The 72,089-nt window shown below is 38.2% G+C and overlaps 1 protein-coding gene and 1 long non-coding RNA gene across 2 annotated transcripts; both read right to left on the reverse strand.

The window, feature by feature from the left end:
- Positions 1-1,383: 1,383 nt before the first annotated feature.
- LOC107808111 (ras-related protein RABE1c) lies at positions 1,384-7,961 on the reverse strand. Its single transcript, NM_001325821.1, has 9 exons — positions 7,952-7,961; positions 7,749-7,865; positions 4,410-4,482; positions 3,637-3,737; positions 3,296-3,361; positions 2,809-2,906; positions 2,640-2,702; positions 2,470-2,562; positions 1,384-1,705 (listed from the first exon to the last, which is right to left on the reverse strand). Exons 2-9 carry the CDS (start codon positions 7,819-7,821, stop codon positions 1,622-1,624), a joined length of 651 nt encoding a protein of 216 aa, NP_001312750.1. The 5' UTR covers positions 7,822-7,865; positions 7,952-7,961; the 3' UTR covers positions 1,384-1,621.
- A 34,905-nt stretch (positions 7,962-42,866) lies between these two features.
- Positions 42,867-45,276, reverse strand: LOC142168209 (uncharacterized). The gene is made up of 2 exons (XR_012698233.1): positions 44,894-45,276; positions 42,867-43,856 (listed from the first exon to the last, which is right to left on the reverse strand). It is a non-coding gene; the product is annotated as an uncharacterized LOC142168209 (long non-coding RNA).
- Positions 45,277-72,089: the final 26,813 nt, after the last annotated feature.

The raw sequence follows: 72,089 nt of genomic DNA on the forward strand, positions 1-72,089 counted from the left end.
TGGATACTTTATATGTTGCTATATCTTGTAAGTACAATATCATGATTTTCATTAAGTCAAAATGGAAGTAATCTTATTTCTTAAATAAAATAAATAATAGTGGATAATAACTCACAAAGTACGTCGGCAGTAATTACTTTAGATTGGAACACACACTATGAAGTTTGCAACATCTGAACAGTTCGTCAAGGGCAGAAATTTATAGTTTCCTCGATGAGGACTCACATATGAATTCAAAATTTAAATTCTACATTCAACGTTTTAAGCTCTTTCAAATAAAGGTTGCAACTTAACATTTATATTGCTTATCAGAGTTTTTCATATATGTAGATCTATGATTTATGTTTAAGAAATGATGGATTCAATTGAACTCACTCCTAACGATCTAGGTCCGCCTTTGTTTGGCGAAAGCCTGACCGAGCAATACCGGATGGAGTTAGGGTTGTGAACTTCTTTTTCCCGAGAAGAAGCAATGACAATATTTGAAGAAAAAGTATCAGCTAACTCTGTGCTAGCAGCCGTGGTAACACAGAGGATGCAAGTATTATCCGAAATAATTGGGTGTAAAGCCTCAGGTGGCTTTTTAAGTCCATGGGTTCAGCTCCTCTTCAGCTTTAGTTGTCCATTAGACTTGAGACTTGCTACTTCTTCAAAATCTGAATCCATTTGATTAAAATACACAGTTCCCTGTCCCTCGTTGGAAAAATTCATTTCCAGCATGTAAAAAGCAAAAGCTCATTCAAATTATCAGAAGACCAATGGCAACCTCAAGCACAGTTCCAAGATCCCCATACACCCAGGAAAGGAAATGCAGCTTTGACTACTCAGGATTAAAAAATTAAAGCTTGTAACCAAATTTGAAGGTCATTAGAGAATCAGAAATGGAGAAATGGAAGGGAAGCCTTGGCATAACTGGTAAAGTTGCTGCCGTGTGACCATGAGGTCACGAGTTCAAGCCGTAGAAACAACCCCTTGCAAAAATGCAGGGTAAGGCTGCGTACAATAGACACTTGTGGTCCGACCCTTCCCCGGATCCCGTGCATAACGAGAGTTTAGTGCAGCGGGCTGCCCTTTTATTAAAGAATCAGAAATGGTTAGTAGGAGTATTACTTTTAGCCAAGGAATAAAACAAGAAATCAACCATAAGGACCTTGGCGATCACATAAGGAAGAAACACTAATTTGATGATATCGTCATTTCGTATCAAGTAGAAGTAGTAATTACTCATCTGGTAACTTGTTGAATCTGGCTAATAGGGCACATCAAATTCAGCCCTATTCCTCCATCTTTTATTTTCAATCTATACTTTTATGATGAAATGAATGAAGAGTAAAAAGGTTCAAATACCCAACCAAAACCACAAAAGTTTGAACGAGAAACATGAGAAGGCAGAGTGTCCCTTCATTTATATAACCCAAAAAGTAGTGAGCATATACTGATTTTTGCAATACTAAGAGCTGCCACCCAATACAAATAGATATTGGAAGAAAATAACTGTAAAGAGAAAAATTCAATCAGACTGTGAGAATGTTATAACAAAGATTAGTTCCACCCTTCCCACTAAAATGGTAACTTTTAAGGATGTATTCCCCATCATCCTGTCTTTCTTGCCGTCAATTTTTCAAGAGCCACAACAAGCTGATTTTTGGACGCTTTGAGAAGCTCCTGCTGCCTGGTCTGGTTGATTAATCCTGATAGTCTGAGGCTGCAAAAATTCAGGAATGCAGGAGTCAGTGTGGTCAAATATTCCATGTCTGGGAAATGGAAGAGGTCATTGTGCTGATGTTCACATTCAATGGAGTATTACAGCTAAGTTTGCTTTTAAGAATCGCTATTGCAAGTCTATTGAAGAGTACGACCACACGCTACTTATTGAATATTAAAGGCTCACACCTTGGCCCTTCCTTCCCGGGCCAACCCTACCCTAACCTAAAGATAAGACGGTTCAGCCCTCAGGTTGGGGAAGAGCTAGTTGCATCAGATAAAATAGCAATTCCTAGTTTGAATCCTGGACCGGCTCAACAAATGAGGCTCTCGAAAGAGAGCTTTCAACCTTTCTTCTTCCTTTGGAAATAGGGATTAGAAGGGATGTCTTGGAAGGGACAATAATGAGGAAACTCGACCTGAAAAGTGCATACCCGAAAGAGCTTTTTTCCAGGATCTGACAACTAAATCAAAGATTTGAAGTGCAAAAGGAATGCAACATGAAGACTGAATCATGCAAGCATATATGGGAAACTGAAAGGGAAGTCATTTCTTGTTAAAAAACTGCTAATTTTTGGGTAGTTTCTTAGTAAGAAAAATCCTCTCTTATCATTGAAAGACCCCCACATTTCAGCCTCAAGCTCTATCTTGCCAGAAGTTAAATCATAGAAATATCAATAGTCTATCCTTCTTATTAATTTTTTAGCAGTCAAACTTGTCAGCCAGCACATAATATGCACCACTTCTGAACTTAGTAAATAATACCTCAGCCTTTGAGTCAGATTCAGCAAGTCTTTGCTTTATATCCCGAGCTATGGAAAAGAAAACCTCCTCCACATTCATATTTGTCTTGGCACTCTGCACCAAATATCACTACAATATGAGGAGAATTGCTATTGCAAATAATTCCTATGCTGGCAAGAAGTTGTACTTACTGTCTCAAAGAATTTAATGCCATATTCGTCAGCTAGTGCTTGACCTTTTGATGTAGGAACAGCCTGCAGAAAAGGTTTACATGAACTCAGTCACATAGCAGCTATAAATAGCATGTATACAACAACATACATAGATCAGATGATGATTGGATAGAGAGAAAGAGAGAACCCTTTTGCTTTCATCCATGTCAGCCTTGTTGCCGACCAGAATTTTGTTGACGTTGTCGGAAGCATGCTGCTCAATGTTTCTTATCCAGTTCCTGATGTCTAAACAAATGCACAAAGTTAGTTTTGGAGCTGACCAAAGAAATTTACGACATTCTTATTTAACGAAATTCTGACAAATAGAAGAATGAATAGTTTATCAACAATCTTAAAGGCCCTGCTTCATTCAATTGCTCCATGATAAGGGAGGGCGAGAGTACAAGCCACGGGGAACAAATGTAGTTTTCTAGAAAATCCTTGATTGGAAGGGATTTCAGGAAGGAGATTCCCCGTCAAGACCTCCAACATGGCAGCTAGACCCTTACCAGTATGCCAACCCCTTAGTGGTTAAGGAGAAGAACAGTCATCTATAAAGTTAAAGCAACCACTTCTAAATTGATATAACAAAATATTTACAGATTCCTTTACTGCAATGTATTTTGGGAACTTACTGTTAAAAGATGACTCATCAGTTACGTCATACACCAGCAATATACCCATGGCTCCACGGTAGTAAGCTGCAAGGACAGGAGAATAACTAAAACGTGAAGTTGACATATTAATGCAGCAGAGAGGACCCGACGTCACAACCTGTGTCGAGCCTATGAAAGAGTATGCCCGAGTGCATCAAACAACTCTTGGAGGAGAAAAAAGGCATCATGCTGGACAAGTTGCCCATGTGTCTACCACCGAGGCAGTTTTGACTTGGTGTATGTGTTTGCCCAAATAGGAAAATCAAATGACAAGATAACAAGACGAAATGATACACAGCTCATTTCACCCGCGAGCTTACCAGTTGTAATTGTTCGGAACCGCTCCTGACCAGCAGTATCCCAGATTTGTAGTTTGATTCGTTTGCCATCAAGCTCTATGGTCCTTATCTTGAAGTCAATGCTGTGTAAGAAAACCTTGCATCAGAGTAAGTCTACCTAAAAATAAATATGTAGGTAAATAACTAATCATTTGTTCTTGTCAGAGTCCATCCATGTTTTCACCAAATCGTAAACAAATACCACATATTCAACTTTCATAATCTACATTTATACTTAAGAGGTTACGTAAATTTCATATCAACATTTTCTACGTAAGAGGTTACGTACTTTACCATAAATAAACTTTTTTTCATTTAGTTGGTAAGTATAAGAAACCATGCCTGTTTATTTGATATAATGAGAAACATTGCCTTCTTCTCAAGTATTCACCACCTTTTCCCCATTTCAATCAATTTAAGTTGGTATATCTTCATCACCTTTGAGAAACCAAAAGAGCATAATAGCAACAATAATAATAGTAGTAGTGGTGGTGGGGTGGTAGTAGTAGCAGTAGTATTTTGTTCATTTTCATAATGTACACTCAAGTTAAGAGGTTGTGTGCTACTTTTGGACAGAACTTCATTTTCTTATCAAGTTCCTTGTGTTCATAAATCTTGATTACCTTTGAGTTTCAAGTGCTTTAAGAAAAACAAAAAGAAGGAAGAAGAAGAAGATGATGATGACGACATAATAATGACTATGATAACGACAAAGACAACAATTACAGTGTCCTTAAGAAGTAGGAGACGATTACCCAATAGTTGTAATAAAACTGGTCGTGAAGGAGCCATCTGAGAAACGTAAAAGAAGGCAACTCTTACCCACACCTGAAAATTCAAACAGAGGTTATTATATCCAGATTCATAAGAACTAACAAAGTTCAACATTTACAAATAAAAAAAAAAGGAAAAAAGAAGAAGAATTATAAGCAGCTATTGAACTTCAGTCACTTGGCAGCCAACAACTCAACATTGATAGAGATATACTATAACTGATAAATAGGATAACATAGCAATGCTCTTGATCAACTCTGAGCTGCGGGAATATTAGAAAAGTGAAAGCAGAATAATCCCAGCAGAAAGCACCAAAAGAGAGAGAATGAAACCTTTTAAGGAACTAGGCGCCCTAATAATATCCAGCATTTACTAATAATTTGCAACCATGCCTCCAACTTAACGAATAGTACTGAAGATTTCTTGTGGAATCCCAACTTTGTAGATGTGTACCAAACTGCTAGGCATGCTAGCAGAATGATTGACACGAACATTCTGTTTTCAGTAATTTTACAACAGTCTACAAGCGAATTTGTAGATGCTACTACTTGTCCGAAATTTCATAGATTCATATCCAGTCTGTAACTAATCCTGAAGGTATTTTATTGCCAGCATCTTTCAGAATAGTAATCATGCATGAGTCTTCCATTCTCCTCGTTCCTTACCCCTCCCAGGGACATGAGCAGGTCAGAGGCAGTGACCACCTTGCAGGTTAACCTGCTTACAAGTTTCCTAAGCTTTCGCTGAACTTTAGAAGTTAATTATCATTTTGGTCAAGCAATAAATCTCCTAAGATTTACTTGATAGGAAGGTATGGAGGTCGAGGATTAGGGCAGTAGAGTAGGTAGTCTAGAGTGTTCATAACGGTAGTATTGGCACGCAGTCTAGCTTTTTGTTGGTAGTAGGTTTTTATGACTAACCGTTGTTTTCTTTCATTGTTGATCATCTTACTATCTGATTGTTTTTATTCTGCTTTTATATGGCTTCTTGGTACTGTCCCTTCTTGTCTATATTTTCATTAATGTGGTGCTTATACTGTCCTAAGCCGAGGGTCTATTGGAAACAACCTGTCTATCCTCACAAGGTAGGGGTAAGGTTTGCGTACACACTAACCTCCCCAGACCCCACGGTGTGGGATATTACTGGGTATGTTGTTGTTGTTGTTAGTAAATCTCCTAAAAAGTGCATTATTAAAATGGTGCTTATCAATCAAGCAGCTAAAAATCAGTATGGTGTTTGACATGTATGAGCTGAGTTATATAAATGCGTTCATGTAAGCAGGTCCAGCGGATGCTTGTATAAGCTGGTCACGTGGACCATAGTTTTTTTATTGAAGAGCTCAAACGAACCATAGTTGGACTCCAAAGTTGAAAATACATTTCGAATTAGATGAGGTAAGATAATGCGATTTTTCTAGTTAATAATTTGAACTACAAGCTAGTTGCTAAAGAATGATGAAGATTCCAACAACCACAGCTAGATCCTTTTTTTTAATTTCCCCTTGATGAATCAAATAAGTGCTAGTGTTGTACACCAGCAAGGTGTTTTATATACAAACGTATTTTACAAATGTAAATTTGACCCTCAGCAGAAGTTTGTCCATCTTTCAATGCAAAGCGGCATTTCCTCTTTACACCAAAGAAATAAATGAAATAAAATCGTCTATTTAATGTGTTGTATTGAAGTCACCACTCCTTCAAAAGGTCTCCTATTCCTCTGTTTCTAAATTAGACAAAAGATACATAGGGTACATTTGTCAAAATTGAGTCATTCGGCCAATCAACTTACACCTAAATATTTGAGAGAAATTTTCCTTACTGGAGTTCTTAGCCAATCAAGGAGCTATCTATATTGGCAGTGTATGATCTGAATATCATTCAAGCATCAAATTATAATCCAAAGATCATTAATTTGGTAGATGTTATGTTTTCCACTAGTAGTGTCTGTAATTTTTCCCATTATCATCGTAAGAGAAACAAACTAAAGTGAACTAAAGTGAACCACCATGAGTGCGCTCCTTGGTCAAATGCATAAAATTGATAATAGTAAAATGGTCAGAGAAGAAAATGTATACACTGAATGTGAAAAAAAAAAAATAGAAAATTCTAAAAAGACTAAAATAAACACAGAAATAACCTAATAGGCATCAAATTAACTATTGACTCTAGTCAGAGTCAACTAAACATTTCCTTTCCTTGTCACACAACATGCAACACCCACCAGCAAATGAAGCACAATTCCAAGCACGAGAACAATACCCCCATCGTTCCATTTTGTCTTAAAATATTTCCTTCTTAGTTTGTTTAAAAAAAGTGACACATTTCTATATTTACAAACAACTTAACTTTAAACTTCTCATTTTACTCTTAATCACCTGATTTTATAGCCAAAAATATTGTAGCATGTTTAACACCGGAAGTTCCAAAACCCTTCTTTCTTTTTTAAACTTTGTGCCCAGACAAGCGTCATCCCGCGTCATCCCAGGAAATGAAACATAGGGAGTACTAACAATGAGTTCTTCAAGTATTAATGGGTTCATGTCTCAAGGAAGCAAAACAAAAATCCTATAAACAACAATTATCCATTACATTTTTGTTTCATGACGGTGGTATCTAGGCCAACTTGCGCGCTTCTCAACTATTTCAGCAAATACTTGCTACCTCCCACCATCAAATATACCAGGTAAATCTGCCCACCAAGTCTTAGGCAGTGGGAAGAAATCATCTACAAGTGTTTATTTCTCCATTACATTCTTAGACTAACGAAAGTTCTCTAGCATCATTGCACACATTTTTGTTATTACCTACTAAAGTTCTCTAGCATGTTGTTTTTTTTTTATTTTTTATTTTTGACATAATTATGACCCCTGGTTACTCGAACCCCTAACCTTAAGGTAGGAGGTGCAAGCGCTTTCCACTCGAGCCTTCCTCTCTGGTCAGTTGTCACAAGTTCTCGAGCATCATTTCGCAATATTTTGTTATTACCTATGAAACTACCATTTATAACTGAGGAATAAGCCATTTATTTAAACTTAAAAAAAAAAAGGGAACTACGAAATAAGCTAACATTAGAGTTCTACGCCGAGATCGCAAGGCTACGCAACCACGAATTTTTATTTTTTTTCGGTCAGGCAACCTACCAGCCTCGAACTCTTGACCTAGTGGCATGAAGAGGCGAAACCAAGAAAATTATTACAACATCTCATATGCAATCGCGTTCAAATTTGGAATCAATCGAAGAAAAAAAAAACTAAAAACACAAATAAATCAAATGTATAGTCGATTTTATACATAAAAAAATTAAGAAAAAAAAAAGCTTACCGCTGTCGCCGATCAAGAGGAGCTTGATTAGGTAATCGTAATCGGCTCGAGCTCTAGCGGGTGGAGCGGCCATTTGAATTTTCTCAGGAAAAAATGATGAAGGGGAATATCTCCAACCTTAGATAAACAAAAAATCAAATTTAAATTTAATTAACTGACATTTATGTGTATATATACGAAGATTTATACATAAATATACATACCGGATCGGAGAAGAGTCGAAGGAAAGAAAAAGAGAGATATGACAATATGTTTGAGATCTAATAAATGGGGAGGCTGTAAAAAAAGAAAAGAAAAGAAAAAAGAAATATTAGGAGGGAAGCGTCTTTGCAACGTTAGTCACGTCGGCACCGGTCGGCCGTTGATTTTTCGATACTTCTTTTACTTTTTCGTGCCATTATTATTTATCTTTTTTAATAAGGCAACAACGACAACAACCCAGTATAATCTCACAAGTAGAATTTGGGGAGGTAGTGTATACGCATACCTTACCTCTACCTTGGGGTAGAGACGTTGTTTCCAATATACCCTCGGCATCCTTCCTCCAACAACTCCCACCTTGCTCTTGGGGTGACTCGAACTCACAACCTCACCTTGCTCTTAGGTGACTCGAACTCACAACCTCTTAGTTGGAAGTGGAGGGCGCTTAACATCAGGGGCAAAGAGGCACGGTACAAAATAGGAAGCATAAGGAATTCGTCTTTTATATTTTTTTATTTAAATATTACGAGTTGTGCTCTTAGCACTAGATTAAAGTATTCAATAATATGCCATCAACTTTTTCTTTATGCTAGTTTTAGGATACGCGCAACCTTATCTCAATAAATATAAAATTATAAAGTTACATAAATATTAAAATTTGTGTTTGAGTTATAAAATTAAATCTAATAAAATATTAAATTATTATCGCAAAAGATATTATTCAATCGCTATATTTTTTATTAACTCTTTTTTGTTTTTTTGGAGTGAGCTTTCTTTTTCTATCTAGGTACATAATCATGTATATATTTATTTTTTTATAGAAGTAGGAGGTTAAGGTCGTAATGAAGTTACTTATTATTAATGGATTCTAAAAGGACAATGCTACTTAGCAAAAAATATGGAGCGTATGTTATAAAAATATCCTAAACAATTTATAGTCTTAGCTACCCTCTGAAGTTGGCTATTTGATAATTGATAAAATCTGGACGTCGATATATTAAAGAGCGTGGATATATACTCTCTCCTTTAGGCGCGTAAAAGTGAAGAATAATTGAAAAAATAACTTTCAAAAATGATATTTTTCAATCGTTAATTGTTATATAATCATATACAAGTGTTATTTGTCAGAATATAATTATATATTTTTTCTTGCTTCATCTTAATGTACAACACATACTTTTTTCTCAAGTATTTCTTCAAATCAAGGATCAAAAACAGTGTTGTGTTTTTCATTTAAAAAATGCAATATCCCTTTTGTGTTTTTTATTATTAACTAATATAATTATAATATTTGAGATGTTTTTAGCACTAATGTCAGTAACATCTAGAGATTTAAAAGTCGTATATATTTACAAAGCAAAAGACACAAAGTTTTAGAACCTAAAATATCATTGAATATAGAAGGAGCACAAACTTATATTATCAATTTTAGTAACAAATAGTTCTTACTTATTCCTTGTGGACTTTATCGTTTTTTGTTTACTTGTTTATCATTATATTCAAATTCATTTCTCTCGTTTGAATTGACAATATAGTAATTTTATATGAATTTATCATTAGAAGTAGAAGTTACCTTGATATTTTGATTATTCCTTAATTCAAATTAAAATTGTCAAAATCGGTGTAACTTTGTTCGTTCATATACATTATTTAGTTGATATTAGATCTTGATAAATAGGAATTTGAAATTAAATTTTCGAGTTTTCTTCTTTGAACATGAATTAAACTGAGTTATAGTTATTTTATGCAATTTAAGTAAAAACAATAATTAATATGAATTAAAATATTAATCAATTTTGGATTCTAAATATTAACAGTTCCTATTATGACAAAACTTTCACTTAATTTTTGAATTTTCATTTTTCAATAAAATAATTAATGACAATGATATTTAATATATAAGATGACGTACGTGTTATCTATCATTATTAATTAAAGTGCTTATATTAAGTATAAAAAATGTACAAGTCACCTTAAAAACTTTGTCTACATATGAAAAATTAGAATTTTTGCTACTCACATGGTCCAAAAAAGAAATGGACAAAGAATTAGAATTTGAAAACATGCACGAAGACGAAAACTTTGCAATTCATTACAATTCCTAACGTGTAAAAACTTGGAAACATGGAAGGGTTATATGTAAGGAAAATAGTTACAGAAAAATTATCTAAGTAAAATCTAACTCAATATCGGATTCCTAAATATTAGGATTTTTTACATAGTTCTAATAAGGAAAAAATTAATTAATTTAAAGTTCTAAATATTAGAAAAATAATTAAATTATAATTATAATTTTATCCAATGTGAATTCTATTTTTAAAGGGTAAAAAAGACGAACGACATTTCGCTAAGAGCCTTCGTGCTTTTAATATAGTATAGATAGATTGATTGATTTTACGTATGAGTTTAGACAAGATTTGATTGAGTTGACATAATAGTGAAATAATCCAAACTAAAATTACAACATAATATTTGAAAATTATATTTTGACATAAATTTTACTAAAAATAAAACGTTAAAATTTTTTGAGGGAAATTATTATTTTATTTAGATACTCCTCAAATAATTCTTTTAATATTTATATTATTTTTTGAAATATTAAAGTATTATTTATACACAAAACGGCCGCTCTTCTAATGTATGACATGAAAAGAAGAACCAACCAAGTAAGATCGAAATAAGTTATAAATGGCACAAGTCAATGACAAAAACCACTCGCTTTAATAGGAGGGTAATGTCACAATTATGTTGCCAGTTCAAATGTTTGAATCTTCTCCACTCAACAATTAATTGTATAAGAACATTATCATATAAAAGTATCTCAGTTATATATAAATATTATAATTAAATGATATTCACTTGATATTTTATAGGTGCACATTTGGATGGTGAGCCTCGAGTAATGTATTTCAAATTTATAAGCTAGAATTATTTGCAGACGTGATATAGAAATAATTAAAGTTGAAATAAAAAACACAAAACACAATTATTCTTTAATAAAGTTACCTAGACATTGTTTGGATGGTGTTGTATTCCAAAAAAAACTACAGTGAGTGGGACTTAATCTGACCTCAAAAAAAATATAACAATGGTGATTTCATCACCCCAGAAGTCAGTAGGAGCTATATACTATGTAGCAAACTAGATATCACACTGTTTACCCGAAAAACGGATAGAATTGAATTTATACGTAGTTCTAAGGATACGTGGTATAACTTGACACAAATCGGAAAGTAAGTAGAAATATATTGAGTATTGACTGTATAAAGAATGAAATATAAACCAAACTGAGTGGAAAGCGATTTATGAACAAGCAAGACGAAATATACAAAACCCAAAAAAGGATAATTTCTATATGAATATCAGTATGTCTTTCTCTCTGAATATCAATAATATGAGAGTGTATGAATGCCTTAATGTTGGATCCACTTACAGAAATAATAGCCATCCCTCTTATAGTGGAGGGATCCTATTTTGAATATAATTAAAAATACATAGTGGGAAACCTATGATAGATTAGCTTTTCCCCAATTCCCGCCGAGATTCTCTCCCTCAGTACGGCCGTAACGGCTCTTGCCTCTTGGCTCGATTTTGATCGGATTTGGTATTGGTCGATTTCCAGATTTAGAGCTCGATATTAACTCGAGGCTCGATATCAACTCGGGCTCGATATTGGTCGGTCTCTGGCTCTTAGGCTCGATGACACCACCTCACATCATAGTTCGATTTGGACTCGAGCTCAGTAATGAGTTTGAGCTCCGCATTCGATCGGTCCCAGAAATTTGAGCTCGGTAACCTGACTTCGGATCTCATCCCAATACTATGAAGATGACTTTCAGTTTATTATGTTCTAATTTTGACTAGTCATACGAAGGTCGAAACCGGTTTTGACCGTATACACACACCCAAACCAACTGATCATATTAACTCACTAAACGGAATTACATTAACCAAATAGCAATAGAACAATAGAAAATAACATTAAAGGAAATAGAGAGTAGATGAGAAGAGAAATTGCAACCTAAAGCCGAGAAGAAAGGGGATAAGAAACTAGAGAGAGAAAGGGATGAGAGATGAGAACAGACTCAACCGAGGCTTCAACATTTTGCATGCTCCTTCTTTCTAACCCCCGTAGTCCTTTTTAACCACTTGCTAATTGGGCATGGATCCCAAATATAATTCTCTAACATTTTGCTCGGCCCAATAATACCAATTGACCCCCGTAGTCTTATTCATCTCTTCTAGCCTATAGGCCCTTATAGAGTCAACTTGGATCACAACAATACTCCCGCCCTCAAAAAGAACCTTGTCCTCAAGGTTCAAGCAAGAAAATCTCGTTGAACAATTAAGAGTGTTATAAATACCTGGGCTACGATAGGCGAAAACTTTTAGGAACAAGATCATAATTTGGTTGGTAGCTTGGAGTTTAGAATTGGGTTCATCTTTATTGCTTAGCTTCAGAAGAACAACAAATGTATTCCAGATAACATGGCAAATAAGTATAACAATTTGAGATGTGTCCAAAAGAGCAAAGCACCTAATGGTGTCACTCAAACTTCCATAGGTCATGTGTCTGAGCTTAGTAGCACTATTGGTTGCACCATGAACTTTCTCAGCAATGTGAGGTACATTTGTTATACTTTCTAATAGCAACTCACAGCTAACAGTATCTGCGATGCCAATTTTACCCCCTCCTTCAATATCAATTCCTGATGAAAGGGGAAGAATAATTGTGTTAGCTTTCACCATTGAAATTGCTGCCCATATGAGATCCTTCGTGGTACCAGCGGAGTCATTTCCTTCTTTATCAAATGAAAAAGTTACATGATAGGTCAAATTTTAGGTAATAGTCTCAGATATTTGGATGCCAAAAATTCCATCAAGAGTACTATTAGCAAAAGGAGAACTGGGAGGACTTGAAATATGATACAGAACATACTCCTTAACAAGCTCAGACCCACCGAAGCTAAAGTTATCCACCTTGAATCACTGATGCACAATTTTAGAAGCTCGCTCTCCATCAAATCTCGCCATTGCAACTGCAATCGACCCATTGCAACCATGTTCTTTTTTATTTATAGTAAAATATTTCAATCTTATCACATTGAGTTCAGTTATAACTTGCCATACGACCACACACTTGTTCAAGAGGATAACATAAACTAATGCATCACCTAAGCCATGATATAATCTATGGTGTGCAGCCAACTCTACCATTTCAATGACACCTTAAAATGTGTAACCAACAGGGTGCACAATTTGAAGCTTCACCTTAGGTCCACTCCTTAATTCTAATACTTTCCACTCCTGTAACATGGAAGCAAGTGCAACTATTACAAGTTGCATTTTACTGTAGAAGTTTGCAGCGAGAAGACGAGCAGTTATTTTGGAACCATACCCACCAATTACGACAAGCCCATTGAAGTTGAGTTTCTTTGCTATTTCAACAGAATGTGCGACTTGTGCTAGGAACTCCAATAGTAAGGCTGAGAAGGTGATTTTGGAAGTGGTCGTGGCGGTCGAGGATGAATAGTCTGTACATCCATTTTGCTACTGGACATTTCATTAAATAGCTTTCCTCCTTCCATAGAACCATCAAGGCCAAACACACTATAATACAGTGCAATGTATTTAAATGCATATTCAAGCACGAACATAATGGATAGAGGAACAGACTCACCGGATCAAATGGTAAAGTGTATGGATATATGCTTGTGCATCAATCGGATTCCATCCAAAATCAAGGGGTCACTTCTTTTCATGGGTGAGTCGACCATTTCATTGTCAACCAATGATTGCGCTGCTTTTTGAGAACAAATATCAAATAGCTTATGCACCTTGTTTACCAAAACATCAGCACCGCCTTTTGTGATCTGCAATTGCTTGCTTATGGAGAAAGAAGCAATCACCGTATTTTGGGTGGATTTGATAAATTTAGTTTGGCGTCGCAGGACTGCCTCATTGCTTTGGAGATTTGCTTCCCCAACTGCAATAACACGAGTCTGTGAATCCTCATCATTGTCATCCAAATACGAATTGCTTATCTTCTCTTTTGCTCGAGTTACCAAAACTTCAGTGCCTTTATCAATTTTGACTTATATTGCTGCATCTTGGTCCTCAACCTCTGCTTTAGTAGCATCAGCTGTTGGTATCGTTGTTTTATCACCTGCAACATTAGTTTCCTTATCCGGCTTTTTCCCAAACACCTTGTGGGCAGAGTTCAGGTTGTTGCACTTTGAGTGTGGATTCCAGTATTGAGGCGAGGGCGATTTAGCCATGGCGCTCCATGGTGGAATATTTGTAGCTCGTGTTGGACAATAGTCCCCTGTGGTAAGCTTTCGGAGAAAGGCTAAATGCATGTCAGGTGCTTCCCGACTCCAAGTTCGGTAATGAATAAACAATTGTTCCACAAAATGATCCCAACCCGAAAGCTGTTTGTTTCGATATAACTAGTAATACCAATCCAAAGCCTCTCTATCCAAATATAAAGAAGACAATGACAATTTATGATCTGAAAAAATGTTATAGCGTGTGAAATATTGCTCTACCTGGAATACCCATATCGTAGGATCATCACCGCTGAATCTGGGCATTTTTACTAACATAGCTTCCATGGACGAAGTCACCCCAAGGCGAGACTGACAAGTGGGCGGAGCCATTTTCCCAACCACATCTTGTAACATACACTGAATCTCAGTGATATGCTTGGAAAAGATGCATCATTGAGAGCCTTGAGTTTGAGTTTTTGGTCCTCCATTGAAGACCTCTGGATGAGAACACTGATGTAGCAAATTGGATATCACATCCAAGCCAATTGATTGTATTAACTCACTAAACGGAATTATATTAACCAAATAGCAATAGAACAGTAGAAAATAACATTAAAGGAAATAGAGAGTAGATGAGAAGAGAAATTGCAACCTAAAGCTAAGAAGAAAAGGGGATGAGAAACTAGAGAGTAAAAGGGAAAAGAGATGAGAACAGACTCAGCCGAGGCTTCAACATTTTGCATGCTCCTTCTTTCTAATCCCCATAGTCTTTTTTAACCACTTGCTAATTGGACATGGATCCCAAATATAATTCTTTAATATTTTGCTCGGCCCAATAATACCAATTGACCCAGTTTTATTCATATCTTCTTGCATATAGGTCCTTATGGAGTCAATTAGGATCACAACATACTACACAAAAATTAGCTGACAAAAAAGATGCACTTAATGTACTTTGTCCTTATGCTCGGCAGTTGCCACTAATAAACGAGAAAAAGGCCTTTAGCATTCTTAGAAAGTTGCTGATACATTTGAGAGAAAAGGGCCTTTTGTATGTTCTTTTATGTAGCTTCCATCTATGTTGACCTTGACGGTAGGAGGTTGCCACATAACTTGCTTCCAGGCTTGTACTGGTTTGAGCTTCTCAACTCTACTGCATAACATAGGCCACTAAAAGTTAACATCAGCTCCTGACATCTGTTTTGAAATAGTCACTTTAATTATCCAAATGATTTGATGCTTCATGTGGTTTAGCTAGAATTTCTTCTGTATGTTGTAGGGCTGTTAAAAAATGAACCGAAACGGTTAATTGAATCGAATCGATGACTTATTGGCTTATTGATATTGGATTATCGAGGTAATGCATGGTGAATAGATTGAAATTTTATAACTAACGGCTTAATGGTTTGAGGCAGATTACACAATTTTCTTATCGGGTAAACAGTAAACCCGTTAAGAATTTTTATAAAATGATAAAAGCTGGTGAACAGACAATTAGCTAATATTATAGCACACTAAAGTAATAACAACTTGTTACTACATTGTTGCATAAGTAGTTGTACATAGAATGATAGAACTGTCTGTAGCTAATGGTAGTCGTCTCTGGTTTCTCATGAATTATGAGTGGACATGAATTGAATTCCTCTCTGGGCTATGTTACTTAAGTGGGGTTTGTTTCATTATTCACTTACAATTAGAGTTTAAAGTTTGTCTGTAAGTGGGATTTTCTAATTATTTTTTGGATAACAATGCTAATGGTATTGATTGTTCAAAAACTAACAGAGACAATTTGAACTGTGCATTTGGCTGTTTGGTATTGATTGTTTAAAATTTTCTATTTGGTTTAGCCGATAAACCGTCCGATAATCGTTAATCCGATACAATTTTGCCCGTTGTCTTATTGGATGGCTAGCGGATTACTACATTTATAATCCAATAACCTATAAGCCGAACCGTTAACCGTAATTATCCGCCCGTTCCACCCGATAAACACCCTTAGTTTGTTGTATCTGCGGGAGTTTCTTTGTTCAAATTCTCCAACATATCACAGTAGGTGCAATTTAGAAGATCAAGTTATGCACTCTATTATTTGTCTTCTCATACCACCATCTTTTGAAGGTTCCTATAATAGTTCCAGGCTGGTGTTTAATCCCCAGTGGATTGCTGCTTCACTATTCATGAATACATACTTTATTATTTTCACTTGTGCAGAGGTACAACAAGAACATCTAGAGGTAGTGTTAGTTCCAAATCTACCAATAATATCATCAAAAAGTAATACTCTTTGTAATAATCTCCAAGTAATAAAAGAAGTTTTAAAAGGAATAGACGTATCCAAAATCTTACTCATGAACTCATTTTTTCCCTTTTCACTCTGATTGAATTGCAAGCAGATTTATTAGAATACTGGCCATCTTCAGAAATGTTCCATACTAGGAAATCCTTCTCATGGTAGTGTCACGACCCCCAAATTTCACCTAAGGCAGTCGTGATGGCACTTAGTCTCTAAAACTAGGTAAGCCTAACATTCATAAATAATTTAACAGAAATAACGAACTAAGATAATAAAATAAATCGATAAAACTCATAATAACTCCAAGCGGAATAAAAGCAACAAGATTTCCAAAATCGGTGGAACTGAGTCATAAGCTCTACAAAAATGTACTAAAATCTATAATACAATACTGTCTGATAAAAGGATAAACGACAGAAAAGGAAATAACGGAAGGTGACTTCGAGGCCTGCGAATGTCGAGTAGGTATACTTTGAATTCTCCAAAAGGATCACTGGTGTCCGGCACGAGCCGATGCACCTGGATCTGCACAAAAAGTGTGTAAAAATATAGCATGAGTATACCATAATAATACTCAGTAAGTATCGAGCCTAACCTCGATAGAGTAGTGATGAGGCCACGTCAAGTACCTATTAGGACTAAAACACTGAACAAAGTATAGTATAGTCAATTAATAGAAGACGGGAATATGAATGACAATAAAGCAGTATAATAATATAAGCTAACAACAGGATTTAAGGCAATAAAGTCAATAAGAGATAAACACTTGATGAGAACAACAAGTAATCAAATACGGATAAATACACATAAGACAAAGAAGGAAACAACCACAAGAATTGTTCAATCAACAAGCCTTTTAAACATAGAATGTACAAACCGAGGTACCACACCTCATAACCTCATTTCACAATCACAATTACAATCTTTCATTATACCATCGCGTGAGCCTTACATTTAGATATTTTTGAAAACCTTTTTTTTTGAAATAGCTACATGCACTTTAGCCCCCTTATGTCACTGTGTCACTTCAAGTAATTACCTTATTAGCAATACGCACATAAATCCCACCTTATGTCGCCGCATACACTTTAACCCATATCTTTATACCGCCGCATGCGCATCAATATCACAACACAATAACAACTTGAACCACAAGTTTCCATGTGCCACAACTTGCCAAAATCAATAATACCAAAGTTATCACAACATATAGCCCACAGCTCAACCACAATGTGAATAAGAATCTCAATAATAAAAAAAAAACAGATGAGAATTACTCAACAAGGAAAGATATCTCAATAATCAACAACTTCAACCTCAATGTGATAATAGATTTCATAACTTCAAATTCAATAACTCAAAATGAAGGTATTCCCACGAAAAGACAACTTCCAAATTCAATTGTATAACATAAGCTTAACAACGAGAAAGATAGTATGAAATAACAACTACGTCTAAATGCATGAGAATAATTCAACACAAAAAGACATCATGTAATAGCAACTCCAAATAAGAATAACTCGACAATAAAAGAGGTAACATGACAATAAGAGAGGTAACAATGACAACTAAGGCTTATAAGAGCATGTTTGACAATAAGAGCTAGAGCATGCGATAACAACACCAAGTAAAGCATGTAAGAGCAATTTAATAATGGAAGATATAACATGATATTACTATTTATAATTAAATGCATGAAAGAGACTAAGAGTCTAAAACGGTCAAAATACCACATATAAGTTCGTGTACACGTCTTTCACATAATTAAATAGTACAATCAATCCCAATCCTAATGGGTAGTTCACTCACACAAATTTAGGCAAGATACTTACCTCAACTAGGCCAAATCAATCATCGAAAATAGCTTTTCCCCTAAAATTAGCCTCCACACGGCTCAAATATAACCAAAATGACTTAATATCATCAAACAATGCAAGATGAACTAATTACAATAGATAAAGTTATAATCTTTACACATTTCTCCAAAAATTACCAAAAGTCAACCCCAGGCCCGTCCGGTCAAAACCCGGGTCTAAGAGTATATTCCGACTACTCATAACCCCACAATTCCATACATGTATTTTGTTTTCAAATCTGAGTCCAAATCGACTCTCAAAATCCAAATTTTCATTTTTCAAAACTTCAACAAAAATTCCCAAATTTCCTCTTTGATTCTCACAAATTTGATGTTAAATCTAGTATATAATCATAAAATATAGTTGGAAATTGATAAGAATCACTTATCCAATAATTGTAGATAAAAATCACCTCTACAAATCGCCTCCTACCGAGTCTAGGGTTCTAAAATGAGAGGAAAAAAAAGATAAAATCCTGATTCCCACTCTTTTGTTCAGTTGCAGATATCGCAATTGCGACACTGAGTTCGCAATTGCAAAGAGAGCCTCGCAAATCCAGCTACTGGCAGCCTAAGGTAAACTTCACAAATACGATAATGGGTTCGCAATTGCGAACCCTGTCCCCTTTGCAAATGCGACAAAGTATGTTGCAATTGCGATTCCACCCATATCTGCCTATGTTCGCAATTGTAGTGAGGCTTCGCAATTGCAATACCTGACCCTTACCTGTTCATTTCGCAATTGCGAGGCTGGTGCTCGCAATTGCGGCGTCAGAGACACCAGCACACCAGTAACTTGTATCAGTCCAAAACTATTCTGAAACTTATCTGAGCCCTCAGGGCTCCAAACCAAACATTCACACAAGTTTTAAAATATTATATGAACTCGCTCGCGCGATCAAATTACAAAAATAACATATAAAACTACGAATCGGACATTAAAACACATGAATTTCAAAGATAAGTTCACGAACCTCTAGAGTTTCAACCAAGCGTTCGAATTCTATCAAAACAACTCCGATTGACACCAAATTTTGCATTCAAGTTACAAATAGTAAAATGGACCTATTCCAAGTTGCAAAACAAAATTCCGAATCTGATAGCTAAAAGTCAACCTACGGTTAAACTTGGGAAAACTTCTAAACCTCAAATTGTCAGTTTACGGTAAAATAAGTCAAATCAACCTAAGGACATCCGAATTCGATTCCGGACATACTCCCAAGTCCAAAATCACGATATGAGCCTATCAGATCAATCAAAATATCCTTCCGGAGTCGTTTTTGTAAAAGTCAAAATTTGGTCAACACTATCAACCTAGGCTTCTGAGCCATGAACCAAACGGTCAAATCAATCCAAAATCTTCCCGGAATGAAACTAACCAACCCCCCAAGTCATAAAACTACAAATGCACAAGTGTAAAACATCAAAAAGGGGAAACAGGACGCAAATACATAAAACAATCAGCCGGGTCGTTACATTCTCCCCCTTTTAAAACAAACGACATGCATAGAGACATACTTGAAGTGATTAAAAGGTGAGGATATCGACTACGCATGTCGTGCTCGGTCTCATGGGTCGCCTCCTCGACCGGATGACCCCGCCATTGAACCTTCACTGAAGCGATGTTCTTTGATCTCAACTTCCGGACCTGTCTGTCCAAGATAGCAACCGGCTCCTCAACATAATTCAAATACTTGTCCAATTAAACTGAGCTGAAATCTAATACATGGTATGGATCGCCATAATACTTCCGAAGCATGGAAACGTGGAACACCAAGTGGACCGCTGATAGGCTGGGTGGTAATTCAAGCTTGTAGGCCACCTCACCAACCCTCTCGAGGATCTCAAAAGGACCAATGTACCTAGGGCTCAACATAACTCTTCTGCCTAGGCTGTGTTGTACTAAGCCGATCCTGAATCAACTTGACTTTCTTCAAGGCATCCAAAACCAAATCGATGTCCAACAACCTAGCCTCCCCGACTCAAACCCAATTGGAGAACGACACTGTCTCCCATATAAGGAACTCACAAGGAGCCATTTGAATACTCGATTGGTAATTGTTGTTGTAGGCAAACTTTGCAAGCGGCAAGACTGATCCCAAAAAACCCCAAAATCCATAACACATGCACGTAGCATATCCTCTAAGATCTGAAAGGTGCGCTCGGACTGCCCGTCCGTCTGGGTATGAAATGTTGTACTCAACTCGACCCGTGTGCCTAACTCACGTTGCACGACTCTCCAGTAATGCAATATGAACAACGTGCCTCGATTGGAGATAATGGACATCGACACACTATGAAGGTCAACAATCCCACGGATATAGATCTGGGCCAGCTGCTCTAAAGAATATATAGTCACCACCAGAATGAAATGTGCCGACTTGGTCAACCTATCTACAATCACCGATACTGCATCAAATATCTTCAAAGTCTGTGGGAGCCCAACAACAAAATCCACGGTAGCACGCTCTCACTTCTACTCGGGAATATCAAGTCTCTGAAGCAAACCGCCCAGCCTCTAATGCTCGTGTTTTACCTACTGGCAGCTCAAACACCGATCCACATACTCTACTATATCTTTCTTTATTCTCCTCTCCCAATAGTGCTGTCTCAAATCTTGATACATCTTAGCGGCACTCGGATGAATGGAATACCGCAAATTATGGGCCTCCTCAAGGATCAACTAATGCAACCTATCTATATTGGGCACACACATCCGGGCCTACATCTGCAACACACCATCTTCTCCGATAGAAACCTCTTTGGTATTGCCGTGTTGTACTGTGTCCTTAAGGACAAGCAAATGAGGGTTATCATACTGACACTCTCTGATGCGCTCATATAAAAAAGACCGAGAAAACACGCAAGCAAGTACCCGGCTAGGCTCCGAAGCATCCAGTCTCACAAACTGATTGGCCAAGGCCTGAACATCCATGGCTAGTGGCTTCTCTTCTGCCAGTAAGTATGCCAAATTGCACATACTCTCCGCCTTTCTACTCAAGACATCGGCCACCACGTTGGCCTTCCCGGGATGATACAGATAGTGATATCATAGTCTTTTAGCAACTCTAACCATCTCTGCTGCCACAAGTTAAGATCCTTTTGCTTGAACAGATGCTGGGGACTCCGATGGTCGGTATAGACCTCACATGGGACACTTTATAGATAATACCTCCAAATCTTCAATGCATGAACAATAGTTGCCAACTCAAAGTCATGAACTAGGTAATTTTTCTCATAAACCTTCAACTGTCGAGATGCGTATGCAACTACCCTACCGTCATGCATCATCACCGCTCCAAGCCCAACAAGCGACACATCAAAATACACAGTGTAAGACCCCAAACCCGTAGGCAATACCAACACTGGGCTGAAGCCAATACAGTCTTGAGCTTTTGAAATCTTGCCTCAATCCCATCTCTAAATCACATCCTACCGAGTCTAGGATTCTAAAATGAGAGAAAATGAGATGTAATCCTGACTCCCAGCCCTTTTGTTCAGTTGCAGATGTCGCAATTGTGACACTGGGTTCACAATTGCGAAGAGAATCTCGTAAATGCGGCTACTGCAGCCTAAAGGGAACTTCGCAAATACGACAATGGGTTCGCAATTACGAACCTTATCCCCTTCGCAAATGCCACAAAGTATGTCGCAATTGCGATTCTATCTGGATCTGCCTATGTTCGCAATTGCGATACTTGACCTTGACCTGTTCACTTTGCAAGTGTGAGACTAGTGCTCGCAATTGCGACATCAGAGACACCTGCATACCAGCAACCTGTATCAGTCCAAAACTATTCTGAAACGCATCTGAAACTCATCTGAGCCATCGGGGCTCCAAACTAAACATCCACACAAGTCTAACAACATCATATGAACTCGCTCGCATGATCAAAATACAAAAATAACATCTAGAACTATGAAACGGACAATAAAATGCATGAATTTCAAAGAAAAGTTCATGAACCTCTAGAATTACAACCAAGCGTCTGAATTCTATCATACTAAATCCGATTGACACCAAATTTTCCAGACAAGTTACAAATAGTAAAATGGATCTATTCCAAGTCCCAAAACCAAATTCCGAATCCGAAAGCTAAAAGTCAACCTATGGTCAAATTTGGAAAAACTTCTAAACCTCAAATTGTCAATTTTCGGCAAAATATGTCAAATCAGCCTAGGGACATCCGAGTTTGATTTTGGGCATATGTCCAAGTCAAATATCACGATCTGAACCCATCAGATCCATCAAAATACTGTTCTGGGGTCATTTTTGCAAAAGTCAAAGTTTGGTCAATACTTTCAATCTAGGCTTCTAAGCCATGAACCAAAAGGGTCTAAATCAAATCAAAACTTTTTCAGAACGAAACTAACCAACCTCGCAAGTCATAAAACCTCAAATACACAAGTGTGAAGCATCAATAGAGGAAACAAGATGCAAATACACAAAACGACCGATCGGGTCGTTACAGGTAGTTACCAATACCTAAATTGATAATGATATCAGTGAGGTGAGAAGAAAGAATCTGGGTCAAGTCCGTCATGTTGCTACCCAATGAGTGATGATTGTCTCCGAGTTGCTGTCTTCCCCTGGCTAAATGTGCTTCTGATGCCATGGTTGAAATTAAACATTTAGGACGTCTTTTTCCAATTTAAAAAGAACGTGATATTGCTTTTGGTTGATCTTCCACCATTCCGACGTGCTAACATTGGCTCCACCATTTGCATGAAATAAAAATTAAGCTCATCAAGATTTCTATTACTTTGTTGTGTTGTAGATAGTTGGGATCAAATATCTATACAATCTAGGCATGCGCCTGCCAAAGCCATATCTACACAATATATTTTTTGCATATAATCATGTAAACTACTCATTGTCACGACCCAAAATTCAACTAGTCGTGGTGACACCTAACCCAACCCGTTAGGTAAGCCCAATAACGGTCAACACAGTTCAATGAAATAAAAGTGATCAACAAATGGTATAGCTTAATTCCATATAATAACCCAAGGACTGGTACGACAAATCATGAGTTTCTAAGATTTAGAATTTATAAAGCTAGTACGAAATAGATACATCATCTGTTCGGAATATACATAAACGGATTTCAAATCTAAAGCTACCAAAGGCAAGTGGCGGCTATAACCGCAACGCAAGTACGTCTTCAACGCCAGCTCCCGCCGTACATAACAACATCAGCTTCAAGATTTGTACGCAAGGTGCAGAAGTGTAGTATGAGTACAACCGATCCCATGTACCCAGTAAGTATCTTGACTAATCTCGGTGAAGTAGTGACGAGGCTTTTTAGTTAAAATATACTCACTGATATAACTTGTGCAGTAGAATAACAATAGAAACAATACTAGAACATAACAAAGAAGAGTACAAGAATAAATATGCGAAGCAAGAAATGATTACCAGAAGAAAATTACGGTCAATAATTCTCAATATCACAAACAATTCTTTCCTTACAGCGATGACCATTAGACTACAATAGTAAATCCAAAACTTTCATAGTGTGAGAAATATACTCAAGATATCAAATCAAATGGCACGACAACACCATTCGTGCATTTATCTCATCCTCACCAAATATATGAATGTATTTCAAATCAAATAGCACGATAACACTCTTCGTGCATTTATCTCTTCCTCACCAAGCATACGTATAACAATATCAACCAGGTGAAAGAAATGCCAACTACAGTAACGACAAAGTGGGAAGTACACATGTAGCAATAACGAACAAGGCAGTGCATATGGACAATAGTAGCAGACTAGGTGGAAGGCATAGAAACAATAATAGTAATTAAAAAAAGTAGAACATAAATTCCACTAACAAACATTGTAGAAAGCTTATACGAAAATGCGAAAAATGAGAAATGGCATAGATATAGATATATCAAACAAGAAGAAAAACATGATCTTTATAAGCTAAACAAAATAGAAGGCATGGATCACTAGCATAGTAGAAGGCTTATACGGAAGTGCAACAATGAGAAATGGTATAGATGTTGATATAACAAACAAGAAGGAAAGCATGATCTTGATAAGCTAAACAAATATAAGGCATAGGTAATACAACAACAATATAGGTATGGGGCAAAGACAGAGCAACAATGACAAGTCACATACAGAACATATGTGCAATAATAATAACTCAAGACAAAGGCATAAATGTTTTCACAAGGAAAAGACATCTCAATATAATGCATGTATCTCGTCCTCGCCTACACGAAAACACCCTTCGTGCCATGAATACATGATAATACAAAACAATAGCATGATATTACCCTTCGTACTTTACTCTCATCCTCACATGATAATGTATATGAAATGGCACGGCATCACCCTTCGTGCTTTACACTCTTCCTCACATGATAATGTATATGCAATGGCATGGCATCACTCTTCGTGCTTTACACTCTTCCTCACCAAGCATATGTATATCAATAACAAGCAAGGTAGAAAACATGAATAACATCAAGAAGAGTGATTAAGCAAATACTCCAAATGAACATCAATCGCAGGTTTCAAGACAATAACAATTCAATGAACCCCAAGAACCTTATTATTCAAGTATCTCAACAAATCTCAAAAGAAATCTTCAAGTCAAGTATGGAATCCAATTATTTCAAGAATTGCGGTCGTAGCGATGTATTTTTGATTAAGTATAGTGATGACCAAATTTAGCATATCAAAAGTTTTACAAAAAGTCCGTCAAATTTAATCAAGTTATAATTAGCTAAAGCATGGTTTCTAGCAGTTAACTTCATATTCATATTAATCTAGAAGTCAAGTAAAACATGAGGCAAGAAGGTCATCGCGAACGCGAAAGAAGCCTCGCGTTCGTGAAACACAAACTCAGCCAACTACAAAATTGCTCTTTGCATTCACGGAACAGTCATCGCGAACGCGATGCACCGCAGAAATAAACCTTCACGAATGCGGCGTCGACCACGCGAACACTAAGACTAACCTCCAGCTCCCAACGCTCCTACACGGACGCATGAAACAAGTCGCGAACGCAGATAACTATCAGCTCAAGCTTTTGCGCATGCGTTCCATATGTCGCGTCCGCGATGAACAAATCCACCAGCAGACCAAAACATTCTTCGTTGTCGCGAAGAACGCCAGAGGCATCAGATACAACAGAAAACCAGCAATGCATGTAAACTCCAAAATGGTTCGAAATCAATCCGAAACACACTCGAACCCCTCAGGGCCTCGTCCGAACATATCAAGAAGTTCCAAAACATAACACAGATCTACTCGAGGCCTCAAATTACACATAACAACATCGAAATCATGAATCGCACCTCGAAACAAACTTAATAAATTTTTGAACTTTCAACTTTCAAAACTCGCGCCGAACCAAATCAAATCAACTCGGAATAACCTCAAATTTTGCATACAAGTTTCAAATGACATAACGAAGCTATTTTAACTCCCGTAACCAAAATCTGAATCCGATATCATCAAAGTCAACTCCTGGTCAAACTTATGAATATTCCAAACCTTCAAATCGTCAATTTTCGCCAAATAATACCGAAACCTTCTAGAAACATCAAAATATAAATCCGAGCATAAGCCGAAGTCCAAAGTCACCATTCGAACTTACCGGCACCATCAAAACTCCGATCCGAGCTCTAAGACACCAAAAATCAAACTTGGTCAACTCTTTCAACTTCAAACTTCTCAAGTGAGAATCCTCCTCCTAAATCAATCCCGAAGCACTCGAAAACCAAAGCCGACGATACACGCAAGTCATAGTCTACTATGCAAAAATACTCATGACCTCAAACTGCCGAACTGAATGCAAATGCTCAAAACGACCGACCGGGTCGTTACACTCATACAATTTTACAAAGTTGATTTTTTATTGTCTGCAATTTCCCAAAGATCTGTAAAAAAATATGAGTGAATTTTGTGTTTTATTTAATTTAATATAAATATTTAAAATAGCACCAATTAGGTAAATAGAAGGAATAAAAAAAATTAAAAAGTTTTTCTTTCATTTCAGTAAAACAACTGTGTAACCCTCTTTACGCTTAAATTGTTTAAGCAAAAAAAAATAATATCAGTTGTATATATGCTAAAACATTAGAAATAATAGGATAATAAGCAACAGAAAATTCAAGAGTTGCAATATAAACTTTTTTGTAAAATTCTAACAATATCTTTAATTTTATCCCAATCAACATCTTGTAACATTAAGTCAGGAAATTTCCTAGCAAAATTGGTTAAATTTGTAGTTATAGGAACCCTACAGTCATAACATTACTTAATAACATTTGCAAAGCGAGAGGCTGTTTGAAATAATTGTTCGGAAAGGCTGTTTGAAATAATTGTTCCTTTCTTTTTCCTCAGATGGATTCCAAGAGGGAATGAAACTTAAGCATTTTTTAAACATTTGCAAAGCGAGAAATAGAAAAGAAAATAAAAAGAGGAGAAAATATCAATAACTATTTTTGTACTCATCACTGGAATAAGTTGGGGAGGACGTCAACACAAAGTTAACAATATTCGAATCCTTAATTCTATTTTTCAGTAGCTATTAGAATTTGTTAGAATTGGAAACACCAAATAAGGGCAAATCAGTACAACTATTAAATTTCAAAGGGTGTAAATTTTCAACCAAATAGAACTCTATGATATAATAATATAGGCATCAAATGACATAAGGAAATTGTTTCATATCCAGAATAGCTCATTTTAGTTGAAGGTTAGCTGACTCCCTATCTTTGTAGAACGAAGGATTCTTATCTTCAACTAAGATTGTTCGCTATCAATTACCTGATTTTATTAAAAAGAAATGGAGAAGAAACTCACTAAATATTTATGAATCATGTTTTCTTATCAAGAGAGAATTCATATCATCTGGCAAATAATATTGTGTTAAGTTTAACATACTTATAGAAATTAGTTAACTAATTACACTCCTTCAAAAGTTAAATTCACAATTAAAAAAATACTTTGCACTCTTACTTAAAATGACCAGCAACAGATATCAAACACATACCTAAAACACAATGCAATTAAAATTGAAAACAAATATTAATATTCTATCTTCTACGAACTAAGCTCTTGGTTTCTTATTAAAAGTTATTCGATCAGTGTAACTCTCATGTGGATTGTTTACCCGTAAAACGATACAGTTGAATTTGTAACGTGATTTATTGTCACGACCCAATTTTTCCTCCGTATGACGTCGTGACGGCACCTAGTCTTTATGACTAGGTAAGCCTAACATTTGCAGAATAATGAAATGAAAACATAAATTAAATAACTAACTGTTCAAAATACACAGTAATCCCAAAACCCGGAACATCGTGAATCACAAACTACAGAAGGAAAATCTAGTGTCTTTACACATCAGAGTCTATCAAAAGAAAAATACAGAAGATAATGGACATTGGGAAGAGTAGAAGGAGACTCCGAGGTCTGCGGACGCGACATATATACCTTGAAGTCTCCAAAACTGTCTCGGCTCACTGATAGTGCGGCTGATAAAGAGCACCTAGATCTGCACATGAAAAACATGTGCAGAAGAGTAGCATGAGTACACCACAATCGGTACCCAGTAAGTGCCAAGCCTAACCTCGGTAGAGTAGTGACGAGGTCAGGTCCGGACCCTACTGGAATATGATAATAAAGCAAGGCAAAAATAAAATATCGCAGTAAAATAAAGACTGAAATTTAACAAGAAAGAATTTATAGAAGGTAACAACTCAATACACAGAGATAATAACAGGGGGTCTCCCGAGATACCGTCTCGTAGTCCCAAACGTAAATGTGTAGGGGGATCTCCCGAAATACCGTTTCGTATTCCCAAAGTAAATATACAAGACAGAGGGATCTCCCGCAATACCATTCTGTAGTCCCAAAGTAAATATGCAGTATATGGGGATCTCCCGGAATACCGTTCCGTAGTCCCAAAGTAAATATACAGTATGGGGGGATCTCCCGAAATACCGTTCCGTAGTCTGAAAGAAAAAATGCAGCGCAAAAATAGAAATACAACTACATCATAAAATCTTACGATTTAGACTAAGTACCAGTCAAGAAAGAAGCAGGAAATTCACTAAGCATGCTGCACAGAGTTCACATAAGCAATTAAGACACGTAGACATGTTGTATTTGACTAAACAGGATAGCTACACATATTGGAATAACTCAATTAAGAATGAAAATAGATTAATACTCATTAAAATGGTATAACTCAAAATAAAAGGAAAATAAGTTGCTGCTCAGTAAGAAAATCGGGTTTTTTCACAACTAGCCTGTGTACGTACTCGTCATCTCACGTACACGGTGCTCACATATCACAATAGTTTCATGTCTTAAGGGGATTTCCCCCACACAAAGTTAGGCAAGCCTCTAACCTCGAACTAAGCTCAATCAATCGGTAACAATGCCTTTTCCATGAATATCCGACTCCGAATGGACCAAATCTAGCCAAAACAATTACATATCATAAATAAAACTATAATAGACTAATCTAATTAATGAAATCAAGATTTTAATAAAAATTCTAAAATCCGTCCTAAAAAATCGACCCGAGCCCACATCTCAGAATCGGGTAAAAGTCACAAAGTCCGAAAGCCCATTCACTCACGAGTCTAACCATATCAAATTCACTCAAATCCGATACCAAAATCTCGATCAAAACCCCAAAATTTGGTCTAAGAACGTTTTTCAATTTTTCCCAATTTTTCACCCTAAATCCGAAATTTAAAAATAAAATTAATGATAGATTAGTGGGTTATAACCATAAAGGAGTTAGGAATCATTATCCAATGACCCCCTTTGAAAATCTCTCGAAATTTCGTCTTCTACCGAGCTCCCAATTCAATTTTGTGATATGAACTCAAAACCCCCGTTTTTGAACTTTAAATTCTGCCCAGGTATGCCCTTCTTCGCGAACGCGGTCACAGCCTCGCGTTCGCGAAGCACAAGCTGCTTCAGACCTAAAATATACTCATCGTAAACGCAAAGCTCAACTAACCTGACCTTACGCGAATGCGGGACACTCATCGCGAACGCGTAGGCTATCATGCCTGGAACCCATCTGACCATTGACTCTACGGGAACGCAAGGTCCTTATCGCGAACGCGTAGCCTTAGTGTTCCATACCTTCGTGAACGCGGGAACGACATCGCGAATGCGAAGAACAACCTCAGCTGCCTTTCCCAGATGCTCTACGTGATCGCGAGACCTCTCTCGCGAACGCGATGAAGGATTGTCTGCAACAAAAACACCAAAAATCTGCTATCTTTCAAGTCCAAAAACTAGTCCGTTAAGCACCCGAAACTCACCCGAGGCCCCCGGGACCTCAACCAAACATAGCAGCTAATCCTAAAACACCATACAAACTTAGTCGAGCCCTCAAACCACATCAAAGAACGCTAAAATCACAAATCATCCTCCGATTCAAACTTAAAGAATTTGAAACTTTCAAATTCGACAACTGATGCCGAAACCAACTAAACCACGTCCGATTGACCCCAAATTTTGCACACAAGTCATATTCAGCCTTACGGACCTACTCCAACTTTCAAAATTGGAATCCGACCCCGATATCAAAAAGTCCACTACATGTCAAAATCTCCAAAAAATCGACTTTCGCCATTTCAAGCCTAAATAAGCTACGGACCTCCAAAACACAATTCGGACACGCCCCTAAGTCCAAAATCACCTAACAGAGCTAACAGAATAGACAGAATTCCATTCCGGATTCGTCTTCACATAGTTCTAACTATGGTCCAAATCTTAAGGCTTAAACCTCTATTTAGGGACTAAGTGTCCCAAAACACTCCAAAAACCAAAACGAAACTTCCCGGCAAGTCACAATAGCATAAATAGATATGGGAGAAGCAGTAAATAGGGGATCGGGGCTATTACTCTCAAAACGATTGGCAGGGTCGTTACATCCTCCCCCTCTTAAAATAATTATTCATCCTCGAACGAGCATAGAGACATACCTGAAGTGGTAAAAAGATGAGGATAACGACTGCGCATATCCTGCTCGGTCTCCCAAGTCGCCTCCTTGACCGGATGGCCCCGCCACTGAACCTTTACTGATACAATATTCTTTGACCTCAGCTTCCGAACCTGCCTATCTAAAATAGCTACTGGCTCTTCAACATAGGATAGATGCTTGTCCAACTGGACTGAGCTGAAATCCAACACATGAGACGGATCGCCGTGATACCTCTGGAGCATCGAAATATGAAATACCGGATGAAATCCTGCTAGGCTGGGAGGTAAGGCAAGCTCATAAGCAACCTCCCCAACTCGCCGCAACACCTCAAAGGGGCCAATAAACCTTGGGCTCAGCTTGCCCCTCTTTCCGAACCTCATAACGCCCTTCATAGGTGAAACCCGAAGCAGGACCCGCTCTCCAACCATGAATGCAACATCGCGAACCTTCCGGTCCGCATAGCTTTTCTGTCTGGACTGAGCCGTATGAAGTCTGTCCTGAATCACCTTCACCTTCTCCAAGGAATCCTGAACCAAGTTTGTACCCAATAATCTGGCCTCGCCCAGCTCGAACCAACCCACAGGGGACCGGCACTGCCTACCATACAGAGCCTCATACGATGCCATCTGAATGCTGGACTGATAACTGTTGTTGTAGACAAACTCCGCAAGTGGCAAGAACTGATCCCAAGAACCTCCAAACTCCATCACACACGCATGTAGCATATCCTCAAGAATCTGAATAGTGCGCTCGGACTGCCCGTCCGTCTGAGGGTGAAAAGCTGTGCTCAACTCCACCCGAGTACCCAACTCCTGATGTACGGCTCTCCATAACTGCGATGTAAACTGCGTGCCCCGGTTAGAGATGATAGATACCGGTACGCCATGAAGTCTGAAAATCTCACGAATGTAAATTCGAGCCAGCTGCTCGGAAGAATTGGTAGTCATCACACGAATGAAATGAGCTGACTTGGTCAACTTGTCCACAATCACCCAAACTGCATCAAACTTCCGTCGAGTCCGTGGGAGTCCAACAACGAAGTCCATAGTGATCCGCTCCCATTTCCACTCCGGAATCTCTATCTTCTGAAATAACCCACCCGGTCGCTGATGCTCATACTTCACCTGCTGGCAATTTAAACAGCTAGCCACATACTATCACGACCCCAAATTCCCTCCGTAGGATGTCGTGATGGCACCTAGTCTCTAAGACTAGGTAAGCCTATCAATGCAGAATAATAATAAATATCTGAAATAAATAAACTACAATCCAAACAATTTCAACTCCCCAAACCCTGTAGAAATAAGTCACAAACTTCTAAGAATTTATTCTCAATGTCTCTATATATCAAGGTCTAAATAAAATATAAGGAAGCAACATAAAATGAAAGAAGGGGACTCTGGAGTTTGCGGACGCTGGCAGATATACCTCGAAGTCTCCGTGCGCACGTAACTCACTGACGTCTAGGCTGGTAAAATGTACCTGGATCTGCACAAAAAGATGTGCAGAAGTGTAGTATGAGTACAGCACAGCGGTACCCAGTAAGTGCCAAGCCTAACCTTGGTAGAGTAGTGACGAGGTCAGGTGAGGCCCTACTGGAATATAATAATGGCATGGTAAAAATATTTAACAATATAGTAAAATAAAGTGACATTGGAAATAAATCAAATAGTATGTCACATTTAATGACACCAAATAATTGCAAATAATATCTCGTGGAATCAAAACAAAATTTCCTTCAACTTTATGAAAATCACAACAATTAATCGAAAGCAATTATGGCCATAAATCAATATCAACAAGGGCACTCCCGAGGTACCGCCTCGTAGTCCCAAATCATAAACAAATTCACAATATCTCATTCCCTTATATCACCGCGGGAGCCTTCACAATTTATTTAAAGAAAATATTTTTTACGAAATAGCATCCCGCGTTTTAGCCACCCTTATCACACCGTATGAGTTCTAGTAGTCACCCCTACTAGCCACGCGTATCAAGCCACCCTTATCTCACCGCATGTATTTCAACACCCAGACCTTATACCACCGCATGCGTATCAATATCACAATATATTACAATTTGCACCTCAAGTGCCCAATATTTCAATTTTTCACAAAAAAAATCAACAACAATATTTTTCAATAATAAAGAGCTTGCGGCTCATGCCAGAATAATCCAAAAAAAAAATTATGAAAATATCCGAGAATAAATAATTTCGAAAAATAATATTTTAAATTTTTAATACGTTGCTTCAATATCAAATTTTAAAACAAATGTCAAATACTTCATATTAATAATATTTAATTTGAAAAAAAATCACCCTTCATATAATATACAGTATAGAAAAAACCAAGTTTCAATTAAATAGGTAAAATAATTAGCAGAAAAAGGTCAAACAAATTTAAAATATATATCACAGATCAATGATGAAGAATATAATAAGATAAAATAATTTAATAAATGTGCAACAATGATCTACATAATTTTAAAATATAATCTTACATATTTAGCCCGTGTACACGACTTTCAACACATTTCAATAATCACATTAATATCAATTCTAGGGAAAATTTTCCCCACACAAGGTTAGACAAGTCACTTACCTCGACTTGCTCCAATTTAATTAAGTATTATACTTTTTTCTCGATTTTCTGACTCCGATCGACTCGTATCTAGTCATAATTAATTTGATACAGTCAACAAAAATTATAGAAATCAATTTCATAAGAAAATATTACATTTGTTTTTCAATAATAATCCGAAATTAACTCAAAATTTGCCCGTAGGGCCCACATCTCGGAATCCGGCGAAAATTACGAATTATGAACGCTCATTCAACCACGAGTCTAACCATACCAAAATGACTAAATTCCAATAACAATTCGACCCTCAAATCCACAAATCTATCCAAGAGGGTTTTCAAATTTTTTCAACTTAAATCACCAATTAAATGTTAAAAACAGTGATGGATTCGGGTAATCTAACCAAGATTGAGTTAAGAACACTTACCCCAATATTTTTTTCCTTGAAGATATATCAAAAATCGCCTCTGCTCAAGCTCAAAGTTGTTAAAAATGGCGAATGGGACGAAGCCCCCCCTGATTTTATATCTTACATATCTGTCCAGGGTGACCTCGATCATGAGGTCCAATCCTGGACCTCGATCATAGGAGTCCGATCATGAGGAGTCCGTTAAGGGGAGTCCGATCATGGGGTCCGATCATGGACCTCGGTCATGGCCTTCGATCATAGCTTCGATCATGGCCCTCGACCCTGGGGCTCGATCACAACCATCAATCCTGGCTATCGATCAAGGCTTCGATCTTAACCGCCTTCGATCACTGGCCTTGGTCTTAGCCATCGATCCTGGGCCTTCGATCAGTGGCCTTTGATCACTGGCCTTCGAGCTTGCCTTCGATCATGGATCTCGAGCCTGCCTTCGATCATGGATCTCGAGCCTGCCTTCGATCCTCGGCTCGATTTCTGGGCAGAAACAAATTTCCAACAGAAGGAAATTGCAGCAGCTGTTCTAGTTCAATTCTTGATCCGTTAACCATCCGAAACTCACCCGAGGCCCTCGGGACCTCAACCAAATATACCAACAAGTCCTAAAATATCATACGAACTTAGTCGAATCCTCAAATCGCCTCAAACAACGTTAAAACCATGAATTACACCCCAATTGAAGTCCGATTGACCTCGAATTTTGTACGCAAGTCATAAATGACATAACGGAGCTATGAAAATTTTCATAATCGGATTTCGACCCCGATATCAAAAAGTCAACCCCTCGGCCAAACTCCCCAAAAATTCAACTTTAAGCATTTCAAGCCTAATTCCACTACGGACTTTCAAATAAAATTCCGATCATGCTCCTAAGTCCAAAATTACCATACGGAGATGTTGGAATCATCAAAATTCTATTCCGGGGTCATTTGCACAAAATTCGACATCCGATCACTATTTGAACTTAAACTTTAAATTTTTCATCAAAATTCCATATCTCGGGCTGGGACCTCAGAATTTGATTCCGGGCATACGCCCAAGTCCCAATTCACGATACGAACCTACCGGAACTGTCAAAATACGGATCCGAGTCTATTTGCTCAAAATATTGACCAAAGTCAACTCAATTGTATTTTAAACATCTAATTCATATTTTAATCCATTTTTCACCTGAAAACTTTCCGAAAATTTTTTACGGACTGCACACGCAAGTCGACTAATGGTAAATCGTATTTAGATCACATAATTAATCATTAAACTTAAATATGACATTTTGGGTCATCACATTCTCCACCTCTAAAACAAACGTTCGTCCTCGAACGGAGTTAAAAAAAGTACCTGAGCTAGTGAATAAGTGTGGATAACAGCTGCGCATATCATGATCGGCCTCCCAAGTCGCCTCCTCGACCGGATGACCTCTCCACTGAACTTTCACGGAAGCAATATTCTTTTACCTCAGCATTCGAACCTGCCTATCTAAAATAGCCACTGGTTCCTCAACATAAGATAGATCCTTGTCCAACTGAACCGAACTAAAGTCTAACATATGAGACAGATCGCCGTGATATTTCCGAAGTATAGAAACTTGGAATACCGGATGAACCGCAGAAAGACTAGGTGGTAGTACTAGTCTGTAAGCCACCTCTCCAACTCTCTCAAGAATCCCAAAAGGCCCAATATACCTAGGGCTCAACTTTCCCTTCTTCCCGAACCTCATCACACCCTTCATAGGCGAAACCCGGAGCAATACCCGCGCACCAACCATGAATGCAACATCACGAACCTTCTGATCTGTATAACTCTTCTGTCTAGATTGGGCTGTACAAAGTCGATCCTGAATCATCTTAACCTTTTCCAAGGCATCTTGAACCAAGTCTGTACCCAAAAGTCTAGCCTCGCCTGGTTCGAACCAACCCACTGGAGACTGGCACCGCCTACCATACAAGGCCTCATACGGAACCATCTGAATGCTTGAATAGTAAATGTTGTTGTAAGCAAACTTCGCAGGTGGTAAGTACTGATCCCAAGCACCCCCAAAATCTATCACACACGCACGAAGCATATCCTCCAGTATCTGAATAGTGCGTTCGGACTGCCCGTCCGTCTGAGGGTGAAATGTTGTACTCAACTCTACCCGATTACCCAACTCATGCTGTACTGCCCTCCAAAACCATGAGGTAAACTGTGTACCCTGGTCAGAGATGATAGATACTGGTACACCGTGAAGTCTGACAATCTCGCGAATATATACCTGAACCAGCTGCTCTGAAGAGTAAGTAGTAATCACAGGAATGAAATGAGCTGATTTGATCAGCCTATCCACAATCACCCAAACTGCATCAAACTTCCGCTGAGTCCGTGGGAGCCCAACAACGAAATCCATAGTGATCCGCTCCCATTTCCATTCTGGAATCTCTAACTTCTGAAGTAATCCACCCGGTCGCTGATGCTCATATTTCACCTGTTGACAATTTAGACACCGAGATACATACCCCACTATGTCTTTCTTCATTCGCCTCCATCAATAGTGTTGTCTCAAGTCCTGATACATCTTTGCAGCACCTGGATGAATGGAGTACCGCGAACTGTGAGCCTCCTGGAGAATCAACTCACGCAAGCCATCCACATTAGGCACACATAGCCTGCCCCGCATCCGTAATATATCGTCATCTCCAATAGTGACTTCCTTGGCATCACCGTGCTGAACTGTATCCTTAAGGACAAGCAGATGGGGGTCATCATACTGGCATTCCCTGATACGATCATAAAGAGAAGACTGAGAAACCATGCAAGCCAAAACTCGACTCGGAAACATCCAATCTAACAAACTGGTTGGCCAAGGCCTGAACATCCAAGGCCAAAGGCCTCTCTGCTACCGGTAAATATGCTAAGCTACCCAAACTCTCTGCCTTACGACTCAAAGGCATCGGCCACCACATTGGCCTTCCCAGGATGATAGAGAATGGTGATATCATAATCCTTAAGCAACTCCAACCACCTACGCTGCCGCAAGTTAAGATCCTTCTGTTTAAACAGATGCTGTATACTCTGGTGATCTGTGTAGATCTCACAATGGACACCGTATAAATAATGCCGCCAAATTTTTAAGGCATGAACAATAGCTGCTAACTCTAAGTCATGTACATGATAATTTTTCTCATGCACCTTTAACTGTCTAGATGCGTAGGCAATCACCCTACCGTCTTGCATCAACACTGTGCCGAGACCAATACGCGACATATCATAATACACAGTATAAGACCCTGAACCTGTAGGTAATACCAACATTGGGGTTGTAGTCAAAGCTGTCTTGAGCTTTTGGAAGCTATCCTCACATTCCTCGGTCCATCTGAACGGAGCACCCTTCTGGGTTAATCTGGTCTTAATAGTTGATCATAATCAATTACAGAATCGTCAATTAACTTGATGTTAACAAAAATCTCATTTCAAACTTTCACAATACTAATAACGAGATACGAGGCATGAAGACCTCAAAATTATTTACCCGAAATAATGAGTCACATTTAACGTCACCTGGGCAGGAACCTATCTCGTAGGTTAAAACTCAATAATTACAACACAAATTTGGCAATGATGCATAGAGGATTTCATATAAGTATTTTCAAATAAGCCTAACAGGCATGACTCCCTATTAGTACTATAGTATAAATTGGATCTCACAAGGGAGAAATTAAACACAAGATTTTTTTCCTACAAAGATCTCGTCCTTATATAACTTCCACCGTAACTCGTAACCCGGTTTAAACATATCAGTTTATTTTAAAAATGCGAGGATCTCGTCCTCAGTTCTGAATCACAAGTAATATGCACATCGTGCTAATCGAAACTTTCCATTTGCTCCTTCTAAATAATTTTCGTTAAACAAAATCACAACACACAATGAACCCCACACCGGTAGGGCATATAATTCACAATTTGCAATTAATTATTCAGAATTTACATCAAAACTTACCAAAATGAGTAATAGAAAGCCACATTTAGCCTCGTAGCTCTTATTAGTAACCAACACGAAATGATAGGCGTAGTTATCTCCATAAAATCTCCCAACAGTAGTAAACACATAAGTAGATTATAGAATTACGAAGCTCACTCATAAGTGGAGCACCATAGAAGGACTCATTCTGATACTGAGAATCGAATCAAGTTGAGGAAATTATTCCTTTATATTATATCAAGGTCGTATCTGTAACGACACCAACTGATGTAGCGATCTCCGCCATACCATAAAAATATATCAATGGTTGGGTCTCCACCTCTAGGACGCCTTCTACCCGCCTGTCCTCCACCCCTAACTAGTCATGTGGGTGGTGTAGTAACTTCAATGGGGCACGTAGCCTGAGTGCTTTGATGAAATATGTCTCTCCCAAGTTTGGGACAATTTTCTCATGATGTGCCTAGTATCACCGTATTCATAACAACCCCTTTACGGGTTTGGCTGCTCATATTGAGTCTGTGTCAGATAACTGGAATAACCATTGTAGGAACTCATGTCGGTGGTGCATTAAAAGAACTTACTGGAGCACCTCGAGTAATCTGATGTGCAGACTGGGCTGGCCGACTGACCGAGCCCTTGCCATAATGATTTATACTTACGGAGTAGAATCCACTGAATCACCCAGAACCTCGAGATGTCTTGGTCTCCTTATTTTCCTTTTTCCTCACCCCGAACACATTCTAATATCTTGGTAATTTGTATGACTAGCAGAAATGAAGTATCAGCTTGTAGCTCCCGAGTCATACAAAATTTTACGATCATAATTGAGTCCTTTAATTAGTCTGTGGACTCGCCCTCTGGCTGTAGGAAGCAAAGTAAGAGTATGGCCGGCTAACTTATTGAACTTGATGGCATATTTTGACACAGTCAATGGTGAACTGACGCAACTGTTCAAACCCTATGCGCCATGCATTACGGAGAGTCCGGGAAGCAAACTCTTTCAAAAGCGTTTCTGAGAACTGAGCCAAGTGGGCGGTGTTGCATTGGCTGGTCTGCCCTCTTCATAGGCTTGACACGAATACTGGTGGAGAATTATCTCTCCCAAGGCAAATTTCTTCTTTTTTTATGTTGACTCAACACTTTTGAGCTGACCCATTTCTTAACATACTCTTTGATACTTCTTTGGGGTAACCCTTACCCCTATTTATACACAACGATCACAAAAGTAGAGCTCCATACAGACAAATCTTGGCACGAACCACATAGTCCAGAATCTCGTCAACAACTGTACTTCCTCCAAAGCATCCCAAAATCCACAACCGTGACGTCCACGCTAAGTAGACCTTCTGTAAATTTAGAGTTGTTTCTATAACTCCTTTGGTACTGAAGTATAGGGTTATTAAGGAGGCGGACATACCGTAAGTTCCAACCTTATCCTCTACAAAATCTCAAGCCTTAAACATGTGTAAATTTTAGGGAACCTTTCAGTACCACATATATATATTTCAGGCCAAAACTGATATAATACATGACCCCGCAATCCACCCATTGATAGTGGACGGCGTGAAGTCATAGGTCACAACGTCCGATGATCCACAATAATAACCTTCACAGCTCGTGTAAATCAACCATATGCCAACATCCGTTGCACCCCGCTACATGATTCACGGGGTGATCTCTCAATACGTCCGCATCTTCAGTTGAAATCACACGTTGAGACAATATTTGAGCATTTCTAGCTTCCTCCTAGTCCATCTGCGGCATCACAAACCGTCGACGCACAACTGATACCAAGTGCGCAATGTCATACATGAGTGGATACAAAGGAATATAAGATATATGTTTCAAGCTAAATCAATGCCGCACAATAAGGAATCAAAGAAGTGAATATTTCCTAACAGTTCCATAGCCTCTCGAAGATAAGTACAGACGTCTCCGTACTGATCCACAAGACTCTACTAAACCTGCTTGTGACTCATAACACCTATGAACCTAGTGCTCTGATACCAACTTGTCACGACCCCAAATTCCCTCCGTAGGATATCGTTATGGCACCTAGTCTCTAAGACTAGGTAAGCCTATCAATTCGGAATAACAATAAATATCTGAAATAAATAAACTACAATCCAAACAATTTTAACTCACAAAACCCGGTAGAAATAAGTCACAAGCTTCTAAGAATTTATTCTCAATGTCTCTATATATCAAGGTCTAAATAAAATATAAGGAAGCAACATAAAATGAAAGAAGGGGACTCCGGAGTCTGCGGACGCTGGCAGATATACCTCGAAGTCTCCGTGCGCAGGTAACTCACTGACGTCTAGGTTAGTAAAATGTACCTGGATCTGTACAAAAAGATGTACAGAAGTGTAGTATGAGTACACCACAGCGGTACCCAGTAAGTGCCAAGCCTAACCTCGGTAGAATAGTGACGAGGTCAGGTAAGGCCCTACTGGAATATAATAATGGCATGAAAAAATATTTAACAATATAGTAAAATAAAATGACATTGGAAATAAATCAAATAGTATGTCACATTTAATGACACCAAATAATTACAAATAATATCTCGTGGAATCAAAACAGAATTTCCTTCAACTTTATGAAAATCACAACAATTAATCGAAAGCAATTATGGCCATAAATCAATATCAACAAGGGCACTCCTGAGGTACTGCCTCGTAGTCCCAAATTATAAATAAATTCACAATATCTCATTTCCTAATACCACCGCGGGAGCCTTCACAATTTATTTAAAGAAAATATTTTTTCCGAAATAGCATCCCGCGTTTTAGCCACCCTTATCACACCGCATGACTTCTAGTAGTCACCCCTCCTAGCCACGCGTATCAAGCCACCCTTATCTCACCACATGCATTTCAACACCCCAGACCTTATACCACCGCATGCGTATCAATATCACAATATATCACAATTTGCACCTCAAGTGCCCAATATTTTAATTTTCCACAAAAAAATCAACAATAATATTTTTCAATAATAAAGAGCTCACAGCTCATGGCAGAATAATCCAAAAAAAAAATTCTTACAAAAATATTCGAGAATAAATAATTCAGAAAAATAATATTTTAAATTTTTAATACGTTGCTTCAATATCAAATTTAAAAGAAATATCAAATACTTCATATTAATAATATTTAATTTTAAAAAAATCAACCTTCAAATAATGCACAATATAGAAGAAACCAAGTTTCAATTAAATAGGTAAAACAATTAGTAGGAAAAGGTCAAACAAATTTAAAATATATATCACAGATCAATGATGAAGAATATAACAAGATAAAATAATTTAATAAATGCGCAACAATGATCTACATAATTTAAAAATATAATCTTTCATATTTAGCCCGTGTACACACTCGTCACCTCGTGTACACGACTTTCAACACATTTCAATAATTACATTAATATCAATTCTAGGAGAAATTTCCCTCACACAAGGTTAGACAAGTCACTTACCTCGACTTGCTCCAATTTAATCAAGTATTATGCTTTTTCCTCGATTTTCCGACTCCGATCGACTCGTATCTAGTCATAATTAATTAGATACAGTCAACAAAAATTATAGAAATTAATTTCATAAGAAAATATTACATTTTCTTTTCAATAATAATCCGAAATTAAATCAAAATTTGCCCGTGGGGCCCACATCTCGGAATCCGGCGAAAATTACTAATTATGAACGCCCATTCAACCACGAGTCTAACCATACCAAAATGACTAAATTTCAATAACGATTCGACCCCCAAATCCACAAATCTATCCAAGAGGGTTTTCAAATTTTTCCAACTTAAATCACCAATTAAATATTAAAAACAATGATGGATTCGGGTAATCTAACCAAAATTGAGTTAAGAACACTTACCCCAATATTTTTTTCCTTGAAGATATATCAAAAATGGCCTCTGCTCAAGCTCCAAGTTGTTAAAAATGGCGAATGGGATGAAGCCCCCCTGATTTTATATCTTACAGATCTGTCCAGGGTAACCTCGATCATGGGGTCCGATCCTGGACCTCGATCATAGGAGTCCGATCATGGGGAGTCCGATTAAGGGGAGTCCGATCATGGGGCCGATCATGGGGTCCGATCATGGACCTCGGTCATGGCCTTCGATCATACCTTCGATCATGGCCCTCGATCCTGGGGCTCGATCACAGCCATCAATCCTGGCTATCGATCATGGCTTCGATCTTTATGGCCTTCGATCACTGGCCTTGGTCATAGCCCTCGATCCTGGGCCTTCGATCAGTGGACTTCGATCACTGGCCTTCGAGATTGCCTTCGACCATGGATCTCGAGCCTGCCTTCGATCCTCGGCTCGATTTCTGGGCAGAAACAAATTTCCAACAGAAGGAAATTACAGCAGCTGTTCTAGTTCAATTCTTGATCCGTTAACCATCCGAAACTCACCCAAGGCCCTCGGGACCTTAACCAAATATACCAACAAGTCCTAAAACATCATACGAACTTAATCGAATCCTCAAATCGCCTCAAACAACGCTAAAACCATGAATTACACCCCAATTCAAGCCTAATGAACTTTGAAATTTCTAATTTCTACAAACAACACCGGAACCTATCAAATCAAGTTCGATTGATCTCAAATTTTGCACGCAAGTCATAAATGACATAATGGAGCTATGAAAATTTTTAGAATCGGATTTCGACCCCGATATCAAAATGTCAACACCTCGGTCAAACTTCTAAAAAATTCAACTTTCGGCATTTCAAGCCTAATTCCACTACGGACTTCCAAATAAAATTCCGATCATGCTCCTAACTCCAAAATCACCATACGGAGCTGTTGGAATCATCAAAATTCTCGTTTGACTTCACTATGGCGGGCTCTGTTCTGGGGGTGATTTCTCGAAGCGGATTGGGATTTGGCCTGCTTTGTATATGAGTTTGGCTCTGTAACTGAGCTATCGCTACTTGTTGGGCTTGTAACATCTCGAAGATCATACGTAAGCTGACTCCGATTTCCTCCATGTTATGGGTGTCTCGAGCTACGTATCGAGTACCGCCCTGAATGCTTTTTTCCAATTTGGAACGTTAGTTTGCCTCAAGAGCCACTTGCGAATTGACATCTAACGATACTTCGGCTCGAATTTCAGGTACTTCGATTCGAGTTTCAGTGCCATCGTCAAGTGGCCTTCCGGCCCGGGTACCAAGTTATTGGTTTCATCTTGAAGGCCGGCTTTATGGTCGATAGGTAAAGCCATTGCTGGTTCGAAGTTGTAAACTCGTGTGTATTACAGATTTATATCAAACAATCACTGTTATCCTATTCCGGGGTCATTTGCACAAAATTCGACATCCGGTCACTATTTGAACTTAAAATTTAAATTTTTCATCAAAATTTCATATCTCAGGCTAGGGACCTCGGAATTTAATTCCGGGCATACGCCCAAGTCCCAATTCACGATACGGACCAACCGAAACTGTCAAAACACTGATCCGAGTCCGTTTGCTCAAAATGTTGACCAAAGTCAACTCAGTTATGTTTTAAATATCTAATTCACATTTTAATCCATTTTTCACCTGAAAACTTTCCGAAAATTTTTTACGGACTGCACACGCAAGTCGACTAATGGTAAATAGTGCTTAGATCACATAATTAATCATTAAACTTAAAGATGACATTTTGGGTCATCACACATACTCTACTATGTCCTTTTTCTTCCTTCTCCACCAATAATGCTGCCTCAGGTTCTGATACATCTTCGCGGCACCCGGATGAATGGAGTACCGCGAGCTGTGAGCCTCCTAGAGAATCAACTCACGCAAACCGTCTACATTGGGCACACAAAACCCGCCCTGCCTCCTCAATGCACCATCCTCTCCAATAGTGACCTCCTTAGCATCATCGTGCTGGACCGTGTCCTTAAGGACAAGCAGATGGGGGTCATCATACTGACTCTCCCTGATACGATCATAAAGAGAAGACCGAGAGACCGCAAAAGCTAATACTCGACTTGGCTCAGAAATATCCAATCTCGCAAACTGGCTGATTAAGGCCTGAACATCCAATACTATGGGCCTCTCTGCTGCTGGTAGATATGCTAAACTCCCCAAACTCTCTGCTCGACGACTCAAAGCATCGACCACCACATTGGCCTTCCCAGGATGATACAAAATGGTGATGTCATAATCCTTAAGCAGCTCTAACCACCTCCTCTAACACAAATTAAGACCCTTCTGCTTGAACAGATGCTGCAAACTCCGGTGATCAGTATAGATCTCATAAGGGACACCGTACAAATAGTGCCTCCAAGTCTTCAAGGCATGAACAATAGCTGCTAGCTCAAGGTCGTGGACAAGATAGTTCTTTTCATGCACCTTCAGCTGTCTGGACGAGTAGGCAATCACCCTATAGTCCTGCATCAACACTGCGCTGAGGCCAACTCGCGACGCATCACAATAAACTGTATAAGACTCTTAACCTGAAGGAAATACCAATACTGGAGTTGTAGTCAAAGCTGTCTTGAGCTTCTGAAAGCTCTCCTCACACTCCTCTGTCCACCTGAACGGAAATTATTGGGGAAGGGATATAGATCAATCACTAAAACTATTTATGCAACCAAACACATTACATGATCGTTACAGAATAGTATCTAGTTTGGGGCATAGATAACTATTTTGGAGCTAATAGATATCTTAACCCATTAATGAACAAGGTTCCGTTTCATCTTAATAAACCATCACATATTCAGTCTTATTGCGAAACTTTGAAGAAAATGACAATAAACGTCACTCCTTGGCTCAAAAGAAGGCCAATAAACACGATGTCTTTTCTTAACTATATATTTCACATGCCTCAAATTAAATGTATCTCAGAGGCAAAAGTACAAACACCACAAAAAAAATTCAAAATAACAAATTCATTTCACTCTAACCTTAAAGACGTCCCTACAAGAAGAGACAACCTCAATTTTAAATGGCTATTTCCAGCTTTATTCCAAATAAGATGTGTATAACTCAAAGAATCAAAAATTATTATGAAACTTATTCACATTCATGCTTTAATAGTGTAACAGAAAGAGAAATAATGCGAACATGGAATAAACAAACCTTCTTTGATATAAAATAACCCAATGAACGTCGAGGTCGAAAAGGCAAAATTGACCTTTCGTACCATTGTACGATGGTCATTATTATCAACATAATATCAAATTGCCTACAGCACCTACTTCACTATATAAAATAGCATCTAACAATGATAAAAGGGCCATGGTTAAAACAGAAAAATTTACTAATACTACCATATTGAGGGATAATCATATAACTCTATTGGTTCTCCTATGAAACAGAGATGATAATAACAGTAACTAAAACCCCAAATTCTTAGTTTAAAATAGAACAAACATTACCAAAATATTTAATGATATAGGTCAGACCCTCATACTTTGAATCATTAAAAGGATATCAATATAAGTCATCACGGGCTTCTATCTTTGCAACGAACTAACACAAAAACTCAATCAACACATTGCTAGAAGGCTAATGAAGGCTAAAAGAGCATGATTTACAAGCAAAACAATGAAGGAAAAAGAAACGGACCTCAAGCGATGAAACCTTTCCAATATATACAGATAAGAAATTCCAAATAAATCATCTCGTACAGTAAAGGAGATTGAACCCAATCGAAAACAGAGAACCGAAACTGAAACTAACGAACGGAACTCGGACGACCTCGAACTCGACGGCAATCGGACCTTCAAAAAATGAGTTTTGCCTCGGATTTTCAGGTGATTTTTTGATGATACTAACCGGTTTTAATGATGGTTTCTCATATGGATTTCATGACTATTTATGGAAGAAGAAATGGTTGTTTTTTTAAATCGGGAAGAACTAGTGATTTTTTTGCTTGAATATTTTCTATAAAAGAAGTCCCTTTTTTCTTTATATAGAAGAGTATTAGTAGTTCTTTTATCTTGTTCCTCAAATTCTGAGTGGGCAACATGGGGTTTTTGAGGGGGAAAGGATGTGAGGAGTGCTGGATAAAAGTGGGGAGTTTAGCAAAATTGGGGAAGTTAACTAACTTAAAAATCTTATTTTTGTATCTTTTGACGTTAACTTCACTTTATTTTTTATTTTTTATTTTAGAAGATAAATTAAATATAGAGATAAGAAGATTAACCAACGTTTCTTACAATATAAAAAAACTAAATATTTATATGTACTTTAAATGATACTAAGAAAATACCATAACTTATTATAATTCTAATTAAAAGAAACCATATATTATTTGTAAATTTTTTTTTTCTTTATAAATAGAACTAAAACATGTATTCTAAGAATGTTTATATTTATTTTGTAGTTTTTAATTTTCTTAAATAAACTCTACTAAAAGTAAGATAAAAGTTTTAAAATATCACGATAAAACCTAAAAGAAATATTTACACTAAAATAGTATAGAATTCGGTGTGGTGAAAAATTAGTTGTTCACAGTCATAGGTGTTGCAATAGAAGAAAATCCCTCAACAAACCGACGGTAAAACCCCGCCAAACCAAGGAAGCTCCGAATCTCCGTAGTTGAGGACGGTCTGGGCCCACTCTGCACTGCTTCAATCTTCTTCGGATCTACCTGGATCCCCTCACTCGATACTATATGACCTAAGAATGCCACTGAGTCTAGCCAAAACTCACACTTTGAAATTTTTGCATATAACTTCTTTTCTCTCAAGGTCTGAAGCGCAGTCCTCAGGTGATGCTCATGATCTTTCCGAGTCCGGGAGTACACCAAAATGTCGTCAATAAACACAATGACGAATGAGTCAAGATAAGGCCGGAACACACTGTGCATCAAGTGCATAAAAGTTGTTGGGGCATTGGTCAGCCCAAAAGACATAACAAGAAACTCATAGTGACCATATCTGGTCCTAAAAATAATCTTAGGGATATCTGACTCCCGAATCTTCAACTGATGATATCCTGAACGTAAGTCAATCTTGAAAACACTTTGGCACCCTGTAACTAATTAAATAAGTCATCAATACGAGGCAATGTATACCTGTTCTTCACTGTGACTTTTTTCAACTGGCGGTAATTAATACACATCCGCATAGAACTATCCTTCTTCTTCACAAATAAGACAGGATCACCCCAAGGTGACACACTGGACCGAATGAAGCCCTTATCAAGCAATTCCTATAACTGCTCCTTCAACTCCTTTAACTCAGGAGGAGCCATACGATATGGAGGAATAGAGATGGGCTGAGTGCCCGGCAAAAAATCAATGCCAAAATCCATATCTCTGTCGGGCGGCATGCCCGGAAGATCAGCTGGAAACACATATGGAAAGTCCCTCACTACTGGAACTGACTCAACCGTGAGGGTATTAATACTGACATCTCTCACATAAGCTAGATACACGTCACACCCCTTCTCAACCATTCGTTGAGCTTTAAGAAATGAAATAACTCTGCTGGGAGTATACTCTAAGGTACCTCTCCACTCTAATCGCGGTAAACCTGGCATAGCCTTCACGATTTTGGCGTGACAATCAAGAATAGCATAATGGGGTGACAACCAATCCACGCCCAAAATAATATCAAAGTCTACCATGCTGGGCAATAATAAATCAGCTCTGGTCTCAAAACCACTAAGAGCAATCAAACACGACTGATACACGCGGTCCATAACAAGAGAATGTCCCACATGAGTAGACACATAAACATGAGAACTCAAAGAATCTCGAGACACGCCCAAACACTGGGCAAAATAAGAGGACACATAAGAATATGTAGATCCTGGGTCAAACAATACCGACGCATCTCTATGACAGACTAGAACAATACCTGTAATGACAGAGTCGGAAGCAACTGCCTCTGTACGAGTCGGAAGAGCATAATACCTAGCCTGGCCTCCCCCTCTAGGGCGACCTCGACCTCCCCGACCTCCACCTGAGCTGGCTGAGCAGGTGGGGAAGTAGATGGTGCTGGAATCATAGCCTGAGGACCCGGTGGAGCACGTTGTGGCTGAGAAGTCTGTGGAGGTGCACCTCTCCTAAATTTGGGGCAATCCCTCACCATATGGCGAGTGTCGCCACACTCAAAACAAGCTCTGGGAGGGCGTGGCTGTTGTGTCTAGCTCGGGCCAGATTTACTGGACTGGCCGCTAGGAACACCCTATGCGGGAGGCACACTAGATACTGGCGGCGCATAATAAGGCTCCTGGGGCCTAGAAGGGGCTGGAACACCACTGGCGGCTGGAAGAGCTGAATGAATGAGGCGACTCACATAACCCCTACCATGACGAGCTGCTGGGGCACGAGCACCAGAATAATAACCAGTCTCTCGAGACCTCTTGGCCTCTCTCTCCTCTCTGTCTCGGGCAAGCATGCCCTCCAATCTCCTGGAAATACTCACAACCTGTTGATAGGAAATATTCATCTCCAACTCCCTGGCCATACTAATATGGATGCTGGGGTGGAGCCCCTCAATAAACCATCGAACCCTCTCTCGAACTATGACAACCAAGGCCGGTGCATGTCAGGCCAAATCACTAAAGCGAACGGCATACTTTGACACAGTCATAGCACCCTGGCGCAACTGCTCAAACTCCGCGCGCTATGAGTCCCTGAGGCTCTGAGGGACATACTCTCTCAAAAATATGTCCGAGAACTGAGTCCATGTAAGTGAAGATGCCTCAGCCGGACTACTCAACTCATAAGCACGCCACCACTGATAGTCTGCTCCTCTAAGATGGAATGTAGTAAAAGAAACCCTGCTCGTCTCCGCTATGCCCATAGTACGGAGAATACGATGACACTCCTCTAGAAAACCCCGAGCTTCATCTGTAGCTAATTCGATGAAGGTAGGTGGGTGGTACTTCTTGTACCTCTCAAGTATGAGCTGCTCTACCTCAGAAGTTGCTGCCCTAACCTCGGGATGAGCTGGAGCTACCGGCTGCATTGGTACAATCTCTGGAACCTGGTCGACCTGAACCCGCTGCTCTGGAGTACCGATGACGGGAGTCTGTGCTCCTCCCCCGGCCTGAGATATGGTAGGAGCAAGTGGAATCAATCCCGCCTGAGCTAAGGTACTGAACATGCTAAGAAACTGGGCTAGAGTATCCTGGAGGGCTGGTGCAGGAACAGGTGCCTCAGGTGTCTGCCCTCCAGCTGGAGCTACTGGGGGCTCCTCTGTAGCAGCTCGTGCGGGTGCTCTAGCTGCACCACGTGGACGTCCTCGGCCTCTACCCAGCCCCGGCCTCTCGCGGCTCTAGCAGGGGGTGCGGGTGCCTGGTCATCAGATCCGCTTGTACGTGTCCTCACCATTTGTGAGAGAATAGAATACAGAAGTTTAGAATTTTTGAGGTCAACAATTTCCGCACGACTAGGAATCAAAGTAGTGGAATTTTCCTAACAGTTCCATAACCTCCCGAAGATAAGTACATACGTCTCCGTACCAATACACGAGACTCTAATAAACCGGCTTGTGACTCACGACGTCTATGAACCTAGAGCTCTGATACCAACTTATCACGACCCAATTTCCCCTCTGTATGACGTCGTTACGACACCTAGTCTCTATGACTAGGTAAGCCTAACATTTGCGGAATAATGAAATAAAAACATATATTAAACAACTAACTGTTCAAAGTACATAGTAATCCCAAAACCCAAAACATCGTGAATCACAAACTACAGAAGGAAAATCTAGTGTCTCTACACATCAGAGTTTGTCAAAAAGAAAAATACAGAAGATAATGGACATTGGGAAGAGTAGAAGGGGACTCCGAGGTTTTCGGATACGGCAGATATACCTTGAAGTATCCAAAGTTGCCCCGGCTCACTAATAATACGGCTGATAAGGAGCACCTAGATCTGCACACGAAAAATATGTGTAGAAGAGTAGCATGAGTATACTACAATCGGTACCCAGTAAGTACCAAGCCTAACCTCGGTAGAGTAGTGACGAGGTCAGGTCCGGGCCCTATTGGAATATGATAATAAAGCAAGGAAAAAATGAAATATCGCAGTAAAATAAATACTGAAATTTAACAAGAAAGAAGTTATAGAAGGTAACAACTCAATACACAGAGATAACAACAGGGGATCTCCCGAGATACCGTCTCGTAGTCCTAAACGTAAATGTGCAGGGGGATCTCCCGAAATACCGTTCCGTAGTCCCAAAGTAAATATGCAAGACAGGGGGATCTCCCGAAATCCCATTCTGTAGTCCCAAAGTAAATATGCAGTACAGGGGGATCTCCCGAAATACCGTTTTGTAGTCCCAAAGTAAATATGCAGTATATGAGGATCTCCCGGAATACCGTTCCGTAGTCCCAAAGTAAATATGCAGTACAGGGGAATCTTCCAGAATACCGTTCTGTAGTCCCAAAGTAAATATGCAGTGCAAAAATAAAAATACAACTACATCATGAAATCTTACGATTTAGACTAAGTACCAGTCAAGGAAGAAGTAGGAAATTCACTAAGCATGCTGTACAGAGTTCACATAAGTAATTAAAATACGTAGACATGTTGTATTAGACTAAACATGATAGCTACACATATTGGAATAGCTCAATTAAGAATAAAAATAGATTAATACTCATTAAAATGGTATATCTCAAAATAAAAGGAAAACAGGTTGCTGCTTAGTAAGAAAATCAGGTTTTTCTACAACTAGCCCGTGTACGTACTCGTCACCTTACGTACACGGTGCTCACATATCACAATAGTTCCAAATCTTAAGGGGATTTTCCCCATACAAAGTTAGGCAATTCACTTACTTCGAACCAAACTCAATCAATCGATAACAATGCCTTTTCCACGAATATCTGATTCCGAATGGCCCAAATCTAGCCAAAATAATTATATATCATAAATACAACTATAATAGACTAATCTAATTAATGAAATCAAGATTTTAATAAAAATTTCGAAAACCATCCTAAAAATTCAACCCGGGCCTATGTCTCGGAATTGGGTAAAAGTCACAAAATCCGAAAGCCCATTCACTCACGAGTCTAACCATATCAAATTCACTCAAATCCGATACCAAAATCTTGATCAAAACCCCAAAATTTGGTCTAAGAACTTTTCTCAATTTTTTTCAATTTTTCACCCCAAATTCGAAATTAAAAGATAAAATTAATGATAGATTAGTGGGTTATAACCATAAATCTTCTACTGAGCTCCCAATTCAATTTTGTGATATGAACTCAATGTTGTATTTTTTCTTTAAAGGGTGTGAATGGGAAATGGAAGAGGAACCTTTTGGATTGCACCTCTCCATCTCACCCTTCCTTTGTCTATAAATTTAGAGGGTTGGCCTCGTTTTTAAGATATGAAAAATCTGAAATCTTCTCCCATCTTTTCTACATTGTTGCATTATCTTCTAAATAAAAATAAGTGACAAGTGTGATTTGCTCTATTTGTTGAGTTCGCTGAAGTTCTGTAATTTGAAGTGTCGCTATCACAGAATAGTTATTTCGTTCTATCCTGGGAGAAATTAATCCGTATACCTTGGGCAACAGTGAGGGAATTAAATTCCTTAAGGACACACTGTGAATTCAGTGGGCTCGAATTTAATTTTGTTTTTCTTATGCATTTATGTTTCTCTTTTACTTTACATGATTTTTTGATTTTGAACACAGATTACCAACAATCTTAAGGAATTTAATAATCATTAAGAGATAGTATCAACTGCTGCTTGCGGCACATTTTCGCTGAAAAATGCAAACGTCACTTTCATGAGTACAAAGCGGTGTCTCTGTTCATTAAGGGAAAGGTAATCGGTTTTATAGTACTAACGAAAGAATATTGTGCCTATCCTAAGATAAGAATGTCATGGTTACAAAGTTTTGGGTATTAAAAAGCCCATGTGACTTTACAACTTTATTGTTCATCATTCTTCTTAAAGGTTGGGACAACATTTGTCAATTCTTCGTGGTTTAATTATGTGGGTGCCATAATTATGGTTGCCATGTGAAGGTGCTTTAAAGCAGAGATGAGAATTATTATTGATTTATTCTTTCATATTCTGCACTATTTATTTTATGACATTATTTTAACTTGAGGATGGATAATTAATGACTACAATCATCATGGGATGATCATAAACTGATAAAGTAGTCCTTTTATCGGTTCTTAAAGCACTGTCACTTACAAGAAAGTTAGACGACATGAAATTAAGTTCAAAATTTTTAGGAAGTTTTGAAAGAGGCCAAATGGAAAATGGTGACTTGTTCTGTGTATCTGCCAACAAACCCATTTGGTTCGCCTTGGAAAAGTATCGATTTTGATGATGAAGATAAAAGGTTTGCAAAGAATGATTTGAGACTCAGTTGGCTGAAAATTTTCAGGGCAATTCCTGTCTAGTAGGAATTGAGTTAGACCTAGATAATATTGATATTTCGAGGAAAACATAAGAGACAGTAAAAGAAAAGCAGTATCGAATGAAACTGTCTCGGGGGGAATACATCAGACTATCAGAGTAACGTTTTCTATTTTCTCTCACTCAACTTATAATGTTTTCCCATTAGTATTCTATCCTTTGTGATTTGTGAATTCAGTTTCTACAAATATTAAGATAGATGTTTATTATGTGATGATCTCAATATTTATATTTAGCATGCTTAAAATTATATGAAATAATATTTTTTCTAGATTGTAAGACATGAATTAGGCTTACACTAACTCTTGAAAATATTTTTAGAATCATGAATATAATATATGTAAAGGTATACATATATTTTTTTGATTAGGGAAAGAGATCAAACGGTTTAAAGTGTTATAATGATTTAGTTGGAAAACTATTTGGAAATGGAATTAAAATTCTCTTGATTTTTTCTACACCGGTTATGGAGAATAAAATCTTCGTAATTTTCTACTCCTGCTTCGAGATCAAAATCTGCGTATTTTTACTCGTTCGTTGAGATTAAAGTCTCATGACTTTCTACTCATTTGTCGAAAATTAAAGTCTATATGACTTTATACTCGTTTTGGAGATTAAAATCTTAGTGATTTTCTACTCCAATTTATTATTTGGTTTGAAAATTAAAAACTTCACCGTTTATTAAATTTGATTGTGTCACATATATTCGGTTTGAAGATTAAAAATTTCACCGTTTATTAGATCTAGTTGTATCAGATGTTACTCGGCTTGAAGATTAAAAATTTCACCATTTATTAATTCTGAATGTGTCAGATTGGTTTGAAGATTAAAAACTTCACCATTTATTTATTCTGGCTTTGTCGTGACACAAACAACATTTCTTGTGATTGGCTCAACAACGTAATAGGGGTGTCGAATATGAATTTATTTTTGAAAAATTATGTTTGGAATATGAAATTATTCACCAAACGATAACCCCTTAGACACTGCAATCTAATGGAATTACGGAAAGAAATAATAGAACGTCAAAGGAGACGATGAATGCCTAGTTGATAACGTTCTGGTTTACCCAAAACTTGTTGGGGGGAGGGGGAAAGCTATGCTTACAGCTAACCGAATACTCATTCGCGTTCCCCATAACAAGACACAATCCATCCATATGAAAAATGGAAAGGAAGAAAATCCAACTTGAAATATTTCCAAATGTGTGGAGGTACTTAGCTAAAGTGCAAGTTCCTAAACCCAAAAGGGTAAAGATCGGACCGAAAATTATTGATTGTGGTTTCATAGGATATGCAACAAATAGTAAGGCATATCGTATTCTGGTTCATAAATCAGAAAATTCTGACATTCATATTAATACGGTAATCGAATCAGATAATACTGAATTCTTTGAGAATATTTATCCGTATAAAAAGGAATGTGATTTATCTAGTGAAATATCTAAGAGACCTCAGGAAGAAGAAAAGGAAAGTACACCTAATGAGGTGAATCCAAGACATAGTAAATGTCAAAAGACAACTACTTCCTTTGGACCAAATTTTCTGACATTCTTGTGAAGCAATGTCTTGCTTGAAAGAACAATGTTAGAAAGAGGTAGTCAATAGTGAGATAGAACCCATATTAAGTAATCATACTTAGGAATTGGTTGATCTTCCTCTAGAAAATAAACCTTTGGGTTCTAAGTGGATTTTCAGAAGGAAAATGAAAGCCGATGGTACTATTGACAAATATAAGGCAAGATTGATTGCCAAAGGATTAAGACAACGAGAAGGTCTTGATTACTTTGACACATACTCATCCGTAACGAGAATTATATCTATTCGGATGGTAATAGTGTTAGCCTCCATGTATGGCCTTGAAATCCATCAGATGGACGTAAAAGACAACCTTCTTAAATAGAGATTTGGAGGAAGAAATTTATATGGAACAACCTGAAGGGTTCGTGGTTCCTGTAAAAGAAAGAAGGTGTGTTGACTTGTTAAGTCACTTTACGGACTAAAACAAATACTCAAACAATGGCATGCGAAATTTGACTAGATTAAGAATACTATTATGTAGTCATTGTTTGTTTATATATGGATTATATGTTGATAGAAAAGGCAATGAAACATGTGAAATGTGGGGGCATTTAGCTTATGCCTAACAAAAGCTAATGCTAGACGGGATGTATATATTATCTAGAAGAATTAGATGATATGATTCTTCGAACCCCACGAATCCTTAGGGATATTGATACGGTAGTCGGTGAATTCATTACTTGTTCAGTCTTAGTGATGACTAGTGATGAAACTACAAATTCGAAAGTTGTTTAGTGTCGTTCCAGAAATGATTTGTTCTTTCTTGAGTATTTATAATGTTTAGCTCTTTTATGAAAGGGTGTCACCTGGAAGGCTGTGACTTTTTATGAAAAATGCATTTACATATTTTGTATAAACATGAACGATCATGAAACAAATGTATTAATATGTTGGTCTATAGTGAGGTGAACCAACCAATGAGCATGACCAAAATCCATTCCAAGTTGGATTTGTTTCATGAATTAAGGTGCTATAATTTGCATATCATATAGACGTATGAATAAATAGCATACAAATGCTTGAAAATGGCGGAATGATTGCGAAATGTGTTATATATTAAAAGGTTGTGGCCACAACTGATGGCAATCATTCCAGCTATTGTTATAATATACTATTACTACATTAAGTGTAGTCAATAATTCGATATGCAATCGAAGTTCGAGACGTATTAGTCTACGACATAAGAAAGTTTGCATCAAACTTTCATTACAATGAAACAAGTTTTGAAGTATTTGAAATATACTCCAAATTATGCTTTGCACTATAATAAGTATCTCGCGATAATAGAGGGGTATAGTGATGCAAATTAGTAACGACCCAACATGTCGTTTTAAGAATTAGAACCTCGTTCAGTGTCTTAAGGTCTCGAGCAGCTTCGCAATATATATTATGACCTGCGGGTGTGGTCGAGTTTGATTTACGGATGATTCAGAGTGATTTGGGACATTTAGTCCCTAAAACGGAAGCTTAAGTCTTAGGATTTTGACCGTAGTCGGAACTATGTGAAGACCACTCCGGAATGGAGTTCCGTCGGTTCCGTTAGCTCCGTTGGGTGATTTTGGGCTTAGGAGCGTATCCGGACTGTAAATTTGAGGTCTGTAGTTGATTTAGGCTTGAAATGGCAAAAAGTCAAATTTTTGGAGTTTTGGATCGGAAGTGGACTTTTTATATCGGGGTCGGAATGCGATTCCGAGAGTTGGAACAGCTCCGTTATGTTATTTGGGACTTGCCTTCAAAATTTGACGTCATTTCGGGTTGGTTTGATAGGTTTCGGCACGAGTTTTAGAAGTTGGAAGTTTTGGAAGTTTATAAGTTCGATTCATGGTGCGATTTGTATTTTTGGCGTTATTTGATGTGATTTTAAACCTCAAGCGAGTCTGTGATAGGTTATGGAACTTGTTGGTATGTTTAGACGGGGTCCCAAGGGCCTCGGGTATTTTTCGGATGGGCTACGGACCATTTCCTTCTATTTTTGAACTGTTGTTTCTGTCATCTGCTTTCCTTAATCGCGTTCGCGTCCCTTCCTTCGCATTCGCGAAGAGTAATTTTGGAGGAGGAATTCGTTGTTCTTCGCATTCGCATGATCTCGCGATCATGAAGGTTTGCCTTTTTCCTCCATCGCGTTCGCGATTAGCCACTCACGTTCGCGAAGCTCTTCATAGCAGCCTCATATTTCTTCTTCGCGTTCGCGTAGGTTCCGTCCCTTGTTCTTCGCATTCGCACTCCTTCCCTCGCATTCACGAAGGATTTTTTCTGGACAGCCTTACCTTCTTTCTTCGCGAACGCGAGCCTTTCTCCGCGTTCGCGATGCTTTCAGACCTGGGCAGATTATAAGTTTTCCAAATCTAGGGTTAAGCCATTTTTATCACATTTTGACTTGTAGAGCTCGGTTTTGAGCGATTCCTTGTGGGTTTTTCAAGCAAATCGATTGGGTAAGTATTCTTCACCTAGAATCTATTTATTTTCATGATTCTATCTTTATGTTTATCATTTAAATTGTGTTTTGAGTTGAGGAAAAGGGTGGCTTTTGAAGAAAAATTTTCAAAATGAAAAATCATGATTTGAGGCACGAAATGGTATCGGAATTTGATGAAATTGGTATGGTTGAACTTGTATCGGAATGGGTGTTCCGATTTCATGAAAAATATGTCGGGTTCCGAGAGGCAAGCCCCGCGTTGACTTTTGTTAACTTTTTGGAATAAATTTTTAAGTTGACGTGTTATTATCCAGAATTATTTCCGATGAATTTTAATGAAATTATACAATTGAATTGGATAGATTTGAGCTGTTCGGAGGTCAAATTCAAGCAAGAAGGCGATTTTGGAATATCGGCATAACTTCAATAAGGTAAGTGTCTTGCTTAACCTCGAGTGGGGGAATTACCCCTTAGGTATCGAGTCTTATGTGCCATTTGTGAAATGTGAAAAGCCGTGTACGCGAGGTGACGAGTACGTACTCGGCTTATATGTGTAAATTTTATTGAGTTAAAGTCCTGAGCATATGTGTGGTAAATTGGGTAATTGTTGGTATATATTTAATCATCTAATTGTCGTGCCTAAATCCTTGTTGTTGTTGAATCTGTTGTTATATGACAATTTGATGTGACTGTTACTTGATTATTTATGTAATTTCGTGAATTTGTTGGTTTGATAATTATTGGAATTTAATTTCATTATGGATTTTTCCTTTGCAAATAATTAATTAAATGAGCTTAAGAAGAGGTGTTTATATAATTATTAAAAATTTAATTTTAATGAAGACTTTGCTTTATGTTGAGTAATTTCTATCTCTATTGATTTTTTTGGGTGTTGTACACATTGTGTGGAGCTTTTGGCTATTTGTTGTGAAATTAATTGACTTGGTTGTAGCTTTGGAATTTGATTGTGGCCATTGGGCAAATTGTGATATGAATTGATTTTTGTTATGTTGCTGTGATAATTTTCCGTGTAAATTATTGTGTTGTGTGAGTTGTTATTTTGGGGAGATAAGGGTGGCATTTCACCATTGATATTATGTGGTTATAAGGGTGGTATTTCACCGTTGTGTTTGTTAGAATGTTGTCTGGGCGGAGCGATAAGGGTGGCTATAGGAGCGATAAGGGTGGCAATAGGAGCGATAAGGGTGGCTATTGGTATTGTCTGGGCGGAGCGATAAGGGTGGCTATAGGAGTGATAAGGGTGGCAATAAGAGCGATAAGGGTGGCTATTGTCAGGGACGATATGTGATGATGTGGGGTTGTGTTGTTGATAATTTTCATGCGATGTTGTGATTTTCTTGTGTTTATTTTTATATCTTGTGCAACTTGTCTTGTTGTTGGTAAATTGATAACAATTTGATTTATGTTGAAATTTAGAGCCTGTGGCTATTGCCAGGCGGATTATAAAATGAAATGTGGGAACGAGGTGCCGTGAGTAAATAATGAGAATATTTGGCACGTGAATTGTCCGTGCAGTTGTGATATGAAATGTGGGCACGAGGTGCTGTGATGAAATGATAATGATAATTGGCACGTGAATTGTCCCTGCAGCTGTGATATAAAATGTCGACACAAGGTGCAAGGAAAATATGATGATTTAATTATGGGCATGAGGTGCCGTGGAAATACGAAAAAAGGGTCGAGACCCATATTTTTATGATTATGAAATGAGTTGTCACATGGTGACTTTTTAATTGAAATAATTATATTCAAAATATTTATTTCGAAGGATTTTTACTTAGAAAGTATTATATGAAGGAATTGTATTTGAAAGATATTTATTTGAGGAAATTATATTTGAAAAGATTTATTGAAAAAAAATATATATTTGAAAAAAATAATTATTTGAGAAAATTATATTTGAAAGAGAGTTATCTGGAAGAATTATATGTGAAAGATATTTATTTGAAGGACTTGATTCAATTGGGTGTAATTGTGTTTATTAATTATTGAGTGATATTAATAGTATTCTTGTTGTCTATTGTGCATATCACTGGTTGTTTTATCCCGCCCTTATTATTATTATTATTATTATTATTATTATTATTATTATTTATTTCCTATTATTTTGCATATTATATTGCACAGGTTATTAGACTAGTGAGTGTCTTGACTGTACCTCGTCTCTACTCCATTGAGGTTAGTCTTGATAATTACTGGGTACTGACCGTGGCGTACTCATATTACACTTTTGTACATTTTTGTGCAGAGCCAGGTATTGAAGATAACGAACTTGAGTAGAGTTAAAGCGGGATCGTAAGGATTCAAGGTAGAGCTGCTTGGTCGTCGCAGTCCCTTGGACTCTTTTCATTTTATTGTATTGTTAACTTGTAATAAAAAAGTATTGTATATCCGGTCCTCGTGATCATTCTATGTATTCAGTTAGAGTTCGTGACTCAGTACTACCAGTCTTGGGAGGTTGTATATTCATATTTGTTCCGTTGTTAGTTTTGATTACTTATTTAATTCAAAAAGAATGGCTTCAAAAATGTAATGGAAATCGGCTTACCTAGTCTTAGAGACTAGATGCCATCACGACTCATGTGGTGGGATTTTGGGTCATGACAAGTTGGTATCAGAGCTCTAGGTTCATAGGTTTTACGAGTCACGAACGAGTCTAGTAGAGACTTGCGGATCGGTACAGAGACATCTGTACTTATCTTCGAGAGACTACAGAACTGTTAGGAAATTTCCATTTCTTTCATTCCATTCGTGCGGAATTTGTTGAATTTGGAATTCGAACCTTTGTATCTCCATTCTCTCACTGATTGTGAGGACACGTGCTACCGGGTTAGCTGAGCAGGCATCCACATATACTGCTAGCGCTGCAAGAGGTTGGGGCCGAGGTACAGGCCGAGGAAGGGCACGTGCTATGACTAGAGCACCTGTCAGAACAACAGTTGAGGAGCCACCAGTAGCTCCAGTTAGAGGACAGGTCCCAGAAGCACCTGTTGTTACCCCCGGACTTTAGGAGGCTTTGGCATAGTTCCTGAGTATGTTTGGTAAATTAACTCAGGCGGGATTGATCTCTGTTGCACCAAACATTTCGCAGATTGGGGGAGTAGCTCAGACTCCTATCACAACTCCAGAGCAGCAGGTTCATGTTGGTCAGGTTCCGGGTGTAGTACCGGTACAACCTGTTATTCCGGTTTGACTTGAGGTCAAGCCCGAGGCATCAGAAGAAGAACAAAAAAGACTTGAAAGGTTTAAGAGGTATGGTCCACCTACTTTCAGTGGCACAGCTACAGAGGATGCCCAAGAATTTCTAGAAAATTGTCACCGTATTCTCCGCACCATGGGTATTGTGGAGGTGAGAGGAGTTGCCTTTACTACATTTCAACTGTCAGGCGCAGCGTATCGGTGGTGGCAAATCTATGAAGAAGGTAGACCAGTCGATTCCACACCACCAACTTGGGCTCAATTTTCGAAAATGTTCTTGAAAGAGTTTGTTCCTCAGTCTCTCAGAGATGCGTGGCGCACAGAATTTGAATGGTTGCGTAAGGGCACTATAACAGTGTCAGAATATGCTATGAGGTTCAGTGAGTTAGCCCATCATGCACCTATCTTGGTTCCTACAATTAGAGAGTGGGTCCACAGATTCATTGAGGGGCTTGAATATGATATTAAAATATGCATGGCTCGAGAATTGCAAGCTGATACTCCATTTCAACGAGTAGTAGAGATTGCAAGGAAGATTGAGGGCGTTTTAGGCGAGGAAAGGGAGTCTAAGAAGGCCAAAAGGTCTCGAAGATCTGGAGGGTTCAGTGGATTTTACTCTTCAGCTAGAACCCATTATAGCGGAGGCTCGAGCAGTCGGTCAGCTCAGTCTGCACATCATATTACTCGGAGTGCTCCAGTTTACAGTGCACCACCGACACGAGATTCTTACAGTGGTTATTTTAGTTATCCGGCACAGACTCAATACGAGCAGCCGCGATCTCAGAGAGGTTGTTATGAGTGTGTTGATACTAGACAATCATGAGAGATTGTCCCAGACTTGGGAGGGGTGGATTTCATCAGAACACTCCAGCTACAAGCTTTATTTCAGTTGATACTCCACGTGCACAGTCAGCTAGAGGTGGAGGAGATGCGGGTAGTGGGAGCCTAAGAGGTGGAGGCCCGACCCGTTGATTTAATCACTATGATTTGGATGAGGCCAATACACCAGATGGTGTCGTTACAGGTACGATCCTGATTTTTATTATAAAAGGATATTTTCCTTAATTTGATTCGGTTCTGAATATTGAGGTGAATCCTCCTATTATGCTCCACTTATGGGTGGGCTTCGTAAATTTGTGACCCACTTATATGTGTATCCCTGTTGGGAGATTTAAAGATGTGAGCCTGTGTCTGTCATTTTATTTTTGTGCACCATTGAGGGATATAAGTCCAAAAGCAAAATTTTATTATTCAATACAGTGGATTTAATGTGTTTCGGAATAATTGATTCCAATTTTTATGAATTATACGCCCTACCGGTATGAGGGTTCATTATATGTTGTGAACATTGTTTATGAAATATATTGAAAAGAAGAAAGAAAGAAAATTAAAATTTCAGTTGGCACAATGTGCAACGTAATTGTGATTCGGATTTGAGGACGAGATTCTCGCATTTTTATATGATGTAAAATATTTAAACTGGGCTGCAAGCCGCGGTGGAAGTTATGTAAGGACGAGGTCTTTGTGGTGAAATATTTATGAGTTTAAAATTATCCCTTTGTGAAATTAATTTGTACAATAATATTAATAGGGAGTCATGTCTATTAGGCTTATTTGATAATTCTTGTATATTTTTTTGTTCATATTCAGCCATTTTCGTGTTGTAAACATTGAGTTTTAGCTTATGAGGTGAGTGCCCAGGTGGCATTAAATGCGACTCATTAATCTGAGTAGGTAATCATGAGATCTTCATGCCTCACATTCTGTTGTCAGTGTTGTGAAAATTCGAAATGAGGTGGTGGTTAACATGAGATTAATTGATGATGCTGGAATTAATTATGAACAACTTTTAAGACCTGAGATATGGTGATGAGCATGCATATGATGTGCTTCATGTCTTGATATCATAATGATAATGCAGTGCTTGTAATACTAAGATTGGTGTTATTCATATATACCTTGAGGTATTTTATTGGGTTGTGGATGTGTTATTAGGAGTTGTTTTGGTGTTACTCTGGCAGGTGGATAGGCCCGTTTACAGGGGAAACTCTGTCGAAATTTCTGAAAAAATTGGGAGTTAGTAAAATTTGGATGATTGAGATTTGCAAAGGAAGAGATAAGTTATGTTATGTGGTTGAGGGCGAATGATCATAAGCGGGGGAGAATGTAACACCCCAGAATTTTTTTTGAAGTACTTCAACACTATCAAGAAAGTTGATGTGTGCGTAGGCACGAGTTGCTATAGCCAGTTGGGACTAATACCGTGCGTTGTTGTAAAAATCAGGCATTTTGGAAATGATTGGAGAGTTAGGGATTTTTCTTTAAAGCTTATAAGAATGGAGAAAAGAAATAATCTCAAATGAGATAGTGTTGTCGCGCTTATCTTAAATGCGGTATCGTGGAATAAACCGTGAGTATATGTGTAAAAGTAAAATCATCGATTTGGTAACCTCAGAAAAATTCTTAGCATGTTCGAGTACGAACGTTTGTTTAAGAGGTGGAGATTATAATGACCCGACTTATCGTTTTAAGAATTAGCACCTCGTTCAGTGGTTTAAGGTCTCGAGAAGCTTCACAATATGTATTATGACCCGCGGCTGTGGTCGAGTTTGATTTACGGATGATTCAGAGAGATTTGGGACACTTAGTCCCTAAAACAGAAGCTTAAGTCTTACGATTTTAACCATACTCAGAACTGTGTGAAGACGACTCCAGAATGGAGTTCTGTCAATTCCGTTATCTCCGTTGGGTGATTTTGGGCTTAGAAGCATGTCCGTACTGTGAAATTGAGGTCTGTAGCTGATTTAGGCTTGAAATGGTGAAAAGTCAAATTTTTGGAGTTTTGGTCTGGAAGTGGACTTTTTGATATAGGGGTCAGAATGTGATTCCGAGAGTTGGAACAGCTCCGTTATGTAATTTGGGACTTGCCTGCAAAATTTGACGTCATTCTGGGTTGAATTGATAGGTTTCGGCACGAGTTTTAGAAGTTGAAAGTTTTGGAAGTTCATAAGTTCGATTCGTGGTGCGATTTGTATTTTCGGCATTATTTGATGTGATTTGAAACTTCGAGCGAGTCCGTAATAGGTTATGGAACTTGTTGGTATGGTTAGATGGGGTCCTGGGGGCCTCGGGTGTATTTCGGATGGGCTACGGACCATTTTCTTCTATTTTTGAACTGTTATTTTTTGTCATCTGGTTTCCTTAATCGCGTTCGCGTCCCTTCCTTCGCGTTCGCGAAGAGTAATTTTGGAGGAGGAATTCGTTGTTCTTCGCGCTCGCATGATCACGTTCGTGATCGCGAAGGTTTGCCTTTTTCTTCCATCGCGTTCGCGAAGCCCTTCATGGCAGCCTCATATTTCTTCTTCGCGTTCGCGTTCGCGTTCAACGTCTCGCGTTTGCGTAGGTTTCGTCCCTTGTTCTTCGCGTTCGCACTCCTTCACTCGCGTTCGTGAAGGGTTTTTTCTGGACAGCCTTACCTTCCTTCTTCGCGAACGCGAGCCTTTCTCCGCGTTCGCGATGCTTTCAGACCTGGGCAGATTATAAGTTTTCCAAATCAAGGGTTAGTCCATTTTTATCACATTTTGACTTGTAGAGCTCGGTTTTGAGCAATTCCTTGTGGGGTTTTCAAGCAAATCGATTGGGTAAGTGTTTTTCACCTAGAATCTATTTATTTTCATGATTCTATCTTTATGTTTATCATTTAAATTGTGTTTTGAGTTGAGGAAAAGGGTGGTTTTTGAAGAAATGTTTTCAAAATAAAAAATCACGATTTGAGGGACGAAATGGTATCGGAATTTGATGAAATTGGTATGGTTGAACTCGTATCGGAATGGGTGTTCGGATTTCATGAAAAATATGTTGGCTTCCGAGAGGCGAGTCCCGCGTTGACTTTTGTTTACCTTTTGGAATAAATTTTTAAGTCGACGTGTTATTATCCAAAATTATTTCCGATGAATTTTAATGAAATCATACAATTGAATTGGATAGATTTGAGCTGTCCGGAGGTCAAATTCAAGCAAGAAGGCGATTTTGGAATATCGGCATAACTTCAATAAGGTAAGTGTCTTGCTTAACCTCGAGTGAGGGAATTACCCCTTAGGTATCGAGTCTTATGTGCCATTTGTGAAATGTGAAAAGCCGTGTACGCGAGGATGACGAGTACGTACTCGGCTTATATGTATAAATTTTATTGAGTTAAAGTCCTGAGCATATTGTGTGGTAAATTGGGTAATTGTTGGTATATATTTAATCATCTAATTGTCGTGCCTAAATCCTTGTTGTTGTTGAATCTGTTGTTATATGACAATTTGATATGAATGTTACTTGATTATTTATGTAATTTCGTGAATTTGTTGGTTTGATAATTATTGGAATTTAATTTCATTATGGATTTTCCCTCTGCAAATAATTAATTAAATGAGCTTAAGAAGAGGTGTTTATATAATAATTAAAAATTTGATTTTAATGAAGACTTTGCTTTATGTTGAGTAATTTCTATCTCTATTGATATTTTTGGGTGTTGTACACATTGTGTGGAGCTTTTGGCTATTTGTTGTGAAATTAATTGACTTGGTTGTAGCTTTGGAATTTGGTTGTGGCCATTGGGCAAATTGTGATATGAATTGATTTTTGTTATGTTGCTGTGATAATTTTCCGTGTAAATTATTGTGTTGTGTGAGTTGTTATTTTGGGGAGATAAGGGTGGCATTTCACCATTGATATTATGTGGTTATAAGGGTGGCATTTCACCGTTGTGTTTGTTAGAATGTTGTCTGGGCGGAGTGATAAGGGTGGCTATTGGTATTGTCTGGGCGGAGAGATAGGGGTGGTTATAGGAGTGATAAGGGTGACAATAGGAGCGATAATGGTGGCTATTGTCAGGGACGATATGTGATGATGTGGGGTTGTGGTGTTGATAATTTTCATGTGATGTGGTGATTTTCTTGTGTTTATTTTTATTTCTTGTGCAACTTGTTTTGTTGTTGGTAAATTGATAACAATCTGAATTATGTTGAAATTGAGAGCCAGTGGCTATTGCCAGGCGGATTATAAAATGAAATGTGGGCACGAGGTGCCGTGAGTAAATAATGAGAATATTTGGCACGTGAAATGTCCGTGCAGTTGTGATATGAAATATGGGCACGAGGTGTTGTGATGAAATGATAATGATAATTGGCACGTGAATTGTCCCTGCAGTTGTGATATGAAATGAGGGCACGAGGTGCCGGAAAAATATGATAATTTAATTATGGGCACGAAGTGCCGTGAAAATACGAAAAAAGGGTTGAGACCCGTATTTTTATGATTATTAAATGAGATGTCACATGGTGACATTTTAATTGAAATAATTATATTCAAAATATTTATTTGGAAGGATTTTTACTTAGAAAGTATTATATGAAGGAATTGTATTTGAAAGATATTTATTTGAGAAAATTATATTTGAAAAGATTCATTGAAAAAAAAATTATATTTGAAAAAAATAAATATTTGAAAAAATTATATTTGACAGAGAGTTATCTGGAAGAATTATATGTGAAAGACATTTATTTGAAGGACTTGACTCAATTGGGTGTAATTGTGTTTATTAATTATTGACTGATATTAATGGTATTCTTGTTGTCTGTTGTGCATATCACTGGTTGTTTTATCCTGCTTTTATTATTATTTGTTTCCTATTATTTTGTATATTATATTGCACAGGTTATTAGACTAGTGAGTGTCTTGACTGTACTTCGTCTCTACTCCATTGAGGTTAGTCTTGATACTTACTGGGTACCGACCATGGCGTACTCATACTACACTTCTGCATATTTTTGTGCAGAGCCAAGTATTGAAGATAACGGACTTGAGTAGAGTTAAAGCGGGATCATAAGGATTCAAGGTAGAGCTTCTTGGTCGTCACAGTCCCTTGCAGTCTTTTCATTTCATTGTACTGTTAATTTTTAATCAAACAATATTGTATATTCGGTCCTCGTGATCATTCTATGTATTCAGTTAGAGTTCGTGACTTAGTACTACCAGTCTTGGGAGGTTTTATATTCATATTTGTTCCGCTGTTAGTTTTGATTACTTATTTAATTAAAAAAAATGGCTTCAAAAATATAATGGAAATCGGCTTACCTAGTCTTAGAGACTAGGTGCCATCATGACTCCTGTGGTGGAATTTTGGGTCGTGACAAAATTAGATCACCGGTTTAACTGATTCTAAACAGTCGATGGATGAGCGATGTCTTGGAAATTATCCAAACAACTGTGCATTGACCGCTCTACAGTGGAGGCTGAGTTTATAGCCTTAGACAAGGCCGGTGAAGAAGCTGAATGGCTCTGGAATTTCTTGGAAGATATTCCATTTTGGCCCAAACCTTTGGCACCTATATGTATACATTGTGATAGTCAAGCGGCAATAGGCAGGGCATAGAGCGTTATGTATAACGAAAAATCTCGTCACATTCGACGGAGACACAATACCGTTAGACAACTACTCTCTAGTGGTGTTATCACGATTAACTACGTAAAGTCAAGAGATAACGTGTCGGATCCACTTATAAAAGGCCTATCTAGAGAGGCAGTTGAAAGATCATCGAAGAGAATGGGGCTAAGGCCTAGGACAAGTCATCATGGCGGTAACTCTACCTAGCAGACTGGAGATCCCAAGAGCTAGGTTCAAAGAGATCAAACAAAGTTATGAATGACGGTTCAACATTGTCAAATAACTCAACCTATTCTCATGATGAAGACAATGTTCAGAAATCAAGGTAAAGCATTAAGGCTTTTTGATGAGTCAATAAAGCTTAAAGCTTTTTAATGATTTGCTAAGTCTGGCAGGATATGACCAGGTAGTGTGTCTATAGGATTACACGTTTAGAAATCACCTATGTGAGTGTGAAGTGTAAGCCGCTTTTGAGGGGAATGAAAGTAAAGGCCCATTCTCTAAGCACTCATGAAACCAGGTGGTGTTCATGGCTGAAACGAACACAACCGTGAGAATCAAAGATGGTTAAGGATTGATTGTGTGACTTATGGTTATCTAGGTATACACCAAATCTCGACGGTTCAAAGATATCTAATCTACCGATTGACCGAGTATATCCGACATAAGTTCACTACGGAAAGTTCAAAGGGAAACCTACTTATCCAGATGCGATTAATACTTATTTGCGAATCACACAGTATTTTCATGCATGTTGTTTTCCCATATGTCCATTCCCCATTCATATGGGGGATTGTTGCGTTTTTTCTTTAAAGGGTGTGAATGGGAAATGGAAGAGGTACCTTTTGGATTGCACCTCTCCATCTCACCCTTCCTTTGTCTATAAATTTAGAGGCTTGACCTCATTTTTAAGATATGAAAAATCTGAAATCTTCTCTCCTCTTTCCTACATTGTTGCATTATTTTCTAAATAAACATAAGTGTCAAGTGTGATTTGCTCTGTTTGTTGAGTTCGCTGAAGTTTTGTGATTTGAAGTGTCGCTATCACAGAATATTTATTCTGTTCTATCCTGGGAGGAATTAATCCGTATACCTTGGGCAACAGTGAGGGGATTAAATTCCTTAAGGACACTGTGAATTCAGTGGGCTCGGATTTTGTCACGACCTGAAATTCCCTCCTTCGGACCGTGATGGCGCCTAACATTTCACTTGCTAGGCAAGCCAACGTTAGAATAATATTAACCAATTTATTTTAAACAATCTTTAAATTTATTAATAACAAAGAAATAAACGCGGAAGTAAAGTCTGAAATATAGTGATTAATCTATAAAAACAATGGTGTCTAAATACCATCCTAGAATTGGTATCACAAGTGCACGAGCTTCTAGAATAAATACAAATAAAGGTTTGAATAAAATAAAGCTGTCTGAAAATAAACACACAGCTAAAGTAAAATAGACGGGGACTTCAGAACTGCGGACGCCATGCAGTTGTACCTCAAGTCTCCTCTGAATAGCTAAAATCCGAGCAAGTCTATGGTACGCCGCTGGGACCAACTCCAAACTCTGCACAAGAAATGCAGAGTGTAGTATCAATACAACCGACCCCATGTACTGTAAGTGCTGAGCCTAACCTCGACGAAGTAGTGACGAGGCTAAGGCGGGTCACTTACATTACATGTACGCAATATTAGTAATAACAACAATAATAGAAATAAATCAGGTAACTCATTTATAATAATTGAAGCCAACTCAGCAGTCATAACCAATTATAATTTCCATCAATTTTGTTGCAGTGTGTAACCCACTCTCACAATATATTCACATTCAATTCTGTTGCAGCGTGCAACCCCCTCTCACAATATATTCACATTCGGTTCTGTTGCGGCGTGCAACCCGCTCCTCCAATATATTCATTTTAATCAAGTCTGTTGCGGCGTGCAACCCGATCCCCCAATATATATATATATATATATATATATATATATATATATATATATATATATATATATATATATATATATATATATATATATATATATATATATATATATATATATATATATATATATATATATATATATATATATATATATATGTATGTCGACTTTTAAATAAGTCTGTTGCGGCGTGCAACCCGATCCTCCAATATGGACTTTTAATAAGTCTGTTGCGGCGTGCAACCCAATCCTCCAATATGGACTTTTCATAAGTCTGTTGCGGCGTGCAACCCGATCCTCCAATATGGACTCTTTAATAAGTCTGTTGCGGCGTGCAACCCGATCCTCCAACATGTTCATTTACCAATTCTTATAAAAGAAATCTCCCCAATAAATGCAACAATTAATATAAAATTATAAGACAACAAGCATACAATAATTATGATTTAATTATGAAACAACAAAGGCAAATAACAAATTATTAAGGAAATCAGAGAGAAAATATGCAGTTTAATATTTAATATGCTAAATGTCAAATAACAATTAAGGCACATAATTCAAATAGCATGTGACAATTAATGCAAGAATTCAAGAATTAATATTTGACAAAGAATAGGAGAAAAATAATTATTATAATAATTAATTCATGATTTAAAAAAAATTATGATTTTTCAAGTAAGCAGGCAAATAATTAATTTGACGACATATAGACACTCGTCACCTCGCCTATAAGTCGTTCACATGCAATTCACATAACAAATAAATTAAGGGTTCTATTCCCTCAAGTCAAGGTTAACCACGACACTTACCTCGCTTTGTAAATTCCAATCAATTACTCGACCACAACTTTTTCTTTTAAATTTGTTTCCAAAAGCTTCAAATCTATTCACAAACAATTTGATATACTCAATACGAATCATAGGAATTAATTCCATATGAATTTACAAATTTTTCGGATAAAAATCTAAAATTTATTAAAATATTCGACAGTGGGACCCACGTCTCAAATCCCGAAAAAACTTATGAAATACGAACACCCATTCTGAGACGAGTCCAACCATACAAAAATTATCCAATTCCGATATCAAATGTACCTTCAAATCTTAAATTTTTGTTTTTGGAATATTTTATAAAAATCTGATTTTTCTTACAAAATTTCACGGATTCATGATAGAAATGAGTATGAAATCATGAAATATAATCAATATAGGTTAAGGAACACTTACCCCAATGTTTTCCCATGAAAAGCGCCCAAATATCGCCTTACCCGAGCTCAAAAATGGAAAAGAGTTGAAAATGGGTTGAAATCCCATTTCCACAACTTAAGTTCTGTTTCTGGGATTTTTACTCTTCGCGAACGCGGTCAGTGCCTCGCGTTCGCGAAGCACAAATTTTTGATGTCCAATTTTACACTTCACGAACGTGAGGGCTACTTCGTGAACGCGAAGCTTACCTGGCTTGGCCTTCGCGAACGCGAAGGCAATTGCCCTGGCCAGCCCCTTTCCCTTCACGAATGCGAGTCTTCGATCGCGAACGCGAAGCTTTGAACCTCAAGCCTTCGCGAACACGGTTACTCTGTCGCGAATGCGAAGCACAAAATGTGCCAGCCCTAATTTGCTCTTCACATTCGCGAGAGTACCTTCGCGAACACGAAGAAGAACACACCAGAAGCCTGAGGTCTGTAGAAAACCAGATTTCCTAAGTCCGAAATCATCCTGTAGCCCATCCAAAACTCACCCGAGCCCTTGGGGCTCCAAACCAAACTTGCACATAAGTCCTAAAACATCAGACGAACTTGCTCGTGTGTTTAAATCGCCAAACTAACACCTAGAACTACGAATCGGACACCAAATCAAAGAAAATTTTCAAGAAAACTTTAAAACCTTTATTTTTACAACCGGACGTCCGAATCACGTCAAATCAACTCTGTTTCTCACCAAATTCGGTAGACAAGTCATAAATATTATAGTAGACCTATATCGGGCTCCGAAACCAAAATACGGACCCGGTGTCAAAAAATCCAACATCAGTAAATTCTTAAAAATTATTAATCTTCTAAGCGTTTAATTTTTCATCAAAATTCCATATCTCGAGTTAGGGACCTCAAAATTCGATTTTGGGCATACACCAAAGTCTCAAATCACGATACAGACCTACTGAAATTGTCAAAACATTTTTAAGTAGCCCCGTTTTACCCATTTCTACTTCTTTTTATGTTATTCAGCTATATTATGTTATATTGGGTTAGTTGGTTTGGGACCGGAGTGGTTTCAGAGTGAATTGAGACACTTAGTCTCTTAAGTAGAAACATAAGTAGGAAATGTCAACCGAATATTGAACTATGTGTAAACGATCTCGGATTTGAATTCTGATGATTCCGTTAGCTCCGTTAGGTGATTTTGTAATTAAGAGTGCGTCCGAAATGTGATTTGGAGGTCCGTGGTAGAATTAGGCTTGAATTGGCGAAATTGGAAATTTGGCGATTTTGGTTGGCAGTGGAAAATTTGATACCGGGGTCGGAATGGAATTCCAGAAGTTGGAGTAGGTTCCGTCATTTGTGATGTGTGTGCAAAATTTGAGGTCATTCGGACGTGGTTTGGTTGGTTTCGGCATCGGTTGCCAAATTTGGAAATTTAGAAGTTCTTAGGGCTAGAATCTGAGGGTAATTTGGTGTTTGGATGTTGTTTTGAGTGATTCAAAGGTTCGACTAAGTTTGTATGTTGATATATGACTTGTTGGTATTTTTGGTTGAGGTCCCGAGGGCCTCGGGGTGATTCTGGGTGGTTAACAGATTTGTCAAAGTTGGAAAATGCAGCTGAAGCTGCTGCTACTGCTATTTCTGCACCTGCGGAAGGAGGAGTCGCAGGTGCGACGTCGCAGGCGCGGGGCAGTGTGTGCAGAGGCGGGAGTTGGAAGGTTGGGCATCGAGCGCAGGTGCGCAAGCCTGGCCGCACCTGCGAGCCCGCAGGTGCGATGCATGGGTTGCGGGTGCGGAAGCTGAGGGAGTAAGTGATTTCCGCAGGTGCGGCTGTTTGGACCGCAGGTGCGGTCGCGCAGGTGCGAGAAAAGGGGACGCAGGTGCGAGATGCCTGGGCAGAAGGTATATAAGGACCACTTCGCGAATTTCTGGGCATTGTTAACAATTTCTATTCAGATTTAGAGCTTTTTGGAGAGTTTTGAAGAGGGAATCAAGGGGGTTTTCATTGAGGTAAGTTACTTGAGCCTAATACTCGTATATATGGTGATTTTCCCGTTGTTTAATCATGTAATTAGTGAAAATGAGGGGTTAGGGCTTGGAATATTTGGAGAGTAATTTAAGGATTTGAAGGACTAAACGATGTCAGATTTTGATAAATTTGGTATCATTAGACTCGTAAGTGAATGAGTTTTCTAGTTTTGTGAATTTTGTCCGATTTCGAGACGTGGGCCCGGGGCCCGTGTTTGAGCCAATTTCGGGTTTTGGTCTAATTTTGTAGCTTTTCTTGTGGAATTCATTCCATTAGCGTATATTGATGGAATTGTACTAATTGTGAATAGATTTGGAGCATTTGGAGGCCTAGTCCAGAGGCAAGAGCATTGTGGGGTAGAGATTTGACCGGTTTGAGGTAAGTAACGATTGTAAATCTAATCCTAAGGGGATGAAACCCTGAATTTCGTATTATTCTACTATTTTGAAGTGACACACATGCTAGGTGACGGGTATGTGGGCGTGCACTGTTGGGGATTGTGACTTGGTCCGTCCCGTAGAAACTGTAAAGTTGCATATTTTATGAAAATTATATGATACTTATGTATTTTTAGAAAGAGTTTCTGTTATATGGGTTGAATGCCATGTTTGGGCCTTGTGCCAGTACTGTTTGGACCCTTAGGGGCCTTTTCTTACTATCCTCTCACTGTTTTCGATGGAAAATCTATACTCAGTCATGGTTATACCTGTTTGCTACATAACTCAGTTTATTACTCGATTTTGATGCATATAAATGTCGTTTTGGGTTGAGCACCCTGTTTTTTCTGAAATGACTGAGTGGCTTGAGAGGTTTACGACTGAGTAAGGCTGAGGGCCTAATTTGTAAGGATATTTATGGGATCGGGCTGCACGCCGCAGCATGTTGCATATTTATGGGATCAGGCTGCATGCCACAGCATGTTGCATATTTATGGGATCGGGCTGCACGCCGCAGCATGTTTGATATAGGCCGAGGGCCTGAGTGATTTATGCCATGATTTGGCTTGATATAGCGCTTGGGCTGAAGGAGCTTCTCCGGAGTCTGTACATACCCCCAGTGAGCGCAGGTACCTACTGAGTGCGAGTGTCGAGTGCTGAGTAACTGGGAGGCATGAGTGATTGTGAGGTATGCCCGAGTGGCAAGAGTGATTATGAGGTATGCCTGAGTGGCACGAGTGACTGTGAAGTTTTCTCGAGGGGCTGTTTATGATTTCTTCATTTTTGCTCACCTTTGTATTTTTCCTTTGCTTGAAAACTGTTGAAAATATCCTTAAATAATTTTTACTAGAACTAAGTTTAAACGAGATATTTTGATTCAAATCCTGATTTTAAAAGCATGAGGTGTTTTACTGAGATTTCATGATATGAACGTTATATGTTTTATTGCTCGTCACTACTACTCAGTCTTTATTTATTGTTGTTACTTGCTGAGTTGGCGTACTCACGTTACTCCTTGCACCTTGTGTGTAGATCCAGGTGTAGATGGATATGATAGCGGTTGTTGATTGTTCTGGTTGCAGATTTTCTCGGAGATAGCAAGGTAGCTGTTTGGCGATTGCAGCCCCTGCTCTTCTCCCTCTTATCTTCCTCTAGTT

The sequence above is a fragment of the Nicotiana tabacum genome, chromosome 2, assembly GCF_000715075.1.
Source record: "Nicotiana tabacum cultivar K326 chromosome 2, ASM71507v2, whole genome shotgun sequence".
NCBI classification, from domain to species: domain Eukaryota; kingdom Viridiplantae; phylum Streptophyta; class Magnoliopsida; order Solanales; family Solanaceae; genus Nicotiana; species Nicotiana tabacum.

Bases quoted from the DNA above. Each gene is read 5' to 3' on its own strand.
- LOC107808111 (NM_001325821.1), bottom strand. From the start codon at position 7,821: ATGGCCGCTCCACCCGCTAGAGCTCGAGCCGATTACGATTACCTAATC. The intron at 3,738-4,409 runs GTAATCGTCTCC...TTTCTTACACAG, and splicing joins AGTTTTATTACAACTATTGG to CATTGACTTCAAGATAAGGA. The intron at 3,362-3,636 runs GTAAGCTCGCGG...CTGTCCTTGCAG, and splicing joins GTTCCGAACAATTACAACTG to CTTACTACCGTGGAGCCATG.